This window comes from Lagenorhynchus albirostris, chromosome 11 (genome assembly GCF_949774975.1).
Source record: "Lagenorhynchus albirostris chromosome 11, mLagAlb1.1, whole genome shotgun sequence".
In the NCBI taxonomy this organism is placed as follows: domain Eukaryota; kingdom Metazoa; phylum Chordata; class Mammalia; order Artiodactyla; family Delphinidae; genus Lagenorhynchus; species Lagenorhynchus albirostris.
In genome coordinates, this window is record NC_083105.1 from 96,513,251 (window position 1) to 96,585,339 (window position 72,089).

Here is a 72,089-nt window from a genome sequence, read left to right on the forward strand (position 1 = left end):
TCAAAAGTTTTTAAAGAGGACATGTATAGTTAATTTGCATTTTAGGGGAAAAAAAGAGTTGCTCTATTGGTAGTGTGGAATGGATTTCCTGCCATTTACAGTAAAAGGGCATATTAGAGAAGAGCTCAGCGGAAGATTTCTTTGTGATATGCGATGTAATCACAGCAAGCATGAGATCGTCTTCAAGTGTTTCGTATTGAGTCAAATTCCTAGGGATAAAGTAACACAAAATACATGGCAATATTCTTGGAAAAGGAAAAAATAGAATGCAATGCAAAAAAAAAAAAGTAATACTTCGGTGTTCTGCCAGGAGACCTTTATTTTACAGATCACTAGACCTTGATAAAGGCTTACTTAAGTCCACACAAATCCATTTCAACAAGTTTCCCTAACTGTGAACAGGAAGGTGGTTTCTTTATCTCCCAGAAGTCCTCTTAAGTTTCTAAAGCAAATTGCTGCACCACTTCCCTGAGCTCTGTTTATCAAGGAATAAAAAGAGGTGCAACCTCAAAAAAAGTAATGGGGGGAGGGCAGGAAGTAAGAAAAAAGCAACTAGTGAACATTGTGTTGCATTCTTGCTCAGCAGCAGTGGGTGTCAGCTTGCCTTATGTTTACATAGGTAACTTTCTGTCTCCATTTCAAGGGAACAGTCTAAGAATAGCTTCAAGGTGGCAGTTTCCCTTGCTGAATAAATTAATGAATAAGTGTCACTTTATGTACCTTGCTACATTCATAAACTATTTGGAGCAATAAAGGGTAATTCCAACAATAATAAATGGTGTTGGTTATTATCTTTATTTTTCTTATCTTCATTACATTAAAAATTTGAGGTCCGGGGTTACTTATTTTCTCTTAATTTGGAATATTCGGAATATATTTGGCATGCAAAAATATATCATACAAAAAAACCAAAACAAACAAACAAACAAAAAAACTTTTAGTGATGCCAACGCATAGTGGGAGGGATTTTTTTTTTTTTTTTTTTTTGCGGTACGCGGGCCTCTCACTGTTGTGGCCTCTCCCGTTGCGGAGCACAGGCTCCGGACGCACAGGCTCAGCGGCCATGGCTCACGGGCCCAGCCACTCCGCGGCATGTGGGGTCTTCCCGGACCAGGGCACGAACACGCGTCCCCTGCATCGGCAGGCGGACTCTCAACCACTGCGCCACCAGGGAAGCCCAAGGGAGGGATTTTTTGATAAAACAGACAGTAATCTTGTATTTATTTGTTCCCTAGTTTCCTCAGGCCAGACTGGCTTTCATTACATTCTCTGCTAAAGGAGCAACGTTCAGTCAGGAAGAGAGAAGACTGGTAGCAATCAGACCCCAAGAAAACATGGTCTTTTTCAGACAGATGCCCATCTACAAGCCTGGACAGAAAGGTGAGTGCATCTAAATTTCATTAAACTCAACTAATATAATTTATAGGATATCTAAATTGATGGTACACAATACATACCTAGCAAATCGGTCGTTTAAAATCCATTACAAAGTTTGCTTGAAATATAAAATAAAAATATAGATTGAAGTTTTCACTTCAGCAGCACATATACTAAAATTAGAACGATACAGAGAAGATTAGCATGCCCCCTATATAAGGAGAATACACAAAATCATGAAACATTTCAATTTTTTTTCCCATAGATAAATACTTGTCTTCTGAACATTAACTATATGGCATTCTGCATGTCAATCATACTCAACAAAGGGATTTGAAAATATAGATTATGTAGCATAAAAGCTAGAGATTTAGTTTCAATAAGTCTGGGGTGGGGAGCCTTGGAAACTGTATTTTTAAAGCGTTCCTTGGTTGATTGGAATAATAATCAAGTTTTGGAATCACTAAGTGACAGCGTGTACAAATTTATAAGCTGACAGTTGAATTATAAGTAAAACAGCAATAAAGAGTATCAAGAACAGGGCTTCCCTGGTGGCGCAGTGGTTGGGAGTCCGCCTGCCGATGCAGGGGACACGGGTTCGTGCCCCGGTCCGGGAAGATCCCACATGCCGCGGAGCGGCTGGGCCCGTGAGCCATGGCCACTGAGCCTGCGTGTCCGGAGTCTGTGCTCCGCAACGGGAGAGGCCACAACAGTGAGAGGCCTGCATACCGCAAAAAAAAAAAACCCAAAAACAAAACAAAAAAAGAGTATCAAGAACAGGTAAGAGAACTCTAGCGCTTAAAGAATTGCCCAGTGATAGAATGATCAGCATGGCATGGAAATAAGCTGAGAAGTCTTTTCTCATCTCCTTGGTCTAGAAGAAGTTCTTAGGCACAGATTACTACAGTCAAAAGAAGACATTTCTGATGAGATGAATGCTGCATGAAAAAGCACAGAGGTAGAATTAATTCAAAATCGTGCCTTAAGACGAGAATTGGATAGACTTATTTGCAGTGAAGAAAAAAAAACCAGAAGGGAGGAAAACAAGTTCAAGTGAATAAAAGAGTTACAGGAGAGCCTGGGCTATGGAGCTGAAGAGCTATTTTCTGTAGATGGGGAGGGGGGGATTATACAATGATGAAAACAGGCTGAAGAAGATTATCCTTAGCAACTGACATTATTAACTGATACTATGCTTCCTTTCCTGATAGGAAATATTTCAAGAAATAAGGCTAGGGACAAAATTGGAAGACTTCTGGGATTCTTGCTAAGAGCTGAAGAAGGCAGAGGTTGAAAAGGTTGATTCTTTTCAACCTCTGCCTACTTCCAACAGCCCAGAAACATAAAAATGAGTTTCTTTTTCCTTATCCCATCTATTTTCTAGTAGAGGGCCTAAGACGCTGGGTTATAATGTAGCACAAAAGATGAATAATGAGTCTTACACAATGGAGGATATACAGTTTTCAAAAAAATTGACCTTTAGTGTTTAAGATATAATGCTTCAAATATTCTTAGCTTACCCAGTGTCATGTTGCTTTTAAAAACAAAGTATATTGTGATATTAACTATTGCATTGTGTTAAAATTGCAAAGCACATTTAGATTGTTGTAGCTTCGTATGTGACTAGGATCTGCAGTTTGTATCTAGACCTTCATCTCTCTCTGGCCCTCTGAGAAATTACAAAAGATACAGCATCAATCCAGGCTAAAAATTTTATGGGAAGTTATTGATGGCTAAGTTGATGCAAAGTTAGCTATTTAGATTATTTTAAAGAGAGGACCCATAAATTATCCAGATGCATTTTTTGACTTTATGTGTTCCAGCTTCACATTTGGTATTTATCCTGCACAGAAATATCCTACATTTGGAATTAATGCTATTCCAGGACCTAGTCTGACCTAGTTTGAGTGTTGTCATCACTGCTGCCCAAATTTGCCAAGACCAAAGAAAAAGCAAACAATGAAATTTAACTCAGAGATCAGGAACAAGGACAGGATAACCATTTATTTGCCTGCTAGCTTATAGGCAGTGACAACGAAGCGGGCCTTAAGAAATTGGGAGTAGATTTTTACCTCGCATGATTTCAGGTTGCAGGAGGTCACTCCCATAAGAAAATCACCAGTAATAGTCCTTGAGTCCTGTAATTCTACAGTAGGAGTTTCATTGCATTGGTTTAAAGTGTTTATCCTTGTTGGAACACAAAATTTAAGACAATAAGCAATTTTCTTTCTTGAAAGATTTACTCACAGGTAAATCTGTAAAGAGATTGGGAACCTGAATAGAGAAAAAAGTTTTTCATCAAAAATTTGAAAGATGTTTTAAGCTCCTAAAACAAACCTCTAAACTTCATTGCATTAGAAGTGGAGGTTATTTGCAGTTACCTTTACTAACCAGAGTAAAGGATAGCACTTCCTATGGCTAGAAAAGAGTATTATGTTTATACTGACAGTTGCTGTCATCCCATAAAGAAAGAAGTTTTTTGTCCTATTTTGATAATTTTGTGCTATCTGGTCATTATTTTACTAGAAATATCTATGACATACAAAATTGAATTAGGTGATTTTGAAAGTGTGATGGGAAAATACATATATTTTAAAAAATCTCTGTGTGTATAACTTTAATGAAAATATCTCCTCATATTTTTAAACCGACAAAAATATTTCCATTTTCATAGTTTTAAAGTTAGCAAACTGAGTATACTATAAGTTAGTGATGCTCTGGCCACATGGGGACTATACTTAATAGTACACAAAAACACATGTCATCTTTTAACAAGATAAGTATGAATTAAATGAGTTTTAAATTGAGATTTTCAAAAGCATATTTCTTATAATAAGGGTGTCCTCTGATTGAAAAAATAGTTATAAAACTTAACAGTGTGTGAGCTAGTATTATGTACTATCTGAAGTATTTCCCAGGGCGTTGACATTCTAAAACACCTATTGTAGCCTGTGTAAAGTTTTAAAAGAAGGAAAAAAGTGGAGAATCAATAAGGAGAGTTTACTTGGAAAATATATACACAGATTTCAAGCACACAAGCCATGCACTGTTTTAGGATATTTCTATAATTTGTTTATAGCTAACTTGTTTTCATCTTAGGAGTCTTTCCCTTAATTTTCTTTAACAAGTATGTTTATTTTATATTAAACTATTTATAATAAAATTTAAAACTTACTTAAACTATTTGACATTATTAAAAACATTTATTCATGATTCCATGGAAATCCCCGTCTTTCAAATCAATAGTGAATGATGTAGTAATGTATCCGGTAGAAACTTCATATTTTAATAAGGTTGAAAAAAATCAATATAATAAAAAACTTGTTATGTTCTGGGTAATAATGAGTGACTGGGTGAATTATATGAGTGAAAAATATTATGTAATGAGTGAATAATATTATATAATGAGTGAATAAGTTAATTAACGTAATGAGTGAACGAAAGCATTATGGTTGCTTCATATTTTAGTTATCAAGGGAGGCATTCTCTTAGGTCACCTTCCCCAAAATCTGATCCTGAGACAGGAAAAAATGAACCAGTGAGTTATTAAGAAAGTGCCTCCAGAAGACACCAAAAAAAAAGGAGTTGGGGGAAAGCAGGGCATAGAAGGGAAGAAGCCAGGCAAGGGGGCAACTGATTTTGGACAAAGCCTTAACTTCAGCCTGATCTGGCAGGAAGATCCGTAGCATCAATTACACTTCAGAGTTTGTCCCACTTTTAGGAAAGGAAGCTAAGCTTTCATACTCCAGCACCAGGGAGTCGCTGGTGATGGACAACACCCAAGGCAGAGGTAAACCCCTAGGAACTTGTCAAGGAGCCCAAGACAGACCTCTGAAAAAGTTCACAGATGCAAACTTAGAAGCAAAGCACGGTGAAGCTGGGGGTGGGTGCGAAGAACTAGTGAAAGTATGGAAGGAATCTGGGAAGAGCCTTGGCTCTGTCTGCTACAGGTGTCATGGGGAAGGTGGTTTACTTTTTTAAATTTAATTTAATTTACTTATTTTTTATACAGCATGTTCTTATTAGTTATCTGTTTTATACATATTAGTGTATATATGTCAATCCCAATCTCCCAATTCACACCACCAACCCCACCCCCACCCCCGCTTTCAACCCTTGGTGCCCATGTTTGTTCTCTACATCTGTGTCTTTATTTCTGCCCTGCAAACTGGTTCATCTGTACCATTTTTCTAGGTTCCACATATATGCATTAATATATGATATTTGTTTTTCTCTTTCTGACTTACTTCACTCTGTATGACATTCTCTAGGTCCATCCACGTCTCTACAAATGACCCAATTTCGTTCCTTTCTATGGCTGAGTAATATTCTATTGTATATATGTACCATATCTTCTTAATCCATTCATCTGTTGATGGGCATTTAGGTTGTTTCCATGACCTGGCTATTGTAAATAGTGCTGCAGTGAACATTGGGGTACATACATCTTTTTGAATTATGGTTTTCCGGTTATATGGCCAGTAGTGGGATGGCTGAGTCATATGGTAGTTCTGTTTTAGTTTTTCAACTAACCTCCATACTGTTCCCCATAGTGGCTGTATCAATTTACATTCCCACCAACAGTGCAAGAGGGTTTCCTTTTCTCCACACCCTCTCCAGCATTTGCTGTCTGTAGATTTTTCTGATGATGCCCTTCTAACCAGTGTGAGGTGATACCTCATTGTAGTTTTGATTTGCATTTCTCTAATAATTACTGATGCCCAGCAGCTTTTCGTGTGCCTCTTGGCCATCCATATGTCTTCTCTGGAGAAATGTCTATTTAGGTCTTCTGCCCATTTTTTGATTGGCTTGTTTGTTTTTCTAATATTGAGCTGCATGAGCTGTTTATATATTTTGGAGATTAATCCTTTGTCTGTTGATTCGTTTGCAAACATTTTCTCCCATTCTGAGCGTTGTTTTTTGTCTTGCTTATGGTCTCCTTTGCTGTGCAAAAGCTTTGAAGTTTCATTTGTTTATTTTTGGTTTTATTTCTATTACTCTAAGAGGCAGGTCAAAAAAGATCTTGCTGTGATTTATGTCAAAGACTGTTCTTCCTATGTTTTCCTCTAAGAGTTTTATAGTGTCCGGTCTTACATTTAGGTCTTTAATCCATTTTGAGTTTATTTTTGTATGTGGTGTTAAGGAGTGTTCTAATTTCATTCTTTTATATGTAGCTGTCTAGTTTTCCCAGTGCCACTTATTGAAGAGGCTGTCTTTTCTCCATTGTACCTTTTTGCCTCCTTTGTCAAAGATAAGGTGACCATATGTGCGTGGGTTTATCTCTGGGCTTTCTATCCTGTTCCATTGATCTATATTTCTGTTTTTCTGCCAGTACCATACTGTCTTGATTACTGTAGCTTTGCAGTATAGTCTGAAGTCAGGGAGCCTGATTTCTCCAGCTCCATTATTTTTCCCCTCAAGATTGCTTCGTCTATTCGGGGTCTTCTGTGTCTCCATACAGATTGTAAATTTTTTTGTTCTAGTTCTGTAAAAAATGCCATTGGTAATTTGATAGGGATTGCATTGAATCTGTAGATTGCTTTGGATAGTATAGTCATTTTCACAATATTCATTCTTCCAATCCAAGAACATGGTATATCTCTCTATCTGTTTGTGTCATCTTTGATTTCTTTCATCAGTGTCTTATAGTTTTCTGAGTACAGGTTTTTACCTCCTCAGGTAGGTTTATTCCTAGGTATTTTATTCATTTTGTTGCAATGATAAATGGGATTTTTTCCTTAATTTTTCTTTCTGATCTGTTAGTGTATAGGAATGCAAGAGATTTCTGTGTGTTAATTTTGTACCTTGTAGCTTTACCGAATTCACTGATTAGCTCTAGAAGTTTTCTCGTGGCATCTTTAGGATTCTCTATGTATAGTACCATGTCATCTGCAAACAGTGAGTTTTATTCTTCTTTTCCAATTTGTATTCTTTTTTTTCTTTTTCTTCTCTGATTGCTGTGGCTAGGACTTCCAAAACTACGTTGAACAATAGTGGCAAGAGTGGACATCCTTGTCTTGTTCCTGATCTTAGAGAACATGCCTTCAGTTTTTCACCATTGAGAATGATGTTTGCTCTGGATTTGTCATATATGGCCTTTATTATGTTGAAGTATGTTCCCTCTATGCGTACTTTCTGTTGAGTTTTTATCATAAATGGTGTTGAATTTTGTCAAAAGCTTTTTCTGCATCTATTGAGATGATCATATGGTTTTTATCCTTCAATTTGTTAATATGATGTATCACATTAATTGATTTGCATATATTGAAGAATCCTTGCATCCCTGGGATAAATCTCACTTTATCATGGTGTATGATCCTTTTAATATGTTGCTGGGTTCTGTTTGCTAGTATTTTGTTGAGGATTTTTGCATCTATATTCACCAGTAATATTGGTCTGTAATTTTCTTTTTTTGTAGTATCTTTGTCTGGTTTGGTATCAGGGTGATGGTGGCCTCATAGAATGAGTTTGGGAGTGTTCCTTCCTTTGCAATTTTTTGGAAGAGTTTGAGAAGGATCAGTTTAAAAGCAAAGTGTGACATCTATATTCCTAATAATACTTTTTCCATTCGTTAGGATGCTGTGGAAGACACAGGTTACATTTATTTGGGATCATCTTTCTCTGAACATCAAAACCATTTCTTTTCAAATTCCTTTAACCTCATTATCATTTTGGTCTTAACTCATACTTATTATCTATGTCAGTAGTTCTACCTTGAACCAGATTTATCAACTTTTAATTTTAAAGTAATATTTGATAATTTTAATGATGTTATTTCAGCTCAGTATATTTGAATATATTCATTTCTCTTATCTTCTTTTCTATTGTATTCCACTTTATAAATAAACATGCACTTGAGTAATTGTTGTATTGATTCTTGTTGGTGATGAAGTTTTAAATTTAAATTTCTATCTAATTTATCTAGTAAATTATTTTTAAAAACTTTTAAGCTCTTCCTCTGAGTCTTAAATTTTCTGGTCATTTTTTCTTGATATTTCGATTTTTTTTGTATTTCCATTTTTTTGCATCTTTATCCTCAAACAAACAGCAATCTTTCCAGACTCACTTGCTAAAAGGCTTGTAGATTTCCCTTGGTTTTGTTCGCTTGATATACAGATAGGTGGGTTGAATACTTTTCCAAGACCTATGCCTATAGGTCTATTTGTGGTCATTAGTACTTATCTCAATTCCCAGTGCTTTCCTCCCACAATCTTTCATCTAGGGCGGTGTTTTTCAAACTGGGGATTCCAACCTCTTAACAGATCTTGAAATCAATTTAGGAAATCCCAGCTAGCAATGTCAGTGCGCATTGCACATAACTGTTGAAATATTGCTCAGCTATCACTGTTTTCAGTTGTGTGTACATACACGTGTATGTATGTTAACTGCATTTCTTACTGCAGTCACAGTTAAAATTGTTTGAAGAGCCCTGATCTTGGCTGAATCTGCTGTGCTTAACAGTCCCACTGCTTGTTTCTATAATCCTGTGAAATACTGCAGCATAACAAAACTCAAATCCACCTTCAGATGCAGGCATTTTGTTACACATCAGGATGTCATCAAACTTCCTTCGATACCCAGATACATTTCCCCTTTCCCCTCTCCCCAGCCCCTTCTAGCCCTGGCCTCTACAAAGGCTGCTATCAAATGCAATAATGGAGTTGCTGTCTTCCTCCGATAGACAGCATACACAGTTTAGGGATAACTGTTCAATTTAACACAACCCTGAGGCTGTAAACAGTGGAGCAGGAAATGAGGCGAAAATAAAGTGTCTGTCAGCCATTTTTCATGTAGGTGGAGCTGCTATATCTGTTTGGAAACCTCTCACCACCAGACATGCATTCAGTGGAAGGAGATACGATTTGCTTTGTCTTTTATTTAGCTATTATTTTCAAACTTGTCGGTTTCAATCAAGATGTTTTATGGAGTTTTGATCTGCATTTCTATAATAATTAGTGATGTTGAGCATCTTTTCATGTGCCTCTTGGCCATCTGTATGTCTTCTTTGGAAAAATGTCTATTTAGGTCTCCCGCCCATTTTTTGATTGGGTTGTTTGTTTTTTTGATATTGAGCTTCATGAGCTGTTTGCATATTTTGGAGATTAATCCCTTGTCAGTTGCTTCATTTGCAGATATTTTCTCCCATTCTGAAGGTTGTCTTTTCATCTCGTTTATAGTTTCCTTTGCTGTGCAAAAGCTTTTAAGTTTAATTAGGTCCCATTTGTTTATTTTTGGTTTTATTTCCATTATTCTAGCAAATGGGTCAAAAAAGATCTTGCTGTGATTTATGTCAAAGAGTGTTGATGTATCACCTCACACTGGTCAGAGTGGCCATCATCAAAAAATCTACAAACAATAAATGCTGGAGAGGGTGTGGACGAAAGGGAACCTTCTTGCACTGTTGGTGGGAACGTAAGTTGGTACAGCCACTATGGAGAGCAGTATGGAGGTTCCTTAAAAAACTAACAATAGAACCACCATATGACCCAGCAATCCCACTACTGGGCATATACCCAGAAAACCATAATTCAAAAAGACACATGCATCCCAATATTCACTGCAGCACTATTTACAATAGCCAGGATATAGAAGCAACCTAAGTGGCCATCGACAGATGAATGGATAAAGAAGATGTGGTGCATATAGACAATGGAATATTATTCAGCCATAAAAAGGAATGAAACTGGGTCATTTGTGGAGACGTGGATGGACCTAGAGTCTGTCATACAGAGTGAAGTGAGTCAGAAAGAGAAGAACAAATATTATCGCATATACGTGGAATCTAGAAAAATGGTACAGATGAACCTATTTGTAGGGTAGGAATAGAGATGCAGACATAGAGAACAGACATGTGGACATGGGGGGGAGGAATGGGGGGTGGGATGAACTGGGAGATGGGGATTGACATATATACACTACCGTGTGTAAAACAGATAGTGGGAACATGCTGTATAATGCAGGGAGCTCAGTGCTCTGTGGTGACCTAGATGGGTGGGATGTGGGGGAGGTGGGAGGGAGATCCAAGAGGGAAAGGATATATGTATACATATAGCTGATTCACTTCATTGTACAGTAAAAAATAACACGACAGTGTAAAGCAGCTATACCCCAATTAAAAAAAAAAGATGTTTTATGGGGAAACTACAGTAACATTTCTAGCCTGATGACATAGGAAAGCACCTATGTGACTTTTTTCTTTAGCTAAAACTTATTCTATTGCTTCTCTTTTTATTTTTCATTTTAAGTGGTTTATTATTTTAGTAGTTTATTACACTATTTTAACCGTGTATTTTTGTTTATTTTACATTTTCATGAAATTATTTATTTGTTTTGCATTAGGAAACATTACTCTAAAGGTACAATTGTTTTGGTTCCTGGACTTTTCTTTCAGCCTCAAAAAAGTTCTAATTTCCTTAATAGTCACTCTGTTATCTCACCTATAGCCTCTCCTTTTCCAATCCCAATGCTAAAATTTTTAATGGTTAATTCTAAACACTTACAATCCAAAATTTCCACCACTGCCCCTTAATATCTCACATTAGTGGGCACTGTAGTTTTATTTTTTCAGATAATATATAATCTAATTCTTCTAAGAGAACAAATGAAATATAAAATACATGGTATCTAATACGTACAATCACTCAGTACTGATTAAATCCTGAAGAGGTATTACAGCAAAATAGGAGAGAGATTACAGTTTACAGAAAAACATTAAATACAAACCCCAGATTTAACTGTAAGCAGTAGCCAGCTTGCTTCCAAGAGCCTCTCGAGAGTTGCTTGCCTCTGATTCTTGTAGTAAATTTGTCAGTTGGTTTGTCAACAGAAAATTAAGGAAATAAAACCTACTTTTGTTACTTTACATTTTTGACAAATAGACCTTTTTTCTGTTTCTGATATGATGAGTATGTCTAATAATAATAATAATAATAAATGTTAGATTGATTACTAAGGGAAAGATGTGAAATGAAATGCTTAAGAGGATCTTCTGAAATTTATTTTAAACACTTAAAACATGGCAACATTTTGTCATCTCAAAATCTTGAGTCCAAATAAATCCCCACAGGAATCTGTGCAAAGTCTGGAATTCTTGTGCACTCCTTGAGATCTGCCTTGGAAAGCTGGTGTGTGTAAGGGGTGGAAGGAGGGGAAGGGATGCTCTTCTTTCCTGTATCAAAGCTACCATCTCGCTTGTCCTTGCCTTGCCTCCTGACACGAAGAGCTTCAGTGGGCTTGCTGTTCTCAGAAGCCCCAGATCAGAAGTCAGGCAGCAGCTCTTCCTGGATTTTCCACACCCTAAGGAGGTACACTCTCCATGATGTAATTTGTCCCCCGTTGAGTCAGCCCAGTAGTTGAGGAAGGAGCATAAGGCCATGTCTAACTTACTGTTCTCCCAACATCTCCTCTCTTCTCTAGCTTGGCGCTCTTTTATGTCACCTTGGGAACTGAGGGGTCCCTTTTAGATTTTCAAAATAGGGCAGCATTCCCCCAAAACAATAAACTTAGTTTTTTGAGTGGTTCCTTAAAAATGTCTGCTTATTTTCTTTCTAGGAAATTTCAGATTAGCGTCTCTCAAGTTCACATTTTTATTATTTACTATTAATTATCACTATCCACTATCATTTTCTTGCAAAATCAGTCATGAAAACATAAACCTGTTTACTACTTAAACTGACCTTCAATTGACCTTTGACTCTCTGGTCATTCACTGAATATGGAATAAGCTAGCTGGACTCAAAATAGAGTTTTATCATCTTACAAAATCTTTATTTTAATACTACCTCAAAAAATAATTATATAGAAATATTCTACTATCAGAAAGTGACAAGTGCTACGCTGACCACAGCACCTAAACTTTCTATTTTGGGGCACTACTGATCTCCCTTGCTCTATTTATTTCCATAGCACTTGTCATTTTTGACATATTATATAATGCACTTGCTATTGTGTTTATTGCCTGGCTCCTCTCGCTGGAATATAAGGCAGAGATTTCGTCTTGTTGCTCACTGTTCCTTGGCAATGAGAACTATATCCAGTAATAGCAAGCACTCGGAAATTATCTGTTGAATAAATGAATGAAGAATCATGTTCCCATGAGACATGATACTTGCTTCTCATTGAGAAGTTGATAGATGAGCAAAGATTTATTGTAAGGAAGTTAGCAGTGTGAACACCTGGGAGAAGAGAAATAGAGGAGAAGGGAACAAAAGCACAAGTCGTTAAGATAGGAGGGTTCTCAAGCGCTGAAGGAGAGCGAGGCGTCAGTAGGACTGAAACAGACAAGAGGAGTCAGCAGGTTGGAGGGGTGGAGGATGGGGGAGTACCAGCGTTTGGGAGGGGTGTGCAGGCATGGAAAATGTCATTCTCCTGGACAAAACTTCCACGGATGACTCAGAGGAAGAAGACAGGGCTGGATGGAACATTATTTTGCCACTAGGTCAGTTTTTCATTATGCGTACTGAAGAAAATAATACTACAGTCTTGAATAAAGCAGGCTGGAGGAAGCACAGCTGGGCTGACAAGTCCACTGGCCTGATCTCTGAATCAGCATGCTAGTATTAACCGTGAGTCTTTCTAATAAGACAGAAAAAGAGCACATTCCTTATATTCTTTTTATCATTTGTCCTGCCTCTCAGAATTGGTGCAGGGAAATCCTTGAAGCATGGAAGTGTGTCATATAAGTCCCAGCATTTTCCAGTTGGTCTCTACCAGACCAAGTACTCACAAAAATACTTGGAAATATACACAGGGTTAATCAGCAAGTTATCATGGAGGGCTATCACAGCCAGGAGATTCCTTCTTCTTTTATTCATTAAATACATCTGTACGAATGTCCCATTTGTGTGGTGATTTTCAATTTCATTCTACTTATGCCAGTGATTCCAACTGTACCTCCCCCAATGTACACTAAGTGACAAGGACACCTCCATTCTCACCCACTCATCGTTGCTCAATGCTCTGTAAACATATTTTCCTTTGGAAGTAACAGTTTAGAAATATGTCCAAAGGTAATGATGTCTTTCATAGAGTTTTTTTTTAAATATTAGCTTCATTTTGAGATTTTAAAAAATCAATTTTTTATACAATTAAAATTGTATCAGAATTATCAGCAATTACAAAGTCAACTCTTTTCACTTTTACTTATTCTCCTCTCTTCCTAGTTTATGTCAAAATTTAATGCTGTTATTATAGTCAAAGCTTAGCTTTTGTTCCTTTTCATTTAGCAGTAAGTATTAAAGCTTTTGATGTTGTGATAAAGTCTTCCTATTTTGATAGATGTGTAAGATAGATTCTACCAAGGCAATATACAGCATGTGTCTTCATTTTTATTAAGCATTTCAGTTCATCTCAAGTTTTATGACTATTAATTTTTGCTTTAGTGAATGATTTGGTGTGTGCAATTTTACTCTTTGTGTGGGAATTTCTTGGCTCAGTCATTTACACTTGGTGCTCAAAACCATGAATCTTACACATCAGTTATGTACAACAAATGTCCCCTGCACAAAAAAAGAGTTTCTAAGATAAAAAACTGGAAAGCCAGTTTTACTAACAATAACGAACATTTATATAGCGCTCACTCTATGACAGATACTTTCTAAGTACTTATAAGTGTGTTAACTAATGTAATCTAATCCTTGGAGAGCTACTCTTAAGTCAACTTTATATATGAGCTAAAGCACTGAGAGATTATGTAATTTGTCCAAGATGGTACAGTAAGTGACGAACCTGGGATCCATTCCCAGGAGTTTGACAATTGAGTCTATTCTCTTAACTGCTATGTCATCCTGCTTTTAGGTCATTTAGAATATTCCCATATTGTATTTCAGATTGTTTCTTTTCCAGATGTTTTCCCTGATTATATGAACATTACTTTAGACAAGAAATGATACCAATTTGTTTTATTTGTTCTTTCACTCAACAAATATTTATTGAGTGCCTATTAAACCGATGCCTGGAATTTCATTACTATATTTTCATTCATGTGAGTTAAGTGGCTACCTACTATTAAAAGTTGGAATACTGTAACATTGATCTTTGACATTTGGCTAGAATCTGCCGTTAAGGTTCAGTTTCGGCCTCAACCTATTTCAACATCATTTTGGAATCCCTAAAACTGTGCATGATCAATAATCTTATGATCTTTGTAGATAATAATTATATAAGATCACTATTATAATGTTGATAATTCAATCAAGACATGACTTGTGTATTTATTTTAATATATGAATATTTACTTATAATATGTATTTTAGATATATCTTGGAGTGAAAAACTTGCTTGTCTTTTACAAAAAGACATTCAAAATATTGATATTTGCACAAAGTCTCTTAAATCAAGGAATCATAAGCCCATTGTAGGTCTCATACATCCATCTGTCTTAAACATATTTCTGGTATAAAAAAAAGCATGACATTAAAAATGGGTACTTTCGGCTCATTTTGGAATTTTCTGTACTCATTCATATTGTGGTGGTGGATGGCAGAAATAATAAAAATTTTCATTTTAAGCCTCACCTCTTCCTTCCTCAACTCTTGTCAATGTTTGTATTGCCCCTGAGAGTTGCATAATAATAAAATAGAGAGCATGGAAAGAAACATTGAATCCAGGTAACAAATACCCAGTAAAATTCTTTACCTTATCTTAGAACTCAGAAATGGGATAATTATCATAAGAATATATATTTGTGAGTTTATTACAATTAAAAATGAAATAATATTTTTCCTATCGGTCATAAAACTAATTTTACTGATTATCTGGACAATGACACCTGGCTTTGCAAATCAGATTATTGGTAGATGCTTTCTAGAAATTTAATCAGCTACATGTGCAAGTCATAGTTTTGACAATAATAAAAAACACGTTATGAGGTTTTCTATTGACAAAAGTATATTGAAATGAATAATATTTCAATCTCCCCAAAGTTCTTGAGTATATCAATTAGTAACAATTAGTAACCATTTATAAGCGCTGGTAAGCCTTTTTTGCATTCTTTCGAGACACTGAGAATGAGAATGACTCTAGTGACTGAATTCCAAACCCTTTTGCAATTGACCTAGCTTCCAGTGCTTTGCTTTCAATAGAATTAAGGAGATCATATTTGATTTATCAGCTGATAGGTAATTAAAATTCTTCTTTAATGATGATTACAGTGTGACCTTTGGCTTATAAATTAGACACCTAAATATTTAAATGATAATGTTATAACGGAACTTCTCACATTTCTCTCTTTATGTGAACAAGATTTCTTGGTGCTTACATCTATAGGATAGGACGTAGATAGGAATATTCTAGAATAAAATAGAGTAGAATAGAAAACATGGCAAAAAAATAGATAGTTGAAACTTGTGTCAATCTAGCAGCAATTAATATTCATCCAAAGACACATGGTCTGATTGGGGGAGCCAGAAGGATGGAATATACATTTAATTTCATTAAGAAATGATTGTCAAATAAGATTTTTTCTTGTGTTTAACATACATTGAGATAATAGTATATATATATATATATACACACACACATATATATATATATATATATATATATATATATATACAGTTTTGATAAAGAATATATTGACAGGGACTTCCCTGGTGGCACAGAGGCTAATAATATGCCTGCCAATGCAGGGGACACAGGTTCAAGACCTGGTCTGGGAAGATCCCACATGCTGCGGAGCAACTAACCTGTGTGCTACAACTACTGAGCCTATGCTCTAGAGCTGGTGAGCCACAACTACTGAGCCCACGTGCCACAACTGCTGAGCCCACGTGCCTAGAGCCAGGACTCCACAGCAAGAGAAGCCACCGCAATGAGAAGCCCGCATGCCACAACAAAGAGTAGCCCCCGCTCACCACAAGTAGAGAAAGCCCACACGCAGCAATGAAGACCCAATGCAGTCAAAAATAAATAAATAAATAAAATAAATTTATTTAAAATAAAGAATATATTAACAATACTTGTAATGATAACTTGATCCAGTAAAGTTTATTACTACTCAGAACTGTACAGGTACAAGAACCTCTTTTATAGTTTCGATTATCTTTAGTTTCAGTAATGTATGATAGAGTGACCTTTAAAGTATATTGAAGCATAAAATACCAGGATAAAATTATCTGGGGAATTAGAATGGAAATCCAAGATCAAGGAAAAACAAGAATGATGTAAGATTTCCAAATTGTAAAAGAAGACTTCATGTATGTTTTAAATAGATGATGGTAAGCAATAAATGACTGCAGTATTTACATTTCATTGGATACATTTTAAAAATCGTATTACAGTTTATTTTTTAAATGTCAGTATTTATAATACACTTTTTGTTATCTTACTGGTGAAGAGAAGTTTTAGAAATCAAGTATGTGTGAAGGGTTACATGCTTAATAAAATTCTTTTAGGGAATACAAGGAAAAAAGAGTTGAAGACCACAGGAATATGTAAGCCTTAGCTGAGAATTCTGAGAACATATTGTTTATGTTCTACAATAAATATTTTAAATGTATCTACTAATATTTTCAATTAAAAATCACAACAATAAAGTTTTGATAATACTTCAGATTTATTCTTCTATTCCAGAAGTTTAAACTACAATGGTGATTTTGCTTCATCCAAATGTGGATTTTTATACTTAGTCATTAGGCATTTGGCCAAAATATAGGCTTGGTATATATCCAAAAAGTATAATTATGCCTGTGAAAAGTAACATAGAGACTTCTTAAAAGTCATTTATTATTTATTGTAAATTAATTTATTCCATATTAAGCTGGCAGAGAATGAAGATATTTATGGCAGTGTGGGAGTGCAGGATGGAAGTGGAGAGAGCATAAAGTTTCTAACGAGAGAGGAAACCAAATTGAAGCAGAAGAGTTTTATATTCATTCAGCAAGCATTTACCAACTACCAAGGGCTCACACAATGTATTATTACATTTTACTCTGACCTGGCATTATATCACTCATAGTCTATCATCATGATTGGGGGACTTCCCTGGTGGTCCAGTGGTAAAGAATCTGCCTTAGATTGCAGGCGACATGGGTTCGATCCCTGGTCAGGGAATTAAGATCCCACGGGGCAACTAAGCCTGCATGCCGCAACTACTGAGCTCTTGTGCCTCAACTAGAGCCTGTGTGCTGCAAACTACAGAGCCCACGTGCCCTGAAGCCCGCGCGCCACAACTAGAGAAGAGAAAACCTGCACACTACAGCTAGAGAGAAGCCCGCTCACCACAACAAAGAGCCCACATGCCTCAACGAAGATCCTGCGTGCTGCAGTTAAGACCCAACGCGGCCATAAAAAATAAATAATAAATAAATAAATATTATCATGATTGGCATTTTATTTATTTTTTAATTAATTTTTATTGGAGTATAGTTGATTTACAATGTTGTGTTAGTTTCATGTGCACAGCAAAGTGATTCAGTCATACATATACATATATCCACTCTTTTTTAGATTCTGTTCCCATATAGGTCATTATGGAGCACTGAGTAGAGTTCCCTGTGCTATATGGCAGGTTCTTATTAGTTATCTATTTTATATATAGTAGTGTGTGTATGTCAGTCCCAGTCTCCCAAATTATCCCTCCCCCACCCCTTAACCTTAAGTTTGTTTTCTACAGCTGTGACTCTATTTCTGTTTTGTAAGTTCGTTTGTACCATTTTTTTAGATTCCACATATAAGTGATATCGTATGATATTTGTCTTTCTCTGACTTACTTCACTCAGTATGACAATCTCTAGGTCTATCCATGTTGCTGCAAATGGCACGATTTATTTTTTTATGGCTAATACTCCATTGTATATATGTACCACATCTTCTTTATCCATTCCTCTGTTGATGGACATTTAGGTTGCTTCCATGTCCTGGCTATTGTAAATAGTGTAAATAGTGAATTTTAATATCTTACAAATCTGTAGTTTTATAGTTCACTAAGGACTGTCATGTACGGTATCTTCATTTCTCACTCTTTCAGATCATATACAAAAATGTATGTCAAGAACCAAATATACCTCATCCAGGGGAGTGCTTGTTTCTCCTCATATTGCATTTTATAGTTTAAACCAACATTTTATCAATAGTGATTCTAACATCCCATCTCCTTAGAAAAGCAAATAGGATGATGATCACTATTGATAAAATGTTTATATTTCTCACAGTAAAATAAATAAGAATGTTCATCACATAAAGATTATTTCCTTAGAGGATAAAATAAATTTATTGACTTTATATTCTGATGTTAAATGAACTAAGAAACTATAAAAATGCATTACATGGGTTCATTTTCTTTATAAACAAACAAATATAAGGATAGTTGTAAAAAGCAAAAGCTAAGCTTTTAAACAAAGGAGAGATTATCTTCATACTTTGTTTAAAATCTGTGATAAATTTTATTTCTTTGTTTCATTAAATAACTGTATTGGATGAAGCTTGGGAGAATATGTGATGCTCCCTGGTCTACCAAGAAGAGATTTGGGATATGTATTTACATAAATAGCTCTTGTTAAAAAAGAAAAAGATCAAGAGTATTGATTGATTTCATCAAATCATGTCATTTACTTTGTTTTTTCTTAAAGATATTTAACGTGTTGATTAATAACCAGAGCTAATGTAGCCTCAACATACTATTTTTCAGGCACTTAGAAAATTTGAGCAAGTGGATGAACGTGATCTGCAATTGATTTTTTTATACTGGAAGTAGTTAATATGTTACAAAAATAAATGGTTAGCCATTTACTTTTACTGCCCATTAGGCAAAATAAAAACCAGTGATTCTGGAACAAGAACAGAGTTCAAGGAATCAAGGACTCAAGAGCCCCATTCTTTCCTATTCTTCTCTACACCATGAGGGGATGTCAGCTGCCTAATCCAGTCTTGATTCTGCTTTCCTTGCTCCTTCCCAGAGATGCTTCAGCTACCTCCAAACCGTAAGCAACATTTCCAGAAAAGTCTATTGCCCTCCTCTTCCCATTGTGTTATCAGCTTCTTGATGTCTGTCTTTTTATTTATTTCCTGATTCCTTCTGAAATTATCTGTTGTTGAAAAAGCTCAGAAGTGTTGATAAATTGTTAGTGCACAGGTGGTAAAAGGCATACTCCAGTTCTAGAAAACTCAGAGATATAGGGTAGTAACATTTGTGAAACATTTACCAAATAAGATGATAGAATTCTGCAACATTCATCAAATAAGAATATAGAATTCCTACCAAAAAAAGATAAATTCTTTTTTGACTGGTGCAAAAGGCTGCAGTGTCTTGGCCATTGTAAAGTGACTCAGTGTCTGTATCTTCCCCAAGCAGGTATTCCCAAGATGGATGCATGACTTACAGACAAGCCAGGGTTTGTGTGTCATTTCACTCAATCCTTCAGCAAAACTTTAAGGGCTGGCATTAGATTTGAGAATATACAGATTAACAAAATGTGGCCCCTGCCCTTAGTATAGGGTTATACTATACTAAGTATAAAAAAGAGAGAGTATAAAAGAGAGAGAGAGAGAGAGATGGTGCACAGCGAATGAAATAAAATGCAAAAACAGAACCAGGCATTGTAGGATTCTGTGAGAATACTCAGAGATAACCTAACTCTTCATGGGAACTGATACAAGGGAAGAGGCATCACCAAAGTCCACATAAGAAAGTTGCTTTTGAGATGAGTCTTATGAAGCCAATAGAAGTTTTCCAGCTAGACCAGGACACTTCAGAAAGAGAGAGAGTCATGGGCCAGCAGAACATCACAAAGTGCAGCACATTTAGGTGATTGTAAACAATGGGCAAACCGCAACAGGAGAATATTTTCTTCTGCATGTATATGGTAATATGTCTGATGATTAGCCTAGTTTTTCTTCCATCTCTAGAGAGTGGAAGAAAGAAAAGAGCTAAGGTTGCTTCTGAAACAGTAGTGAAAAACGATTCAGCTCCTCTCCACGTATTATCGTTATCTCTCAATGTTTCCTGGAACAAAGAGGTTTGTGATATCATCCATTGAAACCCAAGACCACATGTGGATAGGTTTTCTTACTGGTTTCAATGATCATTAACTGATTAATAATATTGTTTGTTACTAAAAAAAATTTAAAGTTTTTTTGGGGTTTATTTACATATAACTGAGAATTAAACTTGTAAGAGATTTAAAGTGTACACACATATATATTGTGAAAGGATTCTCCCCATTGAGTTTAATTAATCTATCACATAGATTAATCTAACGATTAATCTAACACATCTATCAAATATTTATTTGGGGGGTTGAGAACACTTAAGTTCTGTTCTCATAGCAAATTTCAATTATATAATTTCAATTATACAATGTTATCAACTATAGTCACCATGTTATATAGTACATCCTCAGACAGAACCTATTCAACTTATAAATGAAAGTTTGTGTTCTTTTACCAACCTATCCCTATTCTCCTCCATCCCCCATTCCCTGGTAACCATTTTTCTACTCTATGTCTCTGAGTTTGACTTTTTTTTAAAGACTCCGTCCGCATGCTGTAAGAGATACCATCAGTATTTGTCTTTCTCTATCTGGTTCATTTCACTTAGCATAATGCCCTCAAGGCCCATTCATGTTGTCATGAACAGCAGGGTTTCTGAATAATATTTGTGTGTGTGCGTGTGTGCGTGCGCATGCGTGTGTATGATCACATTTACTTGATTCATTGAAAATTTCTAAATTTGAAAATTATTTCTATACAAAATATATAACAACTCATGGAGTGCTTATCCATAACTTATGAATAGGTTTACTAATATCGAGAGTGACTATTTCCACAGTATAGGAGAAGCATACTGATGTTTAACTTGGCAGGGGCTTTCTGAGTTTCTAAGGCCTTCTGGATTGGTCTTTGAAGAATATACTCCTCTCCACTCCTGTTGAAATCTGGCTCTGCTCTCTGATTGGTGACGATAGCAAAGATCATCTAGAAAACAACCACAGTAATGATGTCTTTTTAACTCTTCCATGGTTGACCCAGACCCCTCTTCTCCGCAGGCAGTACCTGGTCCTGGTCCCATCACAGCTGTATGCTGGGGTTACCGAGAAGGCCTGTGTCGTGCTTAATCACCTGAATGAGACAGTGGAACTGACAGTAACTCTGGAGTATGAGATGCAGAGCAGGAATCTCCTCACAGACCTGGGGGCGAAGCACTCCTTCTACTGCAGCTCCTTCATGGTCAGTATCCCTCCTTGGGAAAAGGGAGAGCATTAAAGAGAGAGCATGTTAGTTGATGCCTTGCATTCTGACCCCCAACAATAACAAAGCAAAAGGAAGAAAAAAATGAGGAGTACAGAGCAAATTTCAAATTAGAGTCTAAAAATAAAAGTTCTACTGAATATACTTACATAATATTTACAAACAGAACTGGTGCAACATACAAAAGATAATAATGGTTATAGGAAGGACTTCTATAACCATTATTATCTTTGCTCTTAAAGTAAACTTCTAAGGAAAATAATGTTCATGCCATTACAGATATAAACACATAGATTCATAAAGTTAAGTGACTTCTCTATGATCTCGCAGATGGTTGATGGTTAATGTATTGTCCTTGTAACCTTTAATTAACTTAAAGTATTAAATAGTTAATCATACCAGCTTACTGCCAACAATAATATGTAATGCTATTTTGACCGTTGAAAAATAAAATTTAATAATTATTTTAATACTACCATATTGCTGTGAAAATGTGAGCTTGTTATTGCCTTCATTGTCATAACTGGTTGAAGAATTAGTTCATTTTATTGCAATGACATTTTTCCTTTAGTCAAATCAACAATTCGTTGCTGTCATGTTACACGATCATAATAATCTATAAAAAGAGGGGACATCACCTTTGACCCTATCCCTTACTAATTTTCACGGGACTAACCAGAGAAATGAGAAAATCACAAAGGCTGAGACATTCAGAAGTGGATCTGGGCAGATTCTTCAGCTCATTTCGTTTTTACAGATTCCGGAGTCATCATCTTCCTCAGCGTTCATCACTGTGCAGGTGAAAGGGCCAACCCAGCACTTCATAAAGAGGAAGTGGATTCACATAACAAAAGCAGAAAGCCTTGTCTTTGTTCAGACAGACAAACCCATCTACAAACCAGGACAAACAGGTATAAAGAACCAAATGAGCAAAAGCAATTTGAAGGGTTGGAAGTGTGGTTCTCTATTAACTTATGGAAATCCTTGCACGTTGTTATCTGTCTTACCACCCTGAGTTCCCACTGGAGGGTTTCATGAGAAAAATCTCTGTGTTTCAGTGAGATTCCGCATTGTCTCTGTGGATGTCAATTTTCACCCTTTGAATGAAATGGTGAGTGTCACAACAGTGGGTAAGATTGGCAGAAACAGGCAAAATTGTAAAACCTATTCTTTCGGAGAACCGAGACCAATATGAGATTCTTAAATCTATCACAGAAAGATCTCAAAAGTGTATCGCTGCTGGAGAATAAGGGAGATCAGTTCATCAACTACATTTTTTAAACAAATTAAATATTCAGTTAAAATTATGCCCTTAAAGACTCAATTATTTTCATTGAACTGAAGAAAATAAGTGCATTTCATTTCTCTCCTAGAGAAATGGAGAATTTCTCAGAGATAAACATCGTCTGCAAAATAAACTATTATTAGGACCTTTTTACCTAAATGTAGGTTTCTCAATTGTACATTATTTCATTAAAGGGAAGTCATGACTTCTTAAGAGGCGTATGTCCCAAACTAAACATACAAAGTATTGTGAATGAAATGGAGCCACATCTCCTCATTTGGACAAGAAATGAACAGGCTTACTTCCTCTGGTCCCGATACTGTATTAATGCTAATGTCATGGTGTTCTCTTTCTAAACTCTATCTCACACTCATACTATCTCTTTCTTTTCAGTTCCCAGTGGTTTATATTGAGGTAGGTAATGTATTGTGTATCTCGGTTGGGATGAGGACTCACTGCCAGTTGTGTTAACTTGCCTCGCTCCACCTCCACCTTCCCCACCAGCACTTCACCAAAACTAAATAAAACACTGTTTTCCCTGTCTCTCTTAAATCCTGGGGAGAGTAGATAAGATATAAATGAAGGAACAAAATTCCCTGAGATGATGCAAGTTAGTGGCTCTTCCAATATTTCTAAACAAGATGGGTATGCATAATCTCAAAAAGAGGTGCTATCAGCTGTCATATCGCATAGCTGGGAAAGATGTCCTTTGCTCAGTCTAGAATTCCTAGAAACCTTTGCTAATACCTCTGGTGCCAATTTACCAATCAGCTAATTGTCCACCTCCCAATGTCACTCTCCCTGAAAAGCTGTTCCTCTACTCAAAATTATATATTTCAGTTGCTTCTATGAACTTGTGATGTTTTTACCTATAGAATCCCAAGAAGAACCGGATTTTCCAATGGCACAGTGTCAATTTGCACTGGGGACTCAAGCAGCTCTCTTTCCCACTCTCTGTGGAGCCCACGCTGGGTCCCTACAAGGTCATACTGCAGAAGGAGTCAGGGAAAAAAATAGAGCACTCTTTCGAGGTGAATGAATATGGTAAGAATTCTGCATGTGTCCAAGATATTTATGACATTAGAGAATGAAAGATTGGATCATTTTTACATGTAGGTGACAAGCAAAAATCTAGCATATAATAGTTGAAAATCAGCAAGGCTTTTTATTTATTTAACTATTTGCTAAGCACGTTTCATGCACTATCTCATTTAATCCTTAAAGTAGCCCTCTGAAGCAGATCCTATACCTTCTCCAGTTTACAAACGAACATATTAATACTAGAAAAGTTACTAATTTACCAAAATCACAGAGCCAACAAGAAGCAAGAGAAATTTTAATAGTTCCATCTGACCCTATTCAAACATCAATTGTTAACCAATACATTATGTTATCTACATGCATCTCGTGATCTATATCTTATAACAGGAGGTATTTCCTGGGATTACAACCTGGCTTTGTGTGACCTACATGTAATCTACTCTAATAATAGTAATCAGACATTGAAACCATCTTATTAGTTATCAGTTATGCGGATTTTCTAACTTAAGTTAAATATATCATGCCATGGATAAGGAGACCTATCACAAAAACAGGATTCCCAAAACTCACCAGAACTGCCATGAGAATTATAGAACAGGGATTCATTATAGAAATAACAAGCCTTATACACAACTGTGAGAGAGGCTGGAAAAGTCAGAGTCCAACAGGAGGAGATAGTAGATCAGAGGAAATTACTAACCAGTCCTCCTGAAGCATTGGTGGGGATGGACAGATCAGAACTCACAAGGGCACCTTCAGATGCCAGAGTGGAACACGAAGGGAAACTGACAGGAGAATCAATGGAAGACTGTTACCTCTCCCTACCTACCACTCCAGTATTTCTATAACCAGGTGCTGATGGTGGGCCTAGGGTCTCTGTGAGTCAGCAGGGTTTAGAAGTTGGGAGGAAGAGAGCTGGACACAGAGAGGGAAAAAATAAGGACAAACTGGAAACTGCTGGCCCCTCTGTACCTGTAACCGCGTCTAGCCATGGGGATCTTCAGAGATTAATGATGCTACTTTCCTCCCACCTTTGAAATCTTGGACAAATTCAGAGAAGGAGATTCTAGGAACCATAATACCAGCTTAACCAAGTTAACATGGTACCAACTGCCCATGGTTATGACGGCATCTCCTTTGCCAATAGTGGCCCTGCTGCCCCTTATTGTAATTGAAATCACTTTATGTGACCCTTTGTTACAAGGTTCTGTAGCAGAATCATTACTAATGCTTACAGGACCTCCTGCCCACTCTCACCATTTTTTTTCTCTTTTGTTGATAACAGTTTTGCCCAAATTTGAAGTCCAAGTGAAAATGCCTAAGATTATTGGTTTTCTAGATGATGAATTTGTGGTATCCGTCTGCAGTCTGTGAGTTACATTTTTTTCACCTCATTTCTTTTTCCCTACTTTATTTGTATTGCCCATAATGATCACTGGACTTTGAAGTATTTTAATTAGCGAAGGAATGACTCTCTCCCCAACTTGTCTGAACTCAGACTAGGGAGCAGGGGTGGTGGCATACAACACTTTTACTGCTAATAATAAAAATTATTAACTGAGCACTTAAAATGTGCAATGTTTTAAGTGCCTTGCACTTATTTACATTTTTTTTCTTACACTAACCCTATGAGAAGGGGATAATTATCCTCATTTTACAAATGAGGAAACTGCAACACTTAAAGGATAAAATAACTTGTTCAAGTTCCTACAGACAGTAAATTCCAGAAGACTGGAATTTAAATCCAACAGTCCACTCCAGACCCTGAACTCTTCACCACTATTCTATATTGCCTCTGAAAGTAAAAAAAAAAAAAAAAAATCTAGCTTCATGAAGCATTTCTATATTTCTATATCCCAGACACTGGTTTAAATTGAACCTGGGTCATCCAACTCTGGAGCCCATGCTCATAGATTCCATGTTATTCCATGTCCTATTATCTCCATTTTTTTATAGTTCCCAATTTCTTAAACTATGGAAAGCTAGAAAGAAGCTCAGTAGACCCTCTATCTTAAAGGCTGGATATATAAGGTAGAATTAAAACTACATGTCATTTATTTCTTCCCTGATTACCTTTTAGTGCAGTAGAGTACCCCCTACATGCACCAAGGAGGTTGATTGTACTTCTTGCTTCTAAAAACAGCATGTAAAACATGTTTTCATTCTTCTCACCAGCTCTGATGCTATAAATTTTTCCATCAAAGGGAAAGGCTTTTGATTCAGATTTAAAGATAAGATTCAACAAAGTGATTAAATTTAGTAAATAATTTATTACTTTATCAGCACTTTTTTTTGGAGGGGGAAACTATAAAAAGAGGAAGCTTGGGGCTTCACAGTTTGGGCAATAAGTCTCTAATCTAAGTCTGCATCAGAATCTATGGACATTCTTAGTTAAAATGTAGATTCCTCAGCTCCACCTCTAGAGATTCCAGTCATAAATCTGAGGAAGGATTTGGGACTCTGACTATCACTGCATATCTCAGGGAATTTCAATGTGGGTGGTCCATGAAGCATACTTTAAGAAACAATAGACTAAGTTCAGCTTCACATCATGTCTTAGTCTGTTCAGGCTGCCATAACAAAATACCACAGACTGGGGAGCTTATTAACAACAGAAATTTATTGTTCACAGTTCTAGAGGCAGGTAAATCCAAGATCAAGATGCCAACATGGTCAAGTTCTGGTGAAGGTCCTCTTTCTGGTTCATAACTGGTGTCTTCTCCTTGTGTCCTTACATGGAGGAAGGGACAAGAGATCTCTCTGGAGCCTCTTTTATAAAGGCACTAACACATGCATGAGAACTTCACCCTCCTTCCAAAGGCCTCACCTCCTAATACTATCAATCTTTGGGGGTTTAGAATTTCAACAAGTGAATTTTGGGGGGACATAAATATTCAGACCATACGACATCACATCTCTCCATCATATTTGGCAGAATCCGACTGTCATCATGATACTGTTCACTTATAATGTTTTTGTTCTATAGCTAGTGCTTTCCCATTTAATTCCTCATTTATCCTCTTAAAATATACATGAGTTAGGGAGGACTTAGAAATACACTGTGTATGCTTCCCTAATTTTTTTCCTAAAACAACTTAGGAGGTATTGGCAAAGGTAGAAGCATAACCTAGATAATCTGACAGCAGAGAAAGAAGGAAATAAGGCAGTTTTTTCTCAGATCTTCCTTCCCTCTCAGCTGAAGTTTTACTTCAGCTGAGAGGGAAGGAAGATCTGAGAAAAACCTGCATTGTTACTTTTCCATTTGGAGGAGTTTCAAAAAGTATTTCAGTATTCAGTAAGTATTTTCTCTTAGAGTTGTAGATAATTAAGACACAGTTTCAGAATAAGTGCTTCTAAAGTACAAATGCTTTGGAAGGAAATACAATTGCTGTCAATGAGTAAGATGGGTATATGAATGGATCAAATCCTGTGAAGAACATCTGAGTTATTTATGTTACGTATTTTTTGTATGACTCTTTACTGTTATAGATACACATATGGAAAGCCTGTCCGTGGTCTGGTGACAATTAACGTGTGCAGAAGATATTCACGATACAGTTCTACCTGCCATGGAAAACATTCACAAAGTATCTGTGAAGAATTTAGTCAACAGGTATATGGAAATCACTCTCCCCAGGACAGTAACACCAGATCTTGTTTTCTTGTGGCTGATAATAGAATAGAGAATACAATACAACACAATACAATACGAGAGTAGTGTTTGAAATAGTCACCTGGGAGAAGTGTGGAGTAAGGGACACATTTTAAGATTGCCTGGCAATGATCGGAACCAACTTGAGGGTGGGGCTCATGGATTTATACTGGTATTTATTTGGCCAGTTTTGTAATTTCCTTCTGACCGCAATTGACATGCCAGGTATATGGGCATAAAAGGATGTGGAAGTCTCCAAAGTTGGCTTTTATCAAATATAATAGAAGAAGAATGTGACAGATATTAAGAATTGGGCTAGTGGGAGAATCAAATGACACCCTATGGAATCTACCCTGCATAGCGGAGACTGAAACCAGCCTCAGGTTGAGGAGAGGGGGACTGAGAGGGACGATGAACTGGAGGCCTCGAGTACATCAGAGAAAAAGTGGAGCAGGAATAACTAAGGGAAACAGCAGTAGGACACGTATTAAAAAATGAAATGTATGAATACTGATTTCAGGGGAAGAGTATATAAAAGTCCAGGGTGTGGCAATGTGAGCGGACACTATAAGGGTGTGGAAAAGCAAGTTATCGAAGTTGTAGAGACCAAATAAATGAAAGGCTAGGGTGGTGAATATGATGATGAAGTTCAAGATAAACATCGAGAGCTTCCCTGGTGGCACAGTGGTTGAGAGTCCGCCTGCCGATGCAGGGGACATGGGTTCGTGCCCCGGTCCGTGAAGATCCCACATGCCGCTGAGCGGCTGGGCCCGTGAGCCATGGCCGCTGAGCCTGCGCGTCCAGAACCTGTGCTCCGCAACGGGAGAGGCCACAACAGGGAGAGGCCCGCGTACCGCCAAAAAAAAAAAAAAAAAAAAGATAAACATCGATAAGCAAGATAAACATGAGAGAAATCTAGCTGCCAAAATCCTTATTATTATCAGGGAGACTAGGATTAATTTCTATTTTCAAATGAGTCATGATATCTGCATATAAGTACATTAAATAAGATTAAATTTAATTATGCAATAAATATTTTCATGTAAATAAGTACAAAAATGAAAACAAATCTTTATTATAATAGGAAACCCGACGTTTAGTTTAGAGATCTAATTGCTATAATGATTCATCTAGTCAATGAATATATGTTTTTTTTTTAATGACCTAGATATCACAGTTAAGAAAATACAGTCCCTAGTTGATATTTAGGTGGAGGTCATTACAGAGGCTCCTTAGAACATGATATGTCTGAGCTGAGTTTAGGAGAGCAGTAACTGTTGGCCAAGCTGGGAATGGAAGAAAGAATGTTATTTGAGGAGCAACATACACACACACACAAAGAGATAGAATTACAAAATACCATGGCACATTGGGGAAACTCTAGGAAGTTTAATATGACAGAAATTGGATAGGCTTTTGGAAGAGAGGGGAGAAGGCAAAGGTTGGCAATGATTAACTCAATGATTAATGAAGAAATTTTGTATCATTTGGAGGCTTGGGAAAAGATAAGCACCCAAAAGATGGTCAGAACATTTGTAAAATTTCCTTCTGTGGCCAACACAAAATGTTCATAGGTTGGTAACTGACTTTTTAAATCGCAAATCAGAGGACCCAGGAATTCTCTTCCTTTCTCTTCAGGCAGACGAGGAAGGCTGTTTCACACAACTAGTAAAAAGTAAAATATTTCATCTGAGACAAAAAGGATATGACATGAAATTACTAGTGGAAGCCAAGGTCAGAGAGGAGGGAACAGGTTTGTATTATTTTTAAATAGTTATTAATTTATTAAACATTTATCAAACTTCCATTCCATGTAAAATGCTTTATAGTTTCTGGGGACTATGACAATGACATGGTCTCTGCCTTCAAGGAATTAGGAATCTAAAGAGAAATTATATATATGGCTATGTATATATGTATGCATGTATTATATATAACCGTAATAAAATTTCCACAGGAAATGTAAAAAATAAGGGCCAAATGAGCATGGAGAGAGTTAATTCTAATATAGAGCTGAAGAAGGCTTTGAAAAGTAACATTTGAGCAGATTTGAATAGAATGGATAGTATTTTGAAAGATAGTGATGGACCAGGAAAGCGTAATAGGCATAAAACAAATGCGTTCAGTCCCAGAAGAATCTTAAAAAAGTAGGCTGGTGCTAAGGTGTTTAGAAAAGTAAATCATGTACTAAAGAGATCAGACTTTATTATGAAAAACATTGGATATCTTCAGATATATTTAAGGAGAATGACCTAAATAAATTGATTTTTTTAAAAAAGTTAATTCCAGTAGGCATGAGAAGGACAGGCTAGATGAAAAATGTGTTACAATGTGATACATCAGAATACTATTCAAAGGTGACCCCAAAGACTACAACTTGGGGGCCATTGAGAAATGTCATTAACCAAGATAAGGGAAAGATGAGAAAGAGCTATGGTGATGAGAATGTGTCAAAGGTAATTCATCACAGATTGGAATATCAAAATGGAAGTTGATTCATTCCATTCATGTCAAAATGAAATTCATTTTGACAATTTCAAAAGGAAGCCAGAACAAAATCAGAACGAGAAATGTAAATCTGAAACCATTCTCATTGTGTCCAGATCCTCCTAAGAGTAAATGCAAGTGTTCTGAAAGTGAGCTCACTTGGCATTGCTAAATTGAGGCTAGAGGCAGAAAACGAGGGGCCCAAGACCAGAAACAACTGCAGTTAGGAAATAGTATCAGATAAGTCAGCAAAATAAAACTAGAAGTCACAAGGTTAGGGGAAATAAGGACAATTTCTTAGATGCCACTGGTAGGGTTTCAGTGATACTTATGTATGAAGTAATTCTGAGAGTTCATTTTAATGAGGTCTGAGATGAGAATACCATATTGGGGGAAAATAAAGGATCTTTTAGACTTGATAGAGCGGTGCTTTAGATGATGGAGTTAAAATACAGATCACACTTCACTGAATGGAAGAGCACCGGGTATTGGCTATACTTTTCACCACGTGGTAAAAAGAATGTTTTTGCTGGGGAAGTAGTTTGTGATAGAAATTTAAGAATATTTTTAGGCCAATGTGAAGAATCAAGATGTATGCAGAAAGTTGTTGGGGGAAGATGTGGATGTGAAATAGACACAAAGATACAGCAAGATCCCAGAGGAGATGAGGTGAAAAACTTCTCAAGAACATGTGTGGAACAAGCAGAATATTTGTGAAAACAGAGAATTGAGGAAGTATGGATAACAATGATTTTCTAAGCATGAGAAATTCTGGAAAGACTAAGAAAAGAGTATATGGATGGTATTTTGTTATAATGGAGTGAAAATGGGATGGAAGTATGAGGTGAGCTGAATATATGGAACAGTTCAGCTTCACTGAATTATTTTTCAGGGTTGGAATTAACTGGACATGGATCATGTAAAATCACAAACACCTTAAGCAAACTGAAATTTACTAAAGTGGATTCACATTACAGACGTGGGCTCGCTTTCTTTGGGCAGGTAAAGTAATCTTTTCAATATAATCATAATTGGGGGGATGTGGCTTTTAAGAAAACAAATTTTTATATCACAAAATCAAAATTTATTATAAAAATGAATATTTATTTAGAGTAAGAAAAGAATATAACAAATTTGAAAGGCAAATATTGTCACAGAATCCCCCCAAAAAAGCATATTCTTACTAATTAACTTCCTAACACACCTTTATAATACACTTTTCCTGTATAGTTTGGCTGCATACTCTTTGATTGCCTCTTTATAAACAATGATTTTATAATATAATTTTCTATAGAAAGAATAAGATATTTTCATTTAGTGTTTTTATTATTGTTAGTTTTTAAATTTTTTTTTAGTTTCAAGGCTCAATATTCATAATAATATTGCTAAATTATAAGACTGATATCCAATTTAGTAAACTATCAAGGAAATGTAAGATTTCTAGGCATTTTACATTTTATTTTGTAGTAACTAATCTTTGAATTGACAGTTTACAGGCAATTTCCTCATTTTATTGATGTATACGAATTTGATATTGTCTTAAGATATTCCAGTATTTTGTATCAAATTGGCAAGAAATTAATAATGGGGCAAGACCATTTCAGGTCAAGAGAAAAGCATGAGAAAACTGAAGACTTTGAGGATGAATATGACTTGGCCAGAAATTTAAGAAAGATGAGAGAACAGCCAAGGCTGTAGGTGTACAACAGCTTTTTCAGGATCAAAGAACCAAGTGTGTTTTAGGTTATGTTCAGAATTTTGGATTGAGAAGTTACTGAAAGTTTTAGGGAGAATGACATGAGCAGTGTAGTTTAAACTGTATAGAGAATGGTTTGAAGCAAGGACAGAGCAGCAGAGGGGGGACTGCATAAACTTAAATAGAAAAGAAAGATACAGGAAACCGGATGGGAAAAAATATTGTGGTTTTAACTGGAATGGAAGCAGTAGATTTGGAGAGAAGTAAATAGGAATAAAAGATGTTAGCAGGGGAAGGGTTAGCATTTGGCAATGGGTTAGATATAGGCACTGTTACATATAGGCAGTGAAAGAGAGAACACGACCAAAAAAATAAGGCCCTACATATTCCTGCATAAATTACCAGATGGATAGAAGCCCTATATACTGAGATAGAGAACACCAGAGATGAAGAAAATTTGGGAAGGTAACATCATGAGTCCACTATTGGCTGTTCTCAGTTGAATGCTCGTAAGTTATCTAAATATAAATGTCAAAAAGAAAAATATTTTAGAGCCCAGAAAACAAATCTTATTTTCACATTCTAAGATCTTCGTTAAGTGACAGTCAAGGCGTCAAGAGGCGAATACGACAGAGTAGAAAATGTTATTGCTATATAACACCCGGAAGCAGCTATCACTTTCCTATTTCTAGGTTCTTCTAGTTGATGAGAAGGATCAGCCAATCCCCAATAAAACTGTAGTTGTCGACGTGGATGTACTTGCATACCATGCCAGCTTTACTACGAATGAGCATGGTTTGGTGAACATTTCCATTGATACCAGTAATTTCACATCTTCTTTCATTTCAGTTTTGGTAAGTGGGAAGGGGCATCTGGGACTAAAAAGACACAGATCACTGGGGCCACAGAATTTAAGGGTACATGGGAAGCAGGTGAACTCCAGAGAGAAAAGAAAAGGTGATAAGACTAAAGCAGAAATTAAGCAATGTGGAGAACTAAATAATAAGAAATGAAAAATTCTCTGTCAGAAACTTTTACTTTAGATAGACTCTGTTTACAGCATGATCTAGTTTCAGGAGACATTTAAATATTAGAACATCTTGATAGTCTCTTGAAAATTCAACAGTTTTATTACAAATTAGATTTTGCCTTGTTTCCTTGTTATACCACTATTTTTGTTTTGTGTTAAGGGTATGAAGAAAAAGTAATTGATTTTGATTATGAGTGAATAATACCTACTAAATCAGTATGGTGTAAACTTAAATAAATTTAAGGGAAAGTTGTTTAGAGATTATGCATTATTTGGGAAGGCAGCCTATAATGAAACCAAGTAAGCATGATTCTTAATAAAATCTTCAGTAAATGACAGAGTGACCAATATATACATAGTATATGTTAATAACAAATAACCTACTTAACACCTTTATTCTATCCATTAGGTCACTTACAAGCAGAATAAACTCTGTTTTGATAACTGGTGGCTTGAAGAATTTCACACACCAGCACAGCACACTGTAAAGCATATTTTTTCCCCAAGCAAGAGTTATGTTCACCTTGAACCTGTGGCTGGTACCATTGCCTGTGGGCAAACCCAGGAGATTCGGGCACACTACATCCTGAATGGACAGATTCTGAATGATGAAAAAGAATTAACCTTCTATTATTTGGTAAGAATAAAGGCCAGTGTAGCGCTTCCTAATTATGTAGACCCTAAAAAGATAGAGTTCCTATCTAAGTAATGCTCTTTATATCAATATAATGTTTTTATGAGTGAAGAGAAGTTGTTTCCTAACAAATTAATGCTTTAATTTTTCATTTATATTCTGGTCTCCACTGAAACTTTTAAAAACTTTTTTTTTTCCTGAGTTCCAATGGAAAATTATTGAATGGAAGAGGAAAGAGCTTAAGACAAAATGCCTTGTTAGACAAAAAAGATTGTTTTTCCTAGAACCCAGTAGATAAATAAGCGAAGGATAAAGATCAAGAACTTAGTCAATAGGAAATAAAAATTATAAACAATCTTCTGGAAAAATGTCAATTTAACATTAATTGGAGAAGTGAAAATTAAAAGAATAAAGCAGTAGTATTTTATTCCTATAAAGGTTCTAAATAATTTACAAAGTTCAAGAACTGGTGTAACTGCAGGGAAAAGTACATTGACAGGCATATTATAAATTGATATGATCCTTTTCAGGTCAGTATACCTACTGATCTACAAAAATTTAAAATATTCAAAGCTGGTAGTTATCCAAGTAAGTCTTTTTAAGAAGAAAAACTTATGTGTAGGAAATTCTGTGTAGGAACATTAACTATAAATAGTATTTTTTTAATTCTATAAAAAAGTGAAAAAATTGACAGTAAGTTAGAATCTTAGCTTTATTGCTTCCTAGTTATGGGACCTCAGGTAATTTACTTAATCTCATTTGTAAAGAGAAATGTCAGTCATCTCATCTGAATACTAAAGATAGTATTCATAGAGTTATAGTCAAAACTAAATAAAAATCTTAAAACTAAATTATTTAGTTCAGTACCTGGCACATAGAGAGTGTAAATACTTTTAGTTTTTTTTTTTTTTTTAAATAGAGGCAACAATAGAGAATACTTACATATATTTTATACCTGCCTTCACTATATATTGCTTTGCACATAATAGATGCTTAAAATAGTTGTTGAAAGAATATGTAAATTTAAAATATTAATATTCAAGATAAGTAGTAACATTAAGTAAAATTCTAAAGGATTGTAAAATTTTATGTTTCTTATTTAAAGTATGTTGTTTGAAGTAAAGTTTATTATTTAAACTCTATGTATAGGAAAATATTGAAAGAGAAATTTAGTGAACAAAAACAACTTCTGGGTTGAAGTAGTGAGTTATTATTTATTTGTGTATTATACATATGTTTAAGTAAGTTTAATAAGTACCCTTTAAAATGATAATACATGTATTTCCCTCTGCCTTCAGATCAAAGCAAGAGGAAGCATCGCTCAGTCAGGAGCCCATGTGTTGTCCATTAAACAAGGAGAGAGTAAGTACTTTCAGGATTTCCTAGGTTTTTTCCTATTTTCCTATTTTTTCTCTCAAATTGTCAAATCCTAAACGTTTTAGCAAGATGAAGCTATTTCTTACATTGGAAGAAATGGTCACCAGCTTTCTTCCATCAACCAAAGTTGAGGAAGCTGATAAAAGGATACTAGGTTCATTTTAGTCCATTTAGAACTTTTTTATAGCATTTCTATATTGTAAATTTTATTTCTAAAGTAAAATATATTCATTTTATTATTAAATTTTTTAAATGCAGAAAATAATAGAAAAATGCAGAAAATCTCCAAAGAAAAATTGTACTCTGTATGTTTTTGTATTAGTTTCCTATTGCTTCTGTAGGAAGCTCTCTGGCTAAAAACCACACAAATTTATCATCTTATAATTCTGTAGATCAGAAGTCTTACAGGCTAACATCAAGTTGTGAGCAGAACTACATTCCTTCCGGAACTCTAGGAGGTTACTTGTTTCCTCACCTTTTCCATCTTCCAAAGACCTCTTGCATTCCTTGGCTTATGGCCTCTTCTTCCATCTTCAATGCCAACAACACACCATCTTCAAATCTCTCTTATACTCCTGCCTCTCTCTTTTAGATCATACTCTCCTTCTAGATTTTCTTGAATCATAATATCCATTGATATCTGTTATCCCAGGAAGAATAACTAACTTTTCAAGAAATAATCTATTATGAAAAGATAAGTACATTTAGTCTCTTTATTTGTTACATGTCCCCAGGCTAAATCTCATAAGTAGCTTCCTTTTTTTCTGTTCATTTGAATAGTTATAGGCTATCATTTTACTAAAGCAATATTTATTAACAAAGCATATTTAGAAAGATCAAAAAGCCCATTCACCCAAGGCGAGTCAATACTTCCAAGAAAAAATAAAGAATATGTATTGTAAAATCTCTCTTGCTAAAAGTTTTTTTTATTGCTTAAAAAAATTGAATTCAGGCACTCAAATATGGACAGTCCCTCTAATTCTCCATTTAATCATTGATTTTTATGGGATTGATCATTATATTGGTTTTTCTAGAGCAGGTAAGATTGTTCCTAATAGCATATCAAAAATCAAACTGCCTCCTAAGGCAATTTCTTCAAAATCAGTTCCTGTAATAGAGTTTAAATTCTATATAGTATACTGAGTATCTTGAGAGGTGAAATGGGGAGAAGGAGGTGTCTCTCTAAGAAAAAATACACTTCATTTTATTTGATGATGACTATGTAAATGGTTGCTTTTCCATTTGTCTTTGATTTCTGGGAAACTCAGTGTTAAATTTAAGCACTCTAGTGTTTAACCATCTGTTATAGCTTTTTTTTTTTTAAAGGGAACTTTATTTTTATTTATTTATTTATTTTTGGCTGCATTGGTTCTTCATTGCTGCGCATGGTCTTTCTCTAGTTGCGGTGAGCAGGGGCTACTCTTCATTGCGGTGTGCGGGCTTCTCATTGCGGTGGCTTCTCTTACTGTGGAGCACGGGCTCTAGGCGCGCGGGCTTCAGTAGTTGTGGCTCATGGGCTCTAGAGCGCAGGCTCAGTAGTGGTGGCGCACGGGCTTAGTTGCTCTGCGGCATGTGGGATCTTCCGGGATCAGGGCTCGAACCCATGTTCCCTGAATTGGCAGGCGGATTCTTAATCACTGAGCCACCAGGGAAGCCCTGTTATAGCTTCTTAATAAAATTTATTCCTGCTTCTGTTTAACCCTGCTTGAGAAGTCCAATTTCACATGGTTTCAGTATCACTGTTTCAAATTTATTTTGACCCTGCTGTTTTTGTGTATTTTCACCACAAGCTGCCCTCAGATCTTCTATAGATACAGGAAGGCTATAGTTTTTAAAGAAATTTATGCTACAACGATAAAACAGAACATTTATGAGAAGATTAAGCAGATACATGAATTAAACACTATGTAATTCACACAGAAAGTAACCACTAAGATAAATGCATTGAATTCTTTTATAAAAATCGGAGGCATACTGTTTTGTATGTGATTATTTGTACCTGTATCTCTGCTGTGTTTTAAATGGCCTGAAGGTAGAGACTATGCTGCATTCTTTGACTTGGCCTCATGCATATGACAAGAACTGTGCTGACTGGATCATAGATAGAGATCATTAAAGGTGTCTAAAAGTTCTTCTCTCTTGAATTCTTAATAAGTCTTTTTTTTAATTTAAAAATAGAGACATTCACTAAATGTTCTTTTCTACTTCCGCAGAGGAAGTGAACAATTTAACCTACATCTTTAAGGGAAAATGTCATTAGTTCAGCATATATTTATTGAATACTAATGCACAATGCACACAAAATGGTATAAATGCAAGTCTTACTTCAATATGCTCCAAATGTAAATAAGTTAAATAATTTGAAAACCTCTTCTTTATAAAATTGAAACTCTTCCCTCTTCCTAATCTATGATCTTGAACTTTCTTTACTCTCCAGTGAAAGGGGTATTTTCCTTCTCCTTTCAAGTGGAATCAGACATTGCTCCTACAGCCCAGTTGCTTATTTATACTATTTTACCTAATGGAGAAGTTATTGCAGATACTGAGAAACTCGAGATTGAAAACTGTTTTCCCAATAAGGTGGGTGTTTTGTTTAAGTCCAGTCCTTTTCTTCATCTCCCCTTTTGAAGTATGGAAAATAAGGACCTTATGTACATTTAAAAACTGCCATGTAGTGCTCCTAAAACTTTCTGCCAAAGGACCTCTAAAGGAAAGATTGACGCTAAGCCCCGGGAGGTCTAGAGGAGTAGTTCAAAGCAGGTGGCCATTAGCACAATTTTTTCTCTTGCTTTATCTGAAAATTCATGTGGAATTCAAAATATATTCTACAATTAACCTTTAATAGTTTTAATTTTGAAATGTTTGTTCCCCAAATTTTCAATTAAAAATGATGCTTCACAGTGATGTCAGTTTTATTCTATCATATCCCCCTGACACGCCTCCATGTACTACTGCAGAAATCAGTAATTTATTGTGAGTTAAATTCACTTTGAATTTGAAACAGAACAGGGGTATATGTGTGTATCCCATTTTGAGAAACATAGCCTGGGCACTCTAATAATGACTATAGCATAAAAATCTAAGTTGCATATGGGATCTTCTTATATTTCCAAAGAATGCATAGCTGTAATGAGAAGCCTACTGAGATATTAATAAGCTTTATCCCAACAGAATTTTCTGGGTAATCTTAACATTAGCAATCAACTAGGATCCACAGACTTCAGACGTATTTTTTAAAATATACCTACAAGGACTCTGACATGAGTTTTATGAAGATTAAAACAATATGCATTTACAGGAAGTGAACATTTCTGCAATGAGAATTACATTTAGATTGTCCTTTGTAACATACAATGATCTAAGAAAATACACAGTGGATTCTGAATAAATTTTCAACTCCATCTTACTAAAGAATGCTATTAAACCTGGACAGGTGTCCAATAGCATCATTTGTGTTCTGTTTGGATGTTCTGTGTGTTTCATATAAACCTAGAAGAGACTTTTGCTTCAAGCTTCAATGTCTTTATTGCTAATCATGGGTAGTTAGTTTTTTGTTAAACCTTGGAATGCCCATCTTATGCTACAGCTTTCAGCACACTTTACTCATCCCAGCAGTGGCTTCACTCTGGTGCAAAAACATATGACAGCTTCTGTGTCATATCATAAAACTTACACATAGAAGCAAAAATCCATGGACATTATATTCAATCACTTCACATCAAATATCTTTTCACTTATCATTGATCAGAGATGGAGATAAGCTATGATAAATATAGATGAAGATTTTTGCAGTATTCAGAAGAAAGTTGACTATGTGTTTAAAAGTTAGAGAGTTACTAAAGTTAACAATTAAGGACCCTAGAAGTGAGACATCCTGACAGGATGATGAGCAGAGTAAGAAGTGGGTTGAGAATGTGAGGAAAGATCCAGGTTTGTCTGAGACCTGTGTTTCTTTAAACCAATATACTTTAAATAATTTTTTGATCTTTGTTGGAAAGAGGAAACCTGTTTTCTATTCACCATCCATATACCACTTTCTTATTTTAATAATGACAGGTTTATTATACAGATTAAATACTATGTAACAGTTTAAATTGTTATTCCTAACTGGAAATAATTATTCATTAAGGATAACATTGATTAATATGGATAGGTACAGGCTCTCAAAATATGCCTTAAAGTTCTTTTCTGGTTCTCATATCAGTAGAACATGTTACATTTTCAAGCATATCCATTTCTTGGTTAGGAGTATTTTCAGTGATTATAATCTCAAATAACTCACTTGTTCATTTGGTATGGACATTCACAAACATATTTTAATGAACTTAAATTTTCTAAAAATAAAAACAAACATATTTAAAATAGAATTCTCCAAAAGCGGTGTTTTCATAATATATTGAACTATAGAGATGAATACTACTGCACCTTGAGGATAAATCAATTAATTTTTTCATATATGTCTTATGATATACATGAATCCAAAGTGTTATATTAATTCAATAGACCACATAGCAGATTATCATAGTTAAATCCAGCAATCCAAGTCAAATATTATTTAACGGAATGTACTATTTCATTGCAGTCCAAATCAGCTTTCAGTTCAAGAACCTGGAAGCTTAACGGATGCTACTGCAGTAACTAAATTCCAAATTATTTTATAATTTACTCAAGATTCTACTCAAAAAATTCTAACATAAACATAAGGAACCAATAGATTCACTTACCGATGAATTTCTACTGGCCAAACCAGTCAAAACTCTGAAAAAAATTACGCACATTTTTCATTATTTTGTAGTTCTCATTCTTTATTCACAGTCCTTTGAATATTGTCAATGAATTAACTCTTAGGATGCATATTAGATGTTTAGTTTTTTAAATTAATGAGTAAATTCCTGATCCTGATAAACAGTACTACACCGCTATAGAATGCCAGGTGATTAAGAGGGCCAACTGAAGGAGACTTCGTTGGCTGGTCTTAGAGGTGGAATAGGATTTTTCACAGCCCCGTGCAAACTGCACACATTCATCACAAAAACACTGCATGGAGATAGGTATGTATCTTTGTTAGCGTGTGCATTCCAATTCCCACTCAAGATTCTCTTTTACTGTGATCAACATCAATTTATATTTCACTGGTTATAAAGAGAGTGGGAAACCTGAGTTAATCGAACCACATTTCCAGTTTATTCCAGAGATGGTTAACTGGTAGTCGTCAGGCAGATTCACCTCTTAACCCTTCTCTAACATGGATGAAGAGAAAGGAAGTGTGGAAAGGACTAGTCCTACCCTGGGGTAGGAGAGAGTTTTAAGATTGTAACAATTAGAAAATGTGTGGCTATAATCATATCCTCTTTACAGGTAAATTTGAACTTCTCTTCAGCCCGGGGACTGCCAGCCTCAGATATCAACCTGAAGGTCACAGCCGCTGCTTACTCCCTCTGTGCCCTCCGTGCAGTGGACCAGAGTGTCCTGCTAATGAAGCCTGAAGCTGAGGTCTCACCTCAGTCAGTGAGTCCCATTTCAGTCTTGCATATCAGAAAATGCACACATGATATGACCATTTTTGGAAGCTGGAAGTTATAACTGCAAAGGACAAGTTCTTCACAGTGTCAGGCATAGTGTAGTAAGTCACATATGAGTTTGGATTCAATTCAGTTCCAAAAAAGACATTGCACAGGGTGCTTCACACAGATCATCTTACTTCATTCTCTGCTATAACATATCAAAGAGTGAGCAGTCTCGTTCACTACTACATTCCCTGTGCCTAGCACAGTCCTTACATGTAAAAGACATTTCTTTTTTTTGTTTTTTGGCAGTGGGGGAGGGCCACACTGCATGGCTTGCGGGATCCTAGTTCCCTGACCAGGGATTGAACCCACGCACTCGGTAGTGAGAGTGTGGAGTCCTAACCACTGGACCACCAGGGAAGTCCCTCAACACATTTTTAATGAATGAATAAATGAATAATAATTCCTTAATGTGGATATTATTACCTTAATTTTATGAATGAAGAAAACACAGCCAGCATAAATTAAGCAACTATAGAAAGAACATGCCAAAACTATATATATATATATATATATATATATATATATATTTTTTTTTTTTTTACGGTACACGGGCCTCTCACTGCTGTGGCCTCTCCCGCCGCGGTGCTGTGGCCTCTCCCGCCGCGGAGCACAGGCTCCGGACGCGCATGCTCAGCGGCCATGACTCACGGGCCCAGCCGCTCCGCGGCATGTGGGATCTTCCCGGACCGGGGCACGAACCCGTGTCCCCTGCATCGGCAGGTGCACTCTCAACCACTGCGCCACCAGGGAAGCCCCAAAATTATATTTGAAAGGTGGGATTTGAACCAAATTTTATTCAATGCCATGTCTAACACACCACAATTCAAGATAGTATGTGAAATGCCAGGTTTTTAAGTCTTCTCTAAAAAAACAGGCATTTACTCATTGGTTTTAAGTATGGACAAAAGAGAGTTTCCAACCAAACTTGTCTTTTAAAGATGTTTCTTATAATGAAGAACTTCCTAAAGGGCCCAATAGTTTACAATCTTCATTGTCCATTTATTTGTTTAATGAATATCCCCTGCGTCTGGATTACGGGATAGATACTGCTCCAGGAATAGGAGTTTTTATGGTGAACGATCAGATGTGGTCTTTGACCATTTTAGACGTATAGTCTTGTGAGTTATTAAACAAGCAAGCAACAAAAACATATAAACATATAATAGTTCTAAATTTTGATAAGTATCATTTAAGGAATAAACAGGATGTTGAGCTAAAGAAAAGAGTTGAACAATTTTTGATATAGTCATTAGTGGTGTCTTCTTAGATTGTCAGATAATGGGGGGTAGGGGCAGGCATTACAAAGAATGAAAGCAGCGTGCCTGTAGGTCTTGCGGTCAGAATAAGTCTGCAGTGTTCAAAGAGGAAAAGGTAATGACCTTATACGTAATGGTGAGAGAAGAGGATGGTAGAGGTGGTAGGTGGGATGGAAAGTAAAGAAGATCGTGACAAGTACTGTGAGCTTGCAGTGGAGTTAGGAGTTGACAGCAAATGTAGTGGTAAATCACTGAGGAGTTTTAAGCAGGAGAGTGATTTAGTGATTTAGATTTATTTGGTAAGAAGATCTTGTTTGCCACTCAGAGTATGGGAGCAAGAATGAAAACAGTTAGGAGGCTATTGTAGTAGCTTAGATAAGAGATGACAGCAGGTCTGCATGGAGTCACTGTGTGTTTAATGAACACTATATGACTGAGCAGGTAGCCTTATGCTAGGCTCTGGGTGAAAACTGAACTGGAATGGATTTATTTCTAGGTTACCCCTGTACCTAGTTTTTTTCCAAGTTAAAATTGGTCTTAAAATAGTAGACTTAAAAAAAAAAACTTGGTAAGAACTTAATCATATAAAATGGGAAAAGGGAATGAATTAAGTATTTACAGAGGTTGTTACTGGGTGATGGGTATGAATGACTTTTATTCTTTCATGATGTTTCTCTGTACTGTCCACATTTTTGCTTTCTTTTAAAAGTAGGCGTTTGGGCTGGGAGACAAAGAGACTTGAGTTTTATACTTACTCAGCCAAAATGCGCTGTGAGTCTTTGATCAATTAATTTGATATCTTATGTATTAATTTCTTTTGTACAAGAAGAGCATTAGGATCCATAACCCTTAATATCTCCCCATGATTTCTGTGTCACTTTTTATAATGTTGGTATGGGAGTGTTAAATAAGCACCATGATCTCTTAAACTCCAGATTGAACATTATCACACTCAAAATAAAATAAAATAAAATAAATAAGAGTTTTTCCTTTGTTCTCTCTATTTTGCAGGTCTATGATTTGCTACCAGTAAAGAGCGTCCTTAGTGTTAGATATGGAGGTCCCATGAATGAAGATGGGGAAGAATGCATCAATGCAGAAGATATAACTCACAATGGAATCATTTACACACCAAAGCAGGTCCTGAGTGATGATGATGTTTACAGTATCTTTGAGGTAATTCTTCTTCCTAAAAACATAACCAAATTTGATTTCTGAGTCTTTGTTAAGATGGAGAACAAATAGATTTCTAAGCTCTAAAATCTGATCTTCCTCTCATTCACCAAAAAGAAAACCTGTGATTAACAGAAAAATATTGAAATCTCAGAGGCATAGAGAACTTTGTATACACACAGAGAGTCAATCATGAATTTCTCTGGCATTTTAAACAGCAAGGGGTATACTTTTAGGGTCACAACTTTAACCAAGTTGATCCCAAAACTAGTTATCACTGTCATATTCCCCTCTCAGTGATTCTCAGAGATTCCAATATGTGAGAAAAACAAAGTATTTCCCATAGCACCTCTGACACCCTTGGAAAGGTGAGTACCCTATTGGCAGCCATTATAATAGTCATTTTCACAAAAATAAATGATTGAGTAAATGACTAAATACACAAAGTACATTACTTCAGCCAATACCTTCAGTGCAGTAAAATTTCAGGAAAACTGAAAGTAGCTGTTCGTAAAGAAAAAATTTACAAAACTTGGAGTAGAAACGTTAGCTTGCCTTAGGTACGTTAGCTCAAATGTGTATCTTTAATCAGGCAGAGTTATGAAAAAGAAGCTTATCCAGGTTGTGAGATTAAATCTTATCTCTACCAAAAATGACTGAAAACTCTCATTATACCTTGAGGAAAGCATACATCAGCTTAGCTGATGAGGTCTGCAGCTTAGCTGAGAACAATTTAAACCTCCCTCTTCTGGAGCCTCCAGAATCATAAATCAGACGGTGGTAGAGGGAGAAAAACAAGACTCGGTTTATTAGCTAACTGCAGCATCTTTAAACATTTCTTTCTGACTTCTTTCTCCCCATTCCATATCACTGCCACCACTGACAACTGTGCTTAAGTGTCCCACAGTTTCCCAAGTACTCTGAGATAGGACAGCAAGTAGTATTTGTGACTAATATCAAAGAAAGAGGAAGCTTGGAACAGGGGGGCTCTAGGAATCAGGCTACTGTGGACATCTGCGATTGTGTTTTGCATGCAGAGATTCAAGATACTTAAAAGACAGTGAGGAAGAAAAAAGGAAAGGATAAATCACAAAAGGGATGAGTTGAACATAGATATTCAGGCAAAGGCATATTTTCCAATAAAACATAAACAAAACAATATTTTCCAATAAAACATAAACAAAACAAAGTGTACTGACTGTGAAGAAAAATCCCCAGGACTTCCCTGGTGGCATAGTGGCACAGCCTGTCAACACAGCAGACACGGGTTCGAGCCCTGGTAGGGGAAGATACCACATGCCACGGAGCAACTAAGCCCATGTGCCACAACTACTGAAGCCTGCACGCCTAGAGCCTGTGCTCCACAACAAGAGAAGCCACTGCAATGAGAAGCCCACGCACCGCAACAAAGAGTAGCCCCCGCTCTCTGCAACTAGAGAAAGTCTGCGCACAGCAACAAAGACCCATTGCAGCCAAAAATAAATAAATAAATAAATAAATCTATTTAGAAAGAAAAATCTCCAATATGCAGCCCTACAAGTTCAATGGAAAAGAAACAAAAAATTACTCTCTGCCACAAAGTTAATGTTTGGTTTGGTGTGGGGGAAGGAAGGAAAGAAAAACATCCAAAATTAAAATACTCAAGTTTCTTGGAGGCAAAAGATAATTAAAGAGGCATCAGCACATAGGAGACAAAATTCAGAAATAGGAATCAGAAGTGGATCCTAATCCTAGCTCCCATTCACTAACTGGATAATCTGGACTTTCTTTGACCCCATTTTCATACTTATAAAATACCTCTCTTCTCCATTGTGTGGAATTTTCATGATGATCCTATGAGCTATATGTATAATAATAGTAAGAGTATAATACAAACGTAAGGAAATATTCTAGTCTCCAGACTGGATTGCCAGTATGCTTTAATAATTATTTTTCCTCCAGTCTGTAGGATTAAATATTTTTACCAACTCAAAAATCCACAAGCCACATTTTTGTCAGCTGCTTCAGCCATATCCAGGAGCATCTATGATCTATGCAGGAGGTAAGGGTGAGAATTATTTATCTGCTAAAATAATAGAAGAAAAGTGATGCTTTGCTGCGTTGGGTTGGGATAAAAAGCCATTTTTTAAAGTACTGAATGTTGTAACTCCGCAGCAACTTCTCAGTAAATTTTCTTCATATAATACTTTTCCCCAGAAAAAATAATTTTTAAGCCATTATTATTTCTTTCCCTCTCTCTCTCTCTCTGTCTCTCATCCAAATCAAATACTTTTCTGTTATAGTCTTCAGTAGTCTTGGTACTTTAAATCCTCTTTACCCACTGTGGCTTCAATACCTAAATTAGTCAGGATAAGATACATTATGTTGCAGTAACAAACAAACCCCCACGTCTCAGAGGCTAAGTATATAACAGTTTATTTTTTCCTTTCACAAACACTGCTTGTGAGTCCAGTAGCTGTTCAGAACACCTCCTGACCAGTCATTGTCAGGGAGGTTCATTGGGCTTTCATCTTGTGACTCCATCTCCAATGTGCCTTTCAAGGTTACTACCACGGGGAAGAAGGAATAGATTTGCACATGACTTTTATGGCCAGCAGTGGAAGTGGCATATATCTCATTGCCCTACCTGCAAGGGATGCTGAGAAATGTGAAGAATTATATAGATATTGTTTGCCTCTGTCATATTCTTTTATGGAAATCAGAGTGATTTTGACATATTGAACAAAATAGAATAATTCAGCTTTTGGTGAATATACTTAGTCTCTTTGTGTGTCTCAGGTACACCTAGAAAAGAGGAAAAGTTGAAAAGGTTCTAGCTCTATTTTCTTTTCTGCTGCTAACAGGCCTAGAGAAGTGTCTAGAGGCATGCTGGGATGGCTACTAATCCATTTTGTAATAAGAAATTTGGTGGTATAAAGTGTTTTTAAAAAATAAATTAAACACATTTAATACAGAAGAAATTATTTACCTAGGAAGACAAAGAGTAAAGTTATGAAAGTAGAGGAATGAATAAGAATATTCCCTCCACAGAAACAAATTCGTGTAGTAAAAAAAAAAACAAGTTTTCATCATACCTTTATCTGGTATGACACATATAACTTTGAAAATTTGCAGACTCAGGGACTTTCCTGGCTGTCCAGTGATTAAGACTCTTCCACTGAAGGGGACACAGGTTCAATCTCTGGTTGGGGAGCTAAGGATCCCACATGCCACGTGGTGTGGCAAAAAAAAAAAAAATTTGCAGACTCATTTAACATTTTTGAGGCTCAGTTGAAAGTCAGAATGACAGCACCAAAGTCACTGAGGTATCATGAGCATAAATTAAAAAAAACATAATCATGATTCCATATAACAGTGTTTTTTGGTTAAAAAAAACTAAAAAACATTATTATTACTTTATTTTCACATCCCTCTTAATACCAACTGTATTTCTTTTCAGTCTTAAGTGAAAACATGTAGGTGGAATGATCCAGAAAAACCTGAAAACAAACTACCATCATTACATTCTTATCACAGATGTCTGTAACACTCTAGACAAATTTTACATTTGGTATTCGTCACCTCTCCATTCTTTCCTTTTCCTGTTCAGTTACATCATCTTAGTCCTGTCCTTCATTGTTTCATAAGCAAAGTACTAAAAAGCCACTATAATTTACCTTCCTTGCCTTCCATCTTTCTCCACTTCAATCCAGCCTCTATACCGTGAAAGGCGCATCACCCTTCAACATTGCTTCTGTCATGTCATTTATTTCTCAGACATAATCGCTACTTCCAGAATTCATAGGTCATCATATTTAAGGTTTTAAAAGAGCATGTTCAATGCTATTATTTTATGTATGTTTATATTTATATATTTATACATACTATCTTTATATGTCTTCTGATCTCTGGCAGGTCAGTTTTTAAAAAATTAATTTTTATTGGAGTATAGTTGCTTTTATCACTTTTAAAAATCAACCTAACTCCTGCCTCCTTAACAGATCTAACTTATTTGTCCTAACCTTCATGGTGTTTTATTATATAAGTACACCTACTATTTACTCAGCTATGTTAAATGCCCCCACCCTGCCCCGAGATAGACATTCTACTCCTGAGGGGTTTTTTGTTATCCCTTTGGAGCATTGCTTCTGACCTCTGTGTACATACATGTGTAGCTGTTTCCTTGGAATGCCTTCTTCATTCCCCTGTGATTCTCATCCTTTCATGGTCTTCTTAAGTTCTGCTTTGTAAAGTCTTTTCTGGCCAATCTAAAGTTTATTTTCTGTCCTTTATTGAGTCTCTGTTGTCTATAACCCATACTTTACTATATCATTGTTTATGTCTTCATATCTTATTAACTGTTAAAAAAAATTCCTGAAATCCTCTTGCTGTAGCTACTATCAATTCCTCTTGTTTGATTCTCACTGCAAATGGAGAACACATGATCATCCCGTCAGGGTATAAGCAGTATTTGTTGTTTTAAATTACTCTTTATTTTTGCCTTCACCAGTTGAAAACTCAGCTTAGGGAGAGCTACATTTGTTTTCACTTCTAGAGAAAAATACAGTTACCTTTAAACCATTTGATGAAGCAATAGGATTTAGCCTTCCAATAGGACACGTAGATGAGTGAACGAAGTAAGAAGCCGGTAGGTTAAATTGTTCTAATAATAAACATTCCCTGAGCATATGATCTTATTCTACTTGATAAATAAGGCAGCTGTAAGAAATTGATAAAATTGAGGCTTATGTTGGGCCCTGTGTGTTTTCTCTCGACAGGTCAATTGGGTCCAATGGGCCCAGAAGTCTCTGCTCTAGCACGTGGAAATGCAGGGATAGCTTATCCAATGGTAGGGAGAGAAAACCCTCCAGCTGTGGAAGTGAAAGAGACAGTCCGGAAGTATTTCCCTGAGACCTGGATCTGGGACTTGGTGGCACTCGAGTAAGTTGTGTGTTGCCCAGAATTGAGTTCATAAAAGGATTTGAATCCTCCTCTATAATTCTGGTGTGATCATTGGTTCCTGATCCTTTCCGTTCTGCTCCGCTCTTTTCTGGTAGTTATTTAGATTCACAGTTCATTTATCTCATAGCTAAACAATGCAATCTTCTTTTTCTAATTTGGTCCTGAGATACTTAAAATAACAGAAAGTAGGAAGCTACCCTCGACCCTAAAAAGAAAAAAAAAAAAAACTTTCAGAGACCTCATTATGAACACCAAACCTTATATCAAGTTTAACATTTAGCACACTAAGTTTTCATGCTCTAGGATCAGCTGTGGTGCTTGCTAAAGGGGACTCATTGACTCTCCTCCTCTTTTTCCCCTCCCTAGCATATCGGGTAGAAGTGAGTTGGCAGTGAAGGTCCCTGACACCATCACGGAGTGGAAGGCTGGCGCACTCTGCTTGTCTGGAACAGCAGGGCTTGGCCTCTCCCCCACCATCTCTCTTACAACCTTCCAGCCCTTCTTCCTGGAACTCACTCTTCCCTACTCTGTGGTTCGAGGAGAAGCCTTCACACTCAAAGCCACTGCATTCAGCTATGTGTCCCATTGCATTCGGGTAAGGGCACTTCTCGACGTAAGCAAAAGTAGAAGGAAGGAACAAAATCACCGTTCATTACCTAGATTTCCCAGGTAATCTCCTAGTAAGTCATAATTGAACATGATGTAGCCTAATTTTAGAATGGAATAAGTACTAAGAACAAAGCTCCCCAACAGGTCTGAGGTGGTAAGGTTATATTTATTCAGGACTCTGCATTATTTGTGTATTCCTAAATTCAGATATTACTTCCCCCTGATTATTTTTTCACTCTAACTAAAGAAAATATCTCTTCCTTGTGTTGGCACAAGCCTAAATACTGAGTATTTATCCTGATTCCTGACAGGTTTTCAAAGTCCTAATGGCAAACATCTAAACTACAAAATATTTGACAGGATTTACCTTGTTTGAACAGTTTCTCAAAGCCTCTCAATTAGTATGCATTGTCCCTTTAAGCTTCTTCCCCCTGTTACTGACCTTTTCCCTGTGTTCTTTCTCAAATTTGTGGGTGGGAATGGGGGACAGGTCAGCGTGCAGCTGGAGGTCTCTCCTGCCTTCTTGGCCATCCCAGTAGAAAAGAATGAAGAATCTCACTGTGTCTGTGGAAATAAGCAGAAAACTGTGTCCTGGGCTGTTACCCCAAAGTCACTGGGTGAGTGGTAAAGTTGTTCACAAATCCTACTTCTTATGTTGTAATGATTTGCTTTCCATTCTCACTCAGATGCATGTTTTTTTCTCCTCCTTTGACAATGATCGATTGAAAGAAAACCGTTATAAATATTGGAGAGGCTTAAAAAGAAGAAACCATTCAATATAGAATCACTGTTTAACTCCTTAAGAATCTTATTCCCCAGGAAAGGTGAATTTCACAGCTACTGCAGAAGCCCTGCAGTCTCAGGAACTGTGTGACAATGAGGTGCCCCACGTCCCAGCACCTGGACAGAAGGACACTGTAGTCAAGTCCTTATTTGTTGAGGTATGCGGGTCTACTTTCTCCGAGCCTCAGAGGCCTTATTATGTAAATCACATTATCTAATAGGTATGCGACAGTGACATTTCATTCCCAAGAATATGAATATGTCCACAACTCAAGTTTTCACTAACAGTTTTTCTCCTAAAGTGATTGCTTTTTCTCTATCACTATCTACATTCACTATCACTTTTCTTTTTGATTTTTTTTCTTTCAATACAAAGCCTGAAGGAGTAGAAAAGGAGGAAACTTTCAACACACTTCTTTGTGCTTCAGGTAAGTGTCAAAAAATAGATAAAATTCTTTTGTTAAGCCACTTGCCAAAGTATATAGTTGTGAAATGCTCTTTGGGGCATGTTTCCTCTGGGGGAAAAAGAGGAAACAAGTATACTATCCCATGTGCAAATCAAAGGACATTTGATGGAGAACAATCTTTTCCTGATAAAGACATAGAGAAGTTAAGAGACTCACCTAATAATGAAGACTAAAGCTGATGACCATAGGACAGGATTCCTTCCAAATACGCCTGTGCTTCCCAAACTTCTTCCAACACAATTTTCAAACTATTGAAATATCTTTGTGGCACTAGTACTATTGGTTATTCTGTTAATAGTTGAAGTGTACTCATGTTTTTATTTAAACAAGTTATTTTAAGAAGAACTTTAGGTCATTAACATATACAGAAAACCAATCTTTTTCTATTACACTTAAAACTACCATTTAAATATTCACACAGTCATTAAAAAATTAGTATTAAAATATTCAACTCTGCACTATCTAAAATCATCTAGAGAACAGCACTTAGTCTACAGATCTCTTCTCTTCTCTATATAAGTATCCCCTGATAATCTCATCTAGTCACAGAACTTCAATAACAACTTTGTACCAGAGACCACAAAATATACATCTTTGGTCCACACCTCTTTCCTAAACTCAGACTCATGTATTCAGCTGCTCACTTATCATCTGCATTTCTAAGCCTGGAGGTCTAAGAGGTATCTCAAAACTAGCATGTTCAAAACTGAACCTCTGCTTAGTCCCCATAAGCCTGCTCCTCCTACAATTTTCTCCATCTCAGATGATGGAAATTCCATTCTTCTACTTGCTGGAGATAAAAAATTTTGGAGTCATCCATTATTATGTCCTTTCTCTTCTACTCCACACCCAATCCATTCCCAAATCTAGCTGGTTGAACCTTTAAATATATCTGAAATCTGTCCACTTTTCATCATGTCCACTCTTACTCTAGACCTTTCTCTCTTGGACCAACTCAGTCCCCTCCTAACTGGACTCCTGGTCATCTCCCCCTGTTCCTATACAACAAGAGGGATCATTTAAAGCATATTTCAGATCATGTCCCTCCTTTGTTCAAAGTTTTCCACGAGTCTCCCATATCCCTCAAAGTTAAAGACTATGTCTCCAGCATCACCTACAAAGCCTTTCTATCCTCATGACTTCATATCCTGTTACCCTCTCCCCTACTCACCCTGCTCCTCTAATCTGATTTTAGAACACACCCAGCATGCTCTAATCTCTGGGGTCTTTTCACATTTTGTTCCTTCTTCCTGCAAGTCTCTTCCCCTAGATATCTATAAATTTTACTCCCTGACTTACTTAGTGTCAGTCACCTATGATTTTTTAATCAATGAGCTTTATCATTGGGAACCTTCTCCCCACACCCTGTACTTCCTGATTTGCCTTGCCTCACTAGCTCACCCATATAAGCACTTAATCTGCTTCATTTTTTTTTATAGAACTTACCGGTATCTATCACACTAAATATTTATTTGTTATTTTATTACTCCCATCAAAATGAAAACTCTAGGATGTCGGGAAATTTCTTTTGCAAATTGCTATATCATTGCACTTAAAACGAAATCTGGTACATAATACAGATTATGGTACGCACTTAATACATACTTATGGAGTGAATATGATTTTTTTACAACCACAGCTATAGTAGAAATTAACATAAACAATGAAGAGAAAGAAATAAATATAACATAAGGTATACACTTATAAGGAAATCTATAGAAATTTAACACAAATATATATGATTAATATGAACTTCACTGTGAGATGAATTGTGGCTTTAGGAGAAACTTGGATTGCATCAAAGAGATTATATAATGACCAAGAGAAATGAGATGTTGGATCTTGATCATATAGATGAAAAAAATTCAAATAAATCTAGAACGTTTCTCTCATTTTTCCCTCCCTTATATATATTTGTCTTGTTTCATTAGAAACCAGAGAACCTGAAAAGTTGTCACTAAAACTTCCTTCAAATGTGGTTGAAGGCTCTGCCAGGGCAACACATTCAGTTTTGGGTGAGTCTCCCAGCCCGAAAGAAGCAGTTGTCCATCCCCATAATTCTAGTGCATGGGGCCTCACCATCCCTTACTAATGAACTGTCTGAGTCTAGGCGTTGGATTGAGAGAAAGAGCACCAAGCTAAGGACTGCACTGTTGAATAGATGTTGTGCTACATCTTATACCTTGATACACTCTAAAAAGTAAAAAAGGGCCATCTCTTTGTGCCCTCATCTTCAAGAGACTGGCTAGGTAGTGATGCTTCCTAATAGATTGAAAAATAATTGTTTTTTACCAGATTTGTGGCTCATCAGAAAGATGTATCCTACCATTCAGATTTTTTCCTGTTTTTTCCGTCCTTGAACTATCTACTTTATTGTTCCCTCATTTCTCTTTCCTTTCTATTTCTTGTTTTCCTTCACCTCTTATGCTTTCTTTTCCTCCCCTTTATATATGATTTGACTTCTCACTTAGTTAGTAATCTATCTTCTTATCCCAACATAAATCAGCTCTGAGTTCCTCTGATTTTTTTTTTAATATCTTTCATTCCCCAGGTGATATACTAGGCTCTGCAATGCAAAATCTTCAGAATCTTCTCCAGATGCCCTATGGTTGTGGAGAGCAGAATATGGTCCTTTTTGCCCCTAACATCTATGTTCTGAACTATCTGAATGAGACAGGACTGCTGACAGAGAAGATCAAGTCCACAGCCATCAGCCACCTCATCAGTGGTGAGAGATTACCCCAAAAGGAAAAACATTAACTGATTCCCTAAATATCTCCTCCAGTGAACTCAAGTCAACATCCCTTTGATTAAGATTTAATAATTATTGTTGCTGTGATATCCAACAAGTTGTCCCACTATACAACCAGGAAATTCGATGGTATCATCAAGTCTTGGAGACTTCGTAGTAACATAGTAGTTTCCCTGTGACACCTCAACCAGTTTTGAGGAAAACCCTGATTCATTCTCCAATGTCTGTGCTATTTCATAAATCTATGCAAACTTCCTCTTCAGGTTACCAAAGACAGTTGAATTATAAGCACAGCGATGGTTCTTACAGCACCTTTGGGGATCGTCATAGTAGAAGTCAGGGGAACACTTGGTAAGATAATTATTTCCATATGTTCTCTGTAGATCCACAGTATTTCAGAATTCTGGAAATAGCTATTCTCTGATACCTGGAGTTCATGCATAGAAATTTGTTATCCTTTTTTTTTTCTTAATTGGAGTATAATTGCTTTACAATGGTGTGTTCGTTTCTGCTTTATAACAAAGTGAATCAACTATACATGTACATATATCCCCATATCTCCTCCCTCTTGAGTCTCCCTCCCACCCTCCCTATCCTACCCCTCTAGGTGGTCACAAAGCACGGAGCTGATCTCCCTGTGCTATGAGGCTGCTTCCCACTAGCTATCTGTTTTACATTTGGTAGTGTATATATGTCCATGCCACTCTCTCACTTCATCCCAGCTTACCCTTCCCACTCCCTGTGTCCCCAGGTCCATTCTCTACGTCTGCGTCTTTATTCCTGTCCTGCCCCTAGGTTCTTCAGAGCCTTTTTTTTTTTTTTTAGATTCCATATATATGTGTTAGCATATGGTATTTGTCTCTCTCTTTCTGACTTACTTTACTCTATATGACAGACTCTAGGTCCATCCACCTCACTACAAATAACTCAATTTCGTTTCTTTTTATGGCTGAGTAATATTCCATTGTATATATGTGCCACATCTTCTTTATGCATTTATCTGTTGATGGGCACTCAGGTTGCTTCCATGTCCTGGCTATTGTAAATAGAGCTGCAATGAACAATGTGGTACATGACTCTCTTTGAATTATGGTTTTCTCAGGGTATATGCCCAGTAGTGGGATAGCTGCGTTGTATGGTAGTTGTATTTGTAGCTTTTTAAGGAACCGCCATACTGTTCTCCATAGTGGCTGTATCAATTTACATTCCTCCCAACAGTGCAAGAGGGTTCCCTTTTCTCTACACCGTCTCCAGCATTTATTGTTTGTAGATTTTTTGATGATGGCCATTCTGACTGGTGTGAGATGATATCTCATTGTAGTTTTGATTTACATTTCTCTAATGATTAGTGATGTTGAGCATTCTTTCATGTGTTTGTTGTCAATCAGTTTATCTTCTTTGGGGAAATGTCTATTTAGGTCTTCTGCCCATTTTGTTATCCTTTAAAAACTCCTATGTGTGTCATCACTAGTGGAGGATCTCACCATTTCATCTATGAAAGCTCACTGTTCTGACAGTATAGTAAATAGCAGTAAAGTAAGGATCCCCCAAAACGGAAATAGAAGGCAGAAAATGTCATAATGTGAAATGATAGAGGAAAAAGCTTCTACATTAAGGGAGGAGAGGAGGGGAAGGACAGAAAGAGACTGTGATGTAGTAAAATCATTCAGAAAATGGCAATTTTGGTGGTGGAAAGGCACCACATTTCACAAACATTTTATGAGAAAAAAAAGTGAAAAGTATCGACTCTGGAGAAACCCATCAAGTTGAGACATTTTAAAACAGATTCAGAAGTTTGCTGGACAAATAAGAGTATATTCAGTATTCAAGTATCATTTTGCCACCAATTTTCTCCACGGAACTGTGAAGCTACCTGGAGGCAACTGCACACAGTGAGCTTTAAAAGTGAGATGGTCCTCAGGTCTCCACCTCTTCCTTGCTGGACAGGCTCACTGCATTTGTATTCAAGTCCTTCGCTCAAGCCCAGTCATACATCTTTGTGGAGGACTCGCACATCATGAACTCCCTTACCTGGCTCTCACAGAAGCAAAAGGAAAATGGTTGTTTCCAGCGTTCTGGATCATTGTTAAACAATGCTATTAAGGTGATGCCTTTAAATTTGTTCTGGGCCCTGAGGACAGTGACATGTAGGAGCTACGATGCTCCTGTTGATTCCTCAAGTCCTGGTGACATAGCTCTGAGAAGGAAAGTAGACTCTAAAGCTTCTGAAACCTAGCAATAAATTAGTTGTTTGTATTGAAAGAAAACAGCATGCCCCCAAAGCTCCAATACATTAATAAAAGTGAGGGAAAGTGATTTGGGACAGATTTAAGAATTTTAGGGTGAAGGAGGAAGGGGAAAAATCAATAATACTGCCCAAGGAAAGATGCTTTCTAGTGGAGATGGCCAAGGGGAAAATAGAGATAGCTGATTCTGGCTGATGAATACTGGAGTGTTTGAGTGTCTCTGCCTCTGATCCTTACAGGGTGGGGTAGACGATGAGGTGACACTCTCTGCCTACATCACCATTGCTCTGCTGGAGATGCCACTGCCTGTCACTGTATGTACTACCACACTCCCTGGACCTCCCTCACAAATGTAAGGAATAAAACTCATGGAACTATGAATGTCTGAGGAAAATGAGTTGTGATTTTCATGTTATTTAATATTAGTATATTTCACTAGAGCATAAAGGATGACAGATCCTTTGGGAAGCTGCAAAGAAAATTACCCTCTGGTCAGACTGTGATGTTGCACAGGCACTTCGGGGCATTGAATCTAGGGTTACCCTGGAGACAGTTCATTAGCCTGGTTCTATCTTAAGGTCCATCTTCTTTATAGCACCCAGTTGTCCGCAGTGCCCTATTCTGCCTGGAAAGGGCCTGGGAGTCTACTTCAGAGGCCCAAGGAAGTCTTGTCTATACCAAGGCATTATTGGCCTATGCCTTTGCTCTAGCAGGAAACCAGGCCAAACGAAGTGAGCTGCTTGAATCACTAGACAAAGAGGCTGTAAAAGAAGGTAAGAGCTGCTACTGCAAAAGTGACTTCCAAAAATCACCAGTGATCAAAGGGAGAGGACCTATTAAATTCACACATATCATGCTTATATTATATTCTATCCATTATATTATTATAAGAAGATGATGATGATTTATTATTGACCTAACACTTAAGTTCTCTGGGTGACATGGATCATTTTATCAATTCACACATTATAGACTTTAAACAGCCCAGCTTCTAATATCACACAAGTATGTAACAGACACAAAGACACAATGTGATTTGCTAGAACCTCAGTTTACTTTCATGGCAAAGATTAGCTTGATTGGTGATTATTTAATACTTTCACTTCATGTATGTCCATTCACTAGGTGAGCTCTAATTATAATGATCATTAATGAATTAGGTTTTGAAAATGTTCTCTAAGCTTAAGATTGTATCCTTTTTTATCTCAAAGAGGACTCAATCCACTGGCAATGGCCTGGGAAACCTCAAGAAGTTAATGCACTCTATTATCAACCCCGGGCTCCTTCTGTTGAAGTGGAGATGACAGCTTACACTCTCCTTGCCTATCTTACTGCCCAGCCTGCCCCATCTTCAGAAGACCTGTCTGTGGCTACACGGATTGTGAAATGGATCACCAAGCAACAAAACCCCAGTGGGGGCTTCTCCTCCACTCAGGTCTGTGAAGAGACTCTAGGAAGAAAAATAAATATACTAATACCCATGTAGACACAACCACATTCTAGGAGTTGAATAATTGCATAATGTTTCTAATTTATACTTTGTCTATTCCTCCATCACCAGAAAGATTCCAGCCTCATTATTTTATATATGGATTATTTCTCTGTCCTCTGCACAATCTCTCATATTTTCTCTCCTTAGTGGATCCTCATCCCTAAAGTCGATCAACCTTCCTAGAGCAATGTTTTCATAAGATTACTTCCCTTGGGGACTTCCCTGGCGGTCCAGTGGTTAAGACTCCATGCTTCCACTGCAGGGGGTGCAGCTTCGATCCCCGGTCAAGGAACTAAGATCCCTCATGCTGCGTGGCATGGCCAAAAGGCTGATCCCTTCTCTTTCTCTGGAATTGGCTCACTCTTTTCTATGTCTTTACTACAACAACATTTCCCTCCCTGGTACTGCCTGATGCCTCTCTTCTGTCTTTATAAACCTTTCTCATTATTCAGACCTTTCTCATTATTCAGACCTCATTATTCTCACCTTCTTCACAGCTTCTTCACAGCATTTTCTTATTATGCTAGCTCCAATTTCTTCTCCATTCTCTGAATTTTTCCAACAAATGTTGTTATATAAATTTATAATTATTGAAATATCCTCTACGTCAAATATTTGAGTCTCATTCCCATATGTACACTGTAAACTGCTTGAACAAGGAAACTTCATTTCCCCCAAAGTTCCTAGAATAGTTCATGATTAATAACCAGGTCTGAATTGACTTGAAATCCAGTGAATGAACTGTGTTTATGACTAAATAACTCTGAGAACAGTGTTGATGTGGTTTACATCTGGTATGATTTTGTTACCTTCCTCTCCTGTGCTTTCTGAACCCATCTTTTTGCAGGATACGGTGGTAGCTCTCCAAGCGCTCTCCAAGTATGGAGCAGCAACTTTCACTAAAAGGGAGAAAGCGGCTACAGTCACCATCAAGTCTTCAGAGACCTTCTCTGAAGAATTCCAAGTAGATGAAGGCAATCGCCTATTGCTGCAGGAGGTCGCTTTGCCAGAGGTTCCAGGGGAGTACAGCATGGCAGTGTCAGGGTCGGGATGTGTGTACCTCCAGGTGAGACTGCCAGGGTTCAGGCGATGCCACAAATGGGAGAACAAGTCTCAAGGATTCCATTTGAACTTCAAAATAGAAAAAGAGACATGTCCTAAGGGGAGGTATAAATCACGTAGAAGAGATAGACTATTTGAGTGTAAAAATAAAGGATTTTTTTTCAATTTGTTTTAGACATCCCTGAGATATAATATCCTGCCCAAGAAAGAAGGAAAATCTCCCTTTACTCTGAAAGTTGATATTCTCCCCAAGAATTGTGATGGAGTCAATGCTCACAGCAAAGTCCAGATTCTCATCAACATTAGGTAAATCCTAAACCACTATGAGACATTTTGTAGAATATAGTGAAATAGAGTTTCTTGTGCAGGGGATCTTCACTGTCCAAGGTCATACATAATAAACAAGAAATTCTTGCAATAGTTATTTAAAGAAAATTTTCTTCACTCTTACTGAAAAGCCTTAACATTGAGAATATGATGTTACCATACCTGCAGAGTATACATTCATAATGAGTTTTCCAAACAACTATAGCAGAAGAAAATAGAGTAGATGGCAAAGCTGAGTGGTAGCCAGGGATAAGGAACGGTAGAAATAAAAGAGGAAAGACTTCTGTCTTGAATGAATTCCAAAGAATTTTGTTTGACTGCCTTGTCCCTATGCCTTGACTTCACAGTTATACTGGGGAACGACCCAGCTCCAACATGGTCATTGTTGATGTGAAGATGGTATCAGGCTTCATACCTGTGAAAGCATCAGTGAAAAAGGTAAACCCTAAGTTTCTTACAGATAGCAAAGTCATGGCAAATGCTGTCAATTTTATTTTGTTGATTCAGTTCTCCAAGAGGTTTATTCCCTCAAACTTGTTTCTCTAGTGTGTGTTTCCATCATTTTAAAAGTGGGCATCCTAGCTATGTGGTCTCAACTATAAGACATAAATCATAAACATGGTTAATAATGTTCCAGCAGGCCCTGAGACTTCTAGGAATGTGTAGTGCATTGAATTATCTTCCAACTATGTACAAAAAGAAAAAGGGAGACTATATCATATGTAAGCATATACATATATTCTCCTTTTTTTAATATAGTTGGAAGATAATTCCCTCTCTAAATAGATGATAGACAGATAGATAGATAAGGAGGGTTTAATAAATATTACTTTTATTATTTTTATTATTATTACTATTATTCTTGAAGAAATCAAAATTAGTGTTTGGATGTCTCTGAGAAGCCTTTTAGAACGTAAATACCTGAAAACTGCCTCAGCCTGAAAGTTCCTCATCCCATATCTTTGGCCTTTCCTCTTGGTCAACAGCTCCAAGAAAGGCCTCAGATTCAAAGGACTGAAGTGAGCACCAACCACGTCCTGATTTACTTTGAAGAGGTAAGATTCTCTGTGATTCTGCTAGATCTGGAAGAACCACTACAGATTCTAACAAACCAACCCAGGTTCCAAAGAGTGTATTTCACCTACACAACTTATCGTATTATAAAACTCCCTGGTATAGCATTTATGAATTGTGGGGAAAGAAAATAGCTACAGAGGGAAACGAAGCTGGGCCAGGTCAACAAAGCTCAATTTACTACATTTGACTGTCCATAGAATCGTCTTTTTGCCCTTCTTTTATCTGTCATTGAGTGTATTATGCAAGTCTTAAAACCTCTCGTTCTTTCCACAGGTTTTGGTGCAGAGGACAGCATAAGTACAGGGTTTGATACTATCTTAAGAAAAGAGTAACTGAGTTAATCTTTGATTCCAATTCAGTTTTCCTGTCTCTCCAGCTAACCCATCAAAGCTTGAGTTTCTCCTTCTCAGTGGAACAAAACATCCCAATAAAGAATTTAAAACCAGCTACCGTAAAGGCCTATGATTATTATGAGACAGGTGAGTGGGATTCAGACATGCTGAGCCTTGAAAGGAAAAAGATGACTAACTAGGACAGGGTCACCTTAACTGAAAGAAAACTCCACAATCTTTCACTGGAAGAAAGAGTTGAGTTTATGATCACAGGATAAGCATATTCCTGTATATTAATCTGTCTTATGCCCCCAAACAAGTATTAGAATCATTCTTATAAATTGATCATAAAGCAATAAGGGGATCAATTTTTTCTAAATTCCCCTATGACATTTTTTCTGGACTGAATTATTCCAGAAAGAAAAGAAGGGTGGCAATAACTAAAAATGTGTGATATGAGACCCAAAATTTGTTCTGTTTTTGATTTGGGCCTCAGATAGTTTCACAAATTTTGGGAAACTTTGTATAATATGTCAGGAAATTCTTCCATTTGCTCATGACTTTGAAGTAGAAACTTACCAGTATCTTAGCATGCTGGTAGTGTTCAAACTTTACTCTTTCTCAGAAAAGAAAAGGTTCAGAGAGGAACGTACAACTCCAATAAGAAAAACATAGTTGTGAAAAAGGGCTATACAGTGTCCTATAGAAAGACAGTTATCCATTTGTGAAATCTGCCCCTCAACTTTATGTCCAAGGCCAATTTTCTCTTGCTCCTCACTAACCAATCCCAAAAGGCTTAGTACAGAAGTAAGTCCTTTTATTGGCTCTGTAACTGTGCTTTATACTTTCTTTCGTAGCTTACACACTTTATTTACAATTAACCATTCATGTGCCTATTACTGAATGTCTTCACTCTGTCTCATCATTTTTGCATTTCAGAGGAATTCACCATTGAAGAGTACAGTGTTCCCTGCAGTGCTGGTAAAGTATAAATGGTAAAATCTAATGCCAACAAAAAGAAAATAAATAAAATATGTGTTGTCTGTGTAAAGCTGCTTCTTGAGCATATCCTTACCATATTATAAAACTCCTTGGTAAATCATTTATGAATTGAACTATCTAAAATGTATTATAGAATTTCACAGTAGAAAAAAATGCAAGTAAAATATAATTACTGGTGTCTGGGTTGACTTGTTTGAAGATGAATCCAGGAATTTGCCACATATAAAAGGGAAATCATCTAATATTTAGTTTATGTTTCTATTCTCAGTGGTGATATATTTATTACCCACGGCCTTTCTGGGATGTTTCTAAACTTATACTAGTTAAAGTCAGGAAACTGTTCACTATAAATTATCCATATAACACAGCACAAGAGATGTGATCTACAAGACCTTCGTTTAGGCTGATTGACAGTGTTCATCTTTGACAGTACAACACTTGCTGTGAGACCTTCCACTTTCCACTTTAAAACATGAAAAAACTGAGAACAACCTTATCATTAAAAATAATTAAACTTATTAAGTTCAAATATTTATAATTAAAATATGAAAAATTATTCCTTTATTAGATCACAAAATTTCCCTAATATTTCTAACTTTTCTTCTACTGTTTAGCATCTGAACACGGAAATGCTTAAAGATGGAAACTTACAAACTTCATCAGATGAACTTTTCCCGAAATGAGGAAAAAAGACTTATCAGGAGAGAAAATAGTGGGAGAAAGAAGGGACGGGAATTGGAAGTACATGAAATTTGTGTGTCGAATAAATTTATGACATTTACAACTCTATCTTTTCTTTTGTTCTTTATCAATGTTATATTTCCCTTCTGAAATACATATCCATTCTCCACAGTGTTTTTTCTTGGTTGTAGGTTCTTCCCTTTCATCACTTTAAGTATATCATGCCATTCCCTTCTGGCTTGTAGAGTTTCTGCTGAGAAATCAGCTGTTAACCTTATGGGAGTTCCCTTATATGTTATTTGTCGTTTTTCCCTTGCTGCTTTCAATAATTTTTCTTTGTCTTTAATTTTTGTCAGTTTAATTACTGTGTGTCTCAGCGTATTTCTCCTTGGGTCTATCCTGTATGGGACTCTCTGTGCTTCCTGGACTTGGGTGGCTATTTCCTTTCCCATGTTAGGGAAGTTTTCAACTATAATCTCTTCAAATATTTTCTTGGGTCCTTAATCTGTCTCTTCTCCTTCTGGGACCCCTATAATGCAAATGTTGTTGCATTTAATGTTGTCCCAGAGGTCTCTTAGGCTGTCTTCAGTTCTTTTCATCCTTTTTTCTTTATTCTGTTACATGCCAATGAGTTCCACCATTCTGTCTTCCAGGTCACTTATCCGTTCTTCTGCCTCAGTTATTCTGCTATTGATTCCTTCTAGTGTAGTTTTCATTTCAGTTATTGTATTGTTCATCTCTGTTTGTTTGTTCCTTAATTCTTCTAGGTCTTTGCTAAACATTTCTTGCATCTTCTCGATCTTTGCCTCCATTCTTTTTCCGAGGTCCTGGATCATCTTCACTATCATTATTCTGAATTCTTTTTCTGGAAGGTTGCCTATCTCCACTTCATTTAGTTGTTTTTCTGGGGTTTTATCTTGTTCCTTCATCTGGTACATAGCCCTCTGCCTTTTCATCTTGTCTCTCTTTCTGTGAATGTGGTTTTTGTTCCACAGGCTGCAGGATTGTAGTTCTTCTTGCTTCTGCTGTCTGCCCTCTGGTGGATGAGGCTATCCAAGAGGCTTGTGCAAGTTTCCTGATGGGAGGGACTGGTGGTGGGTAGAGCTGACTGTTGCTCTGGTGGGCAGAGCTCAGTAAAACTTCAATCTGCTTGACTGCTGATAGGTGGGGCTGGGTTCCCTCCCTGTTGGTTGTTTGGCCTGAGGCAACCCAACACTGGAGCCTACCTGGGCTCTTTGGTGGGGCTAATGGCAGACTCTGGGAGGGCCAAAGGAGTACTTCCCAGAACTTCTGCTGCCAGTGTCCTTATCCCCATGGTGAGCCACAGCCACCACCCACCTCTGCAGGAGACCCTCCAACACTAGCAGGTAGGTCTGGTTCAGTCTCCCCTGGGGTCACTGCTCCTTCCCCTGGGTCCCAATACGCACATTACTTTGTGTGTGCCCTCCAAGAGTGGAGTCTCTGTTTCCCCCAGTCCAGTTGCAGTCCTGCATACAAATCCCACTAGCCTTCAAAGTCTGATTCTCTGGGAATTCCTCCTCCCATTGTCGAAACCCCCAGGTTGAGAACCTGACGTGGGGCTCAGAACCTTCACTCCAGTGGGTGGACTTCTGTGGTATAAGTGTTCTCCAGTCTGTGAGTCACCCACCCAGCAGTTATGGGATTTGATTTTACTGTGATTGCGCCCCTCCTACCATCTCATTGTGGCTTCTCCTTTGTGTTTGGATATGGGGTATCTTTTTTGGTGAGTTCCAGTGTCTTCCTGTCGATGAGTGTCCAGCAGCTAGTTGTGATTCTGGTGTTCTCACAAGAGGAAGTGAAAGCACATCCTTCTACTCCACCATCTTGGTTCCTAATTGCCCACAGTGTTTTTTAAAACACTGAAAAATCATGCAAAGAGGTATAAGCAAAGAAACTATAGATAAATCAAAATGAAATTTTAAAAAATGTTCAAGTAACCCACAGGAAGGTGGGGAAAAGAAAACAATATTTCCAAATATTGGAAACAACCAAAATGTCCATCAGTAGGTGAAAGGTTAAACTACCTGTGGTACATTCATACTATGGAATACTAGTCGGTAATAAAGAGGGACAAAGTACTGATACAGGCAACAACTTGGATGGATCTCCAAAACATTACACTGAGTGAAAAGAAAGACAATTTCAGAAGGTCATACTGTGTGATTCCTTTCATATAACATTCTTGAAATGGCAAAATCATAGAAATGGAAAATAAATTGGTGGTTTCCAGGCTTTATGGAGGCTAGAGCCAGTGGGGAGGGATGTGACTTACAAAGGGATAGCATTAGAGAGATCTTTGTGGTGATGAAATCATGCAGGTGTAGAAGCAAAAGTCCTGGTTCAAATTTTTACATTTAATTCCATCTTAAATTATTTTGTTTTCTATTGTTTGGTGAGTGAGTATCTAAACTGACATTTTTTTCTCATGTATGTAGCTTTCTAATAGTCTCATTATCATTTATGAACCAATTCAATATTTCCCTGCTAATAAAACATGACTCCTTTATCACAAATTAAATTAGCATATGTTTTGACTTGTTTCTAAGTGATTTATTCTATTTCATTGATTAGCTAGTCTATTCTTTCACATGTACTAAAATATTTGAATTACTGGGGCTTAATAAAATATTTTAATAATTACTCTGGCTGGTCCATTCTCATTTCTCTGTTTTCACCTTTTATTTGCAATACTAAGCTTATTATTTATTCCAGGTAAAATTTTGAAATTTTTTATGATGTGAATTATCCCCATAGTGACATTGAGCATTGTTTGGAAATTCACTGAATACTAATAAATTTATAATGATTATGAATGTCAACTTTTTTACAATATTTAGCCTTGCCTATTCAGACACATTTTATGTTCATTTATTCATTTCACATGAAGTGAATTCTAATTCTGACTTAATTTCTGAATTTGGCCTGAACTACAAAATAAAAATTAGAGATTAATTTCATGGACATAAATAGTAAGATAAGTTGAATGAATAATACAGTGTATACAAGGAGACAAATTAAAAGATAAGGGCAAAAATAAAATTACAAGATAAGGAAAGACTAGAACAATATTTCTTATTTGTTGATAGAAACCACTGAAAGATTTTTTTAAAAAGAATTATTTCAGAGATGCATTATAGATAGTCCATCTTCTAAGCAATGTCAGGAAGAAGAAAGCAAATTAATTCTGATCTTTCTAATTTCTGATACAGTCCACTTGTGCAGAGTGGGGCTGTTTTCATGCTTTTGATGGTTTAGCACACATATCTCTCGTCTACACTTAGACAATTCCATGCCTTAAAACATTATTTGGAGGGAGAAACTTCAAGATGGCGGAAGAGTAAGATGCGGAGATCAATCTTCCTCCCCACAAATATATCAGAAATACATCTACATGTGGAACACCCCCTACAGAACACCTACTGAAAGCTGGCAGAAGACCTCAGACCTCCCAAAAGGCAAGAAACTCCCCACGTACCTGGGTAGGGCAAAACAAAAAAGAAAAAACAGACAAAAGAATAGGGACAGGCCCTGCACCAGTGGGAGGGAGCTTTGAAGGAGGAAAGGTTTACACACACTGGGAAGCCCCTTCGCGGGCGGAGACTGCGGGTGGCGGAGGGGGGCAGCTTCGGGGCCGCGGAGGAGAGCGCAGCCACAGGGTTGCGGAGGGCAAAGCAGAGAGATTCCTGCACAGAAGATCAGGGCCGACCGGCACTCACCAGCCCGAGAGGCTTGTCAGCTCACCCACCGGGGCGGGCGGGGGCTGGGAGCTGAGGCTCGGGCTTCGGTCAGATCCCAGGGAGAGGACTGGGGTTGGCGGTGTGAACACAGCCTGAAGGGGTTAAGTGCGCCACGGCTAGCCGGGAGGGAGTCCGGGAAAAGGTCTGGAACTGCCGAAGAGGCAAGAGGCTTTTTCTTGCCTCTTTGTTTCCTGGTGCGCGAGGAGAGGGCATTCAGGGCGCCGCTTAAAGGAGCTCCAGAGATGGCCGCGAGGCGCGGCTATCAGCACAGACCCCAGAGACGGGCATGAGACGCTAAGGCCACTGCTGCCACCACCAAGAAGCCTGTGTGCGAGCACAGGTCACTATCCACACCGCCCCTCCTGGGAGCCTGTGCAGCCCGCCACTGCCAGGGTCCCGGGATCCAGGGACAACTTCCCCGGGAGAACGCACGGCGCACCTCAGGCTGGTGCAACGTCACGGTGGCCTCTGCCGCCGCACTCCGTACCCTTCCCTCCCCCCAGTCTGAGTGAGCCAGAGCCCCCGAAGCAGCTGCTCCTTTAACCCCGTCCTGTCTGAGCAAAGAACAGACACCCTCAGGCGACCTACACTCAGAGGCGGGTCCAAATCCAAAGCTGAACCCCAGGAGCTGTGCAAACAAAGAAGAGAAAGGGAAATCTCTCCCAGCAGCCTCAGGAGCAACGGATTAAATCTCCACAATCAACCTGACGTACCCTGCATCTGTGGAATACCTGAATAGATAACGAATCATCCCAAATTGAGGAGGTGGACTTTGGGAGCATCGATATACCTATATATATTTTTTTTTTTTCCCTTTTTCTCTTTTTGTGACTGTGTATGTGTACGCTTCTGTGTGAGATTTTGTCTGTATAGCTTTGCTTTTACTATTTGTCCTAGTGTTCTGTCCGTTTTTTTTTCTTTTCTTTTCTTTTTGTTAGTATAGTTTTTAGCACTTGTTATCACTGGTGGATTAGTTTTTTGGCTTGGTTGCTCTCTTCTTTCTTTTTTTTAAAATTACTTTTTAAATTGTTTTTAATAATTGGTTTTTATTTTAATAACTTTAATTTAATTTATTTTATTTTATCTTTTTCATTCTTTCTTTTTTTCTCCCTTTTATTCTGAGCCATGTGGATGACAGGCTGTTGGTGTTCCACCGAGGCATTGGGCTGTGCCTCTGAGGTGGGAGAGCCAAGTTCAGGACATTGGTATACCAGAGACCTCCCAGCTCCATGTAATATCAAATGGCAAAAATCTCCCAGAGATTTCCATCTCAAAGCCAAGACCCAGCTCCACTCAACGACCAGCAAGGTATACTGCTGGACACCCTTTGCCAAACAACTAGCAAGACAGGAACATAAACCCGCCCATTAGCAGAGAGGCTGCCTAAAGTAATAATAAGGTCACAGACACCCCAAAACAAACCACCAGACTTGGACCTGCCCACCGGAAAGACAAAATCCAGCCTCATCCACCAGAACACAGGCACTAGTCCCCTCCACCAGGAAGCCTACACAACCCACTGAACCAACATTAGCCACTCGGGGCAAACACCAAAAACAACGGGAACTACGAACCTGCAGGCTGCGAAAAGGAGACCCCAAACACAGTAAGTTAAGCAAAATGAGAAGACAGAGAAACACACAGCAGATGAAGGGGCAAGGTAAAAACCCACCAGACCTAACACATGAAGAGGAAATAGGCCTGCTACCTGAAAAACAATTCAGAATAATGATAGTAAAGATGATCCAAAATCTTGGAAATAGAATGGAGAAAATACAAGAAATGTTTAACAAGGACCTAGAAGAACTAAAGAGCAAACAAAAAATGAGAACGCAATAGATGAAATTAAAAATTCTCTAGAACGGATCAATAGCAGAATAACTGAGGCAGAAGAACGGATAAGTGACCTGGAAGATAAAATAGTGGAAATAACTACTGCAGAGCAGATTAAAGAAAAAAGAATGAAGAGAATTGAGGACATTCTCAGAGACCTCTGGGATAACATTAAACGCGCCAACATTCGAATTATAGGGGTCCTAGAAGAAGAAGAGAAAAAGAAAGGTACTGAGAAAATATTTGAAGAGATTATAGTTGAAAACTTCCCTAATATGTGAAAGTAAATAGTTAATCAAGTCCAGGAAGCACAGAGAGTCCCATATAGGATAAATCCAAGGAGAAAAACGCCAAGACACATATTAATCAAACTATCAAAAATTAAATACAAAGAGGAAATACTAAAAGCAGCAAGGGAAAAACAACAAATAACATACAAGGGAATCTCCATAAGGTTAACAGGTGATCTTTCAGCAGAAACCCTGCAAGCCAGAAGGGAGTGGCAGGACATATTTAAAGTGATGAAAGAGAAAAACCTACAACCAAGATTACTCTACCCAGCAAGGATCTCATTCAGATTTGATGGAGAAATTAAAACCTTTACAGACAAGCAAAAACTAAGAGAACTCAGCACCACTAAACCAGCTTTACACAAATACTAAAGGAACTTCTCTAGGCAGGAAACACAAAAGAAGAAAAAGACCTACGATAACAAACCCCAAACAATTAAGAAAATGGTAATAGGAACGTACATATCGATAATTACCTCAAATGTAAATGGATTAAATGCTCCAACCAAAAGACATAGACTGGCTGAATGGATACAAATACAAGACCCATATATATACTGTCTACAAGAGACCCACTTCAGACCTAGGGACACATACAGACTGAAAGTGAGGGGATGGAAAAAAGATATTCCATGCAAATGGAAATCAAAAGAAAGCTGGAGTAGCAGTTCTCATATCAGACAAAACAGACTTTAAAACAAAGACTACTACAAGAGACAAAGAAGGACACTACATAATGATCAAGGGACGAATCCAAGAATAAGATATAACAATTGTAAATATTTATGCGCCCAACACAGGAGCACCTCAATACATAAGGCAAATACTAACAGCCATAAAAGGAGAAATTGACAGTAACCCAATCATACTTTCATACATTTCATACATAACACAATCACACAATCCTACTTTCACCAATGGACAGATCATCCAAAGTGAAAATAAATAAGGAAACACTAGCTTTAAATGATAAATTAAACAAGATGGACTTAATTGATATTTATAGGACATTCCATCCAAAAACAACAGAATACACTTTCTTCTCAAGTGCTCATGGAACATTCTCCAGGATACATCATATCTTGGTTCACAAATCAAGCCTTGGGAAATTTAAGAAAATTGAAATCATATCAAGTATCTTTTCCGAACACAATGATATGAGACTAGATATCAGTTACAGGAAAAAATCTGTAAAAAATACAAACACATAGAGGCTAAACAATACACTACTTAATAACCAAGAGATCACTGAAGAAATCAAAGAGGAAATCAAAAAATACCTAGAAACAAATGGCAATGAAGACACGACGACCCAAAACCTATGGGATGCAGCAAAAGCAGTTCTAAGAGGGAAGTTTATAGCAATACAATCCTACCTTAAGAAAGAAGAAACATCTCAAATAAACAACGTAACCTTACACCCAAAACAATTAGAGAAAGAAAAACAAAAAAAACCCAAAGTTAGCAAAAGGAAAGAAATCATAAAGATCAGATCAGAAATAAATGAAAAAGAAATGAAGGAAACAATCACAAAGATCAATAAAACTAAAAGCTGGTTCTTTGAGAAGATAAACAAAGTTGATAAACCATTAGCCAGACTCATCAAGACAAAAAGGGAGAAGACTCAAATCAATAGAATTAGAAATGGAAGAGGAGAAGTAACAACTGACACTGCAGAAAAACAAAGGATCATGAGAGATTACTACAAGCAATTGTACGCCAGTAAAATGGACAACCTGGAAGAAATGGGCAAATTCTTAGAAATACACAACCTTCCAAGACTGAACCAGGAAGAAATAGAAAATATGAACAGACCAATCACAAGCACTGAAATTGAAACTGTGATTGAAAATCTTCCAACAAACAAAAGCCCAGGAGCAGATGGCTTCACAGGCAAATTCTATCAAACATTTAGAGAAGAGCTAACACCTATCCTTCTCAAACTCTTCCAAAATGTAGCAGAGGGAGGAACACTCCCAAACTCATTCTACGAGGCCATCATCCTGATACCAAAACCAGACAAAGATGTCACAAAGAAAGAAAACTACAGGCCAATATCACTGATGAACATAGATGTAAAAATCCTCAACAAAATACTAGCAAACAGAATCCAACAGTACATTAAACGGATCATACACCATGATCAAGTGGGGTTTATTCCAGGAATGCAAGGTTTCTTCAATACACGCAAATCAATCAATGTGATAAACCATATTAACAAATTGAAGGAGAAAAACCATATGATCATCTCAATAGATGCAGAGAAAGCTTTTGACAAAATTCAACACCCATTTATGATAAAAACCCTCCAGAAAGCAGGCATAGAGGGAACTTACCTCAACATAATAAAGGCCATATATGACAAACCCACAGCCAATATTGTCCTCAATGGTGAAAAACTGAAACCATTTCCACTAAGTTCAGGAACAAGACAAGATTTCCCACTCTCACCACTATTATTCAACATAGTTTTGGAAGTTTTAGCCACAGCAATCAGAGAATAAAAAGAAATAAAAGGAATCCAATTCGGAAAAGAAGAAGTAAAGCTGTCACTGTTTGCAGATAACATGATACTATACAGAGATAATCTGAAAGATGCTACCAGAAAACTACTAGAGCTAATCAATGAATTTGGTAAAGTAGCAGGATACAAAATTAATGCACAGAAATCTCTTGCATTCCTATACACTAATGTTGAAAAATCTGAAAGAGAAATTAAGGAAACACTCCCATTTACCATTGCAACAAAAGAATAAAATACCTAGGAATAAACCTACCTAAGGCGACAAAAGACCTGTATGCAGAAAATTATAAGACACTGATGAAAGAAATTGAAGATGATACAAATAGATGGAGAAATATACCATGTTCCTTGATTGGAAGAATCAACATTGTGAAAATGACTGTACTACCCAAAGCAATCTACAGATTCAATGCAATCCCTATCGAACTACCACTGGCATTTTCCACGGAACTAGAACAAAAAATTTCACAATTTGTATGGAAACACAAAAGACCCCGAATAGCCACAGCAATCTTGAGAAAGAAAAATGGAGCTGGAGGAATCAGGCTCCCTGACTTCAGACTATACTACAAAGTTATATAAATCAAGACAGTATGGTACTGGCACAAAAACAGAAATATAGATCAATGGAACAGGATAGAAAGCCCAAAGACAAACCCACACACATATGGTCACCTTATCTTTGACAAAGGAGGCAAAAACGTACAATGGAGAAAAGACAGCCTCTTCAATAAGTGGCGCTGGGAAAACTGGACAGCTACATGTAAAAGAATGAAATTAGAACACTCCCTAACACCATATACAAAAATAAACTCAAAATGGATTAAAGACCTAAATGTAAGGCCAGACACTATCAAACTCTTAGAGGAAAACATAGGCAGAACACTCTATGACATAAATCACAGCAAGATCCTTTTTGACCCACTTCCTAGAGAAATGGAAATAAAAACAAAAATAAACAAATGGGACCTAATGAAACTTAAAAGCTTTTGCACAGCAAAGGAAGCCATAAACAAGACAAAAAGACAACACTTAGAATGGGAGAAAATATTTGCAAATGAAGCAACTGATAAAGGATTAATCTCCGAAATTTACAAGCAGCTCATGCAGCTCAATATCAAAAAAACAAACAACCCAATCCAGAAATGGGCAGAAAAACTAAATAGACATTTCTCCAAAGAAGTTATACAGATTGCCAACAAACACATGAAAGAATGCTCAACATCATTAATCATTAGAGAAATGCAAATCAAAACTACAATGAGATATCATCTCACACCAGTCAGAATGGCCATCATCAAAAAATCTAGAAACAATAAATGCTGGAGAGGGTTTGGAGAAAAGGGAACCCTCTTGCACTGGTGGTGGGAATGTAAATTGACACAGCCAGTATGGAGAACAGTATGGAGGTTCCTTAAAAAACTAAAAATAGAACTACCATATGACCCAGCAATCCCACTACTGGGCATATACCCTGAGAAAACCATAATTCAAAAAGAGTCATGTACCAAAATGTTTATTGCAGCTCTATTTACAATAGTCAGGACATGGAAGCAACCTAAGTGTCCATCGACAGATGAATGGATAAAGATGTGGCACACATATACAATGGAATATTACTCAGCCATAAAAAGAAATGAAATTGAGTTATTTGTAGTGAGGTGGATGGACCTAGAGTCTGTCATACAGAGTGAAGTAAGTCAGAAATAGAAAAACAAATACCGTATGCTAACATATAGATATGGAATCTAAGAAAAAAAAAAGGTCATGAAGAACCTAAGGGCAAGATGGGAATAAAGACACAGACCTACTAGAGAATGGACTTGAGGATACAGGGAGGGGGAAGGGTAAGCTGTGACAAAATGAGAGAGTGGCATGGACATATATACACTACATTTGTTTTTAAAGTAAAAAGAGTCATGGAAATCCTGTCTTGATCCACTAGTACAGTCTGAAAGTTGTCTAAGGAATAACAGCTCAGAAACCTGAATCCAAGAGTCTATTCTCTGAGGTATCAAAGTTCAGAGGATGTAGTAGAATCCTTTCCAGAAGCCTTCAGCAAGCATCAAGAAGCAGATACCTGCTTGATAATAAAATTATTTAATTTATCACAGTAACCAATAACATCACATGATGGCAAAATTTTCTGTAGTCATACTGCACATAGCTATTTCATAGTTTTCATCAATGTTTTCTTAAGAAAACATTTTCTTAAGTATGTACTATTATCAGGGAAGACATTGACAAATCTCCAGAGCCTTCACATAAAAGGTACAATTTCTGAAATATTTATATTAATAATATTCTACCTATACAAACTTAACCTAGGGAAGGCTGAGTGTATCTTCCAATTTGATCATTTTTCCCATGTATCTCTTACAACACTAATAAGCTAATTAATAAATATAATGAAAACTATGCTAATTGTTTTTAATTTAGGATTCAATCTTGGAAGGAAAAAGAGAGTTGCTAAATTGCAACTGCTATCTAGATTAAACAGGGGAAGCAATCCTTTATTACCTATTATTTAATCAAAGTGATAAAATATTTTTAACTTAAAAGAAGATAACATGATTGTAAAGCCAACACAAAGCAGAGAGAAATATTCTGGTGCAATATTGAATAAATGTTATCTGGACACATTGCAACAGAAAAAAATAATAAACTCAACCATTGTTAAGAGCAAAATCTACTAAATTGAGAGTTAGATACAGCACAAATAAAAGAAAAAGGACTTTTCTCAGATTTATTAAAAACACAATATATTTAAATAATACCTACTATATTCCAGATAAATGACCACAATTTACTTTCTAAAACCAATATACCATTTAACAAAGAGAAACCCAAATTTTAGCTTTGCATTAATATAATATTTTATAGTAAGTTTCACAAGCTTTTTAAAATTCTGTTAGTTGTTTTCTTGCTGCTTTTATAGTTCTTCTCTGTTCCTTTCTTCTTCTCCTACTCCGTTCCTTTGTGGTTCGGCGACTTTCTTTAGTGTTATGTTTAGATTCCTTTCTCATTATCTTTTGTACATCTGCTATAGGCTTTTGCTTGTGGTTAACTTGAGGTTCACATATAACAGCCTATATATGTAACAGTCTATTTCAAGGTGTTAGCAAGTTAAATTTGAACACATTCTTAAAAA

At 36.9% G+C, this 72,089-nt stretch overlaps 1 protein-coding gene, 1 long non-coding RNA gene and 1 other non-coding gene across 4 annotated transcripts; 2 read left to right on the plus strand and 1 right to left on the minus strand.

The window, feature by feature from the left end:
* Positions 1-1,526: 1,526 nt before the first annotated feature.
* LOC132530177 (U6 spliceosomal RNA) lies at positions 1,527-1,633 on the plus strand. The gene has a single exon (XR_009543728.1). It is a non-coding gene; the product is annotated as a U6 spliceosomal RNA (small nuclear RNA).
* A 17,579-nt stretch (positions 1,634-19,212) lies between these two features.
* On the plus strand, positions 19,213-60,489 carry LOC132529879 (pregnancy zone protein-like). Its single transcript, XM_060166944.1, has 36 exons — positions 19,213-19,295; positions 21,360-21,540; positions 22,319-22,472; positions 22,620-22,672; positions 23,240-23,260; positions 23,722-23,890; positions 25,173-25,257; positions 27,377-27,500; positions 29,178-29,292; positions 30,919-31,028; positions 32,415-32,576; positions 33,162-33,389; positions 34,685-34,748; positions 37,201-37,343; positions 40,122-40,271; positions 42,601-42,765; positions 44,704-44,803; positions 47,520-47,682; positions 48,070-48,298; positions 48,803-48,929; positions 49,132-49,253; positions 49,472-49,523; positions 51,494-51,577; positions 52,114-52,290; positions 52,578-52,665; positions 54,262-54,418; positions 54,800-54,874; positions 55,156-55,333; positions 55,772-55,995; positions 56,900-57,118; positions 57,290-57,420; positions 57,789-57,879; positions 58,428-58,496; positions 58,895-58,997; positions 59,790-59,831; positions 60,467-60,489. Exons 1-36 carry the CDS (start codon positions 19,213-19,215, stop codon positions 60,487-60,489), a joined length of 4,461 nt encoding a protein of 1,486 aa, XP_060022927.1.
* LOC132529884 (uncharacterized) lies at positions 19,847-57,659 on the minus strand. Of its 2 annotated transcripts, XR_009543606.1 has the most exons (6): positions 57,604-57,659; positions 56,862-57,183; positions 48,755-48,876; positions 42,703-42,778; positions 21,367-21,553; positions 19,847-21,288 (listed from the first exon to the last, which is right to left on the minus strand). It is a non-coding gene; the product is annotated as an uncharacterized LOC132529884 (long non-coding RNA). The 2 variants fall into 2 exon arrangements; XR_009543605.1 differs by lacking the exons at positions 42,703-42,778; positions 48,755-48,876; positions 56,862-57,183; positions 57,604-57,659 and adding an exon at positions 22,238-23,327.
* Positions 60,490-72,089: the final 11,600 nt, after the last annotated feature.

What these genes read in the sequence shown, in the direction of transcription:
- LOC132529879 (XM_060166944.1), top strand. Translation starts at nt 19,213, where the DNA reads ATGAGGGGATGTCAGCTGCCTAATCCAGTCTTGATTCTGCTTTCCTTG. An exon ending in TCCCAGTGGTTTATATTGAG is followed by an intron (nt 23,261 to 23,721) that starts GTAGGTAATGTA and finishes TTTTACCTATAG; the next exon opens with AATCCCAAGAAGAACCGGAT. An exon ending in CGGGATGTGTGTACCTCCAG is followed by an intron (nt 57,119 to 57,289) that starts GTGAGACTGCCA and finishes AATTTGTTTTAG; the next exon opens with ACATCCCTGAGATATAATAT.